We start from the raw sequence: 72089 nt of genomic DNA, 5'->3' as shown, positions 1-72089 counted from the left end.
GAAATGTGAAATATCCATATATAGATACATATACATATAGGGCAGCTGGATGGTACAATGGATAGAGCTCAGGCCCTGGAGTCCTGGGTTCAAATCTGGTCTCAGACACTTCTTAGCTGTGGGACCCTGGGCAAGTCACCTAACATTGATTGCCTTAGTTTCCTCATCTGGAAATTGAGCTGGAGAAGGAAACAACAAAACCACACTAGTATCTTTGCCAAGAAAACCCTGAATGGGGTCATGAAAAGTCAGGCATGATGAAAAAAATCAGTACAAATACATACATGTTACACATATGACCCACAGGTAGAGGTGCACACACAATGAAAGTATGGCATACATGGCTATAGATACACATATACATACACACATATATACTATATATGTACATTTATACTTTAATAATTTATATTTAATATATTGACATGATTTAATTATGTTATATTAGAATATAACATGTTAATATAACAAGATATTAATGAATCAATATTATTTAATAGATTATATCAACACAGAATATGATAGATGCATTATTTAATATAATATTAATGTAACATTATTGAACATACTTATTATATTATGAATACAAGAATATATTGAACAATATCTATATTATTAAAGCGTGCATACACTTCTGTACCCATGTATATCATATTCATGTGTATATGTACACACATGTACGCAAACATACACACATAGAAACCCACATTTTTTTTCATGTCCTGACGAATCTAAGTGATTTCTTCTTGGAAGAAAGCTTGCTCTGAACTGTAGCCATCCACATGTCCGCTAGATGGCAGTCGTTACCTATTTAGGTTCTAATGACTGCTGGTGGGTTGACTTCAGGAGAGGGGAACCGGGATGCCAGAACCTGGGAGCACTGTGAAGTTCCCTCGCACTTTTTCCCCCTCAGGCTCTCCTTCCCTCTTGAGCCTCTGGCCAGTGGAAAGATCCCAGTCAGAGAAGCAGAACACCCAGATTCCAGTCTCAGTTCTTTCACTTATGTGTGACCTTGGGAGTCTCTTTCTCTGCCTCAGTTTTCTCATCTGTAAAATGAGAGGATTGGTATAGTCTTTGACTGAAGACCTTGGCTGAAGGGAATCCACTGTCTCCCAAAATATCACCTTCTTCTTTGGGAAAGGAATCATTCTTTGGAAGGGTTTCTCCCCCTTCCCCCCTTCCCATCAGACAAAGTGGAGTTTTACTTTTTTTGGGGTAGCTTTCCCTAATTGCTCTTAGTTCCAAGGCCTCTGGGGCCCAACAGAACAAGTCTTAGCCCTTTTCCATGTGACTAGACTTTAGGCACTTGTAGACAGCTCTCATGTTCTCCCTGAGTCTCCTCTTTTCTAGGCTATCCATCATATATTAGTTTTCCTATGGTGTGATCTTCTAAATCTTCCACCACCCAATTTGTCCTCTTGTGAAGATCTTCCATGGTTGCTCTTGACTATAACAGTTCCCTTTTTAACAAGGGAGTCCCAGGAACTGAAGACAGCCTGCCAGATTTGGTCTGGCAAGGACCAAAGACAAAGGGACTAAGTACTTGCTTGGGGGTCAGAGAGGGAATAAACATTTATATAGCACCTATTACATCCAGGCATTATGCTCAGCACTTTACAAATATCTCATTGGAGTCTCACAACAACCTTGCAAAGTAGGTGCTATTATTGTTCCCATTTTACAGTTGGAGAAACTGAGACAGAAAGTAAATGACTTGCCCACTGTAATCTAACAGCAACCTCAAAAAGCAGGTGCTATTATTATTCTCATTTTATAGTTGAAGAAACTGACACAGAAAGTAAATGACTTGCCCAGAGTCATATAGCTACTGTGTGATCCTGGATTTGAACTCAAGTCTTCCTGACTCCAGCCCTAATGGTCTGTTTATACTGTACCCCCAGCTGCCTCCAGGGAATAATCTAGCTCTAGCTATTATATTTCTCTTTGTCTGACAGAGCAGAACATTGAATCATAATGAGCTTGCAGTCCACTAAACCCTTTAGATCTTTTTCTGATAAATCTTTTTGTAGGCATAGCTTCCTCAGAAGCTGAAACCCAGGTTCATAGGGCTATGGACAAGGCAGCTTGTATCAGAGTGAAGATTCAAATTCAGTTCCTCTGATTTCAAATCCAGGGTCCTTTTCATGATACCACATTGGTCCCATGCCTAATCATGGGTGAGACCTTCCTAGCCTGTCTTCATCTTGATGTTCAAGATGATTAACTCTACACATACTCTAAACTCCCTGCTCCAGGCAAATTAGCCTCCTTTATATAGGACTCCCCTTATAACAACATTTTATCTCTTATCCACTTTTCCATTTAAATCTCTGTCACGCACAAGTATCTTTGTGCACACTCATCTATCCTAACCCTGTCCACCCCTCTTCAAGACCTGCGGCAATGGGGGAGTGGCGACGCAACAGGTGGAGGTGACCACTGGCAGTTTTAGTCACAATCTTGCCCGTAGGCGGCCCAGGGACCAGTGGTCGCTCGGCCCTGTAGGGCAGCAGAGATGTTCGGCAGCATCCTGGGTGACTGAGCAGCCCTCTCTAGGACAGCACTGCCCACCCTAATCAAGGGAGGGGACTAGAAAAGGTGTCCCAAACATTGCCTGCTCTACAAACACCCGGTCAGCACACCGCGGCTGGTGGGTTATCCCTTTAAGTGGCCGAAATCAAAGAAAACAAAATACAAAGAAACTCCTACTTGGAGCATGGAACATCAGAACATTATTTGATAGAGAGAATACCCCAAGACCTGAGAGAAGAACAGCTCTAATCGGTAAGGAACTGGCACGATATAACATTGACATTGTAGCATTAAGCGAAACACGCTTACCAGAAGAGGGATCACTCAGCGAACCCACCACTGGATACACCTTCTTCTGGAAAGGTAGAGCTTCAAATGAAGACAGAATCCACGGTGTTGGCCTGGCTATCAAGACCAGTTTGCTCAAACAGCTGCCAGACTTGCCTGTGGGCATCAGCGAGAGGCTCATGAAGATCCGTTTGCCTCTCAGCAAAGACCAGTATGCCACAATCATCAGCGCATACATCCCTACACTGACCAGCACAGAGGAGACCATCGAGCAGTTCTACTCTGACCTAAGTGCCGTCCTGCACTCAGTGCCCACAAATGACAAGCTAATACTACTAGGAGACTTCAACACCTGCGTTGGCCAGGACCATGAAAGATGGAAAGGAGTGCTCGGCAAACACGGAGTGGGCAAAATGAACAACAACGGCCTATTGCTACTCAGCAAATACTCAGAGTTTGAACTCACTATCACAAACATTGTGTTCAGAATAGCGAACAAATATAAAACAACGTGGATGCACCTATGATCAAAACAGTGCCATCTCATTGACTACATCATTGTATGCCGGCAAGACATCCAGGACGTACAAATCACCAGGGCCATGAGAGGAGCTGAATGCTGGACCGACCACCAATTGGTTAGAGCAACTCTTCAAATGCGCATTGCGCCTCGACATCCAAAATACGCCCAAACAGTTCGCACATTTTACAACGTGAGTCCTCTTAGAGATCCATCTTATTTGCAAACATTCCAGTCCTGCCTGGATGACAAGCTGTCTGCCAAGGGACCACTCACTGGAAGCTCAACCGAGAAATGGAACCAGTTCAGAGACGCAGTGAAGGAAACATCAAAGGCAGTCCTAGGCCCCAAACAATGCAACCACCAGGACTGGTTTGATGAGAACAACACTGCTATTGAAGACCTATTGAGCAAAAAGAACAAAGCCTTTATGGAGTGGCAAAATAACCCAAACTCTGCTCCTAAAAAGGACAGATTCAAGTCTCTCCAAGCCACAGCACAGCATGAGATCAGGAAGATGCAAGACCGATGGTGGGAAAAAAAGGCAGAAGAAATCCAGTGCTTTGCTGATACGAAAAACTACAAACAATTTTTCAGTGCCCTCAAGACTGTCTATGGGCCATTAAAACCCACCACCACTCCCTTGCTATCCTCTGACGGTGACACTCTCATAAAAGATAAAAAAGGCATCAGCAACAGGTGGAAAGAACACTTCAGTCAGCTTCTCAACCGACCTTCTTCAGTCGACCAAAGTGCCCTTGACCAGATCCCCCCAAACCGCACCATTGAACAACTTGACGTCCCTCCTTCAATAGAGGAAGTCCAAAAAGCCATTAAACAAATGAGTGCAGGCAAGGCACCCAGTAAAGACGGGATCCCAGCCGAGGTGTACAAGGCCGTAAATGGAAAGGCACTCCAGGCATTCCACATAGTGCTGACCAGCATATGGGAAGAGGAAGACATGCCCCCAGAACTCAGAGATGCCTCCATTGTAGCCCTATACAAGAACAAAGGCATATGAGCAGCCTGTGACAACTACAGAGGAATCTCACTACTCTCCACTGCTGGAAAGATCCTCGCCCGTGTTATACTCAACAGACTCCTGTCATCTGTTTCAGAGCAGAACCTGCCTGAATCACAATGTGGCTTCTGACCAGATCGCAGCACCATTGACATGGTCTTCATGGTGAGGCAAATGCTGATGAAGGCGTTTAATACGGTGAACAGGGATGCATTGTGGGTGATCCTCATCAAGCTCGGTTGCCCAGTAAAATTTGTCAAACTGATCCAGCTCTTTCATGTTGACATGACAGGGGAAGTCCTATCTGGTGGAGAGACTTCTGATTGCTTCAACATCTCCAATGGCGTGAAACAAGGCTGCGTCCTTGATCCAGTGCTATTCAACCTATACTTCACCCAAGTATTACAACATGCTGTGATGGATCTAAATCTGGGCGTTTACATCAAATATCGACTGGATGGCTCACTATTCGACCATCACCACCTGACTGCAAAAACAAAGACAACAGAGAGACTCATCCTGGAAGCTCTCTTTGCAGATGACTGTGCTCTCATGGCCCACCAAGAAAATCATCTTCAAACCATTGTAGACAGGTTGTCCACAGCAACAAAACTGTTTGGCCTGACTATCAGCCTCAGCAAAACAGAGGTGCTGTTCCAACCTGTACCAGGGAGGCCAGCTAACCAGCCGTGCATTACAATCGACGGCATGCAGCTTTCTAACATCAACACTTTCAAGTACCTGGGCACCCTAGACCATGAGATCAATGCCAGGATCCAAAAGGCCATCCAGGCACTCGGGCGGCTGCGCTGCAAAGTTCTCCAACACAGCGGTGTAAGCACTGCGACGAAGCTCAAAGTGTATAACGCAGTGGTCCTCAGCTCGCTCCTGTATGGTTGCGAGACATGGACACTGTACCGGAAGCACCTGAAGCAGTTGGAGCAATTCCACCAATGCTCTCTCTGGTCAATCATGAGGATCCGATGGCAGGACCGAATCACCAATCAGGAAGTCCTCGACAGAGCCAACTCCACCAGCATCGAAGTCATGGTCCTCAAAACCCAGCTACGATGGTCTGGACACGTCATCCGCATGGACCCACAGCAAATACCAAGACAGGTATTCTATGGTGAACTGTCAGCTGGACTCAGGAAACAAGGCCGACCAAAGAAAAGATACAAGAATCAGCTAAAGTCCAACTTGAAGTGGGCTGGCATGACACCAAAGCAACTAGAACTCGCTGCCTCTGACAGAAGCAGCTGGTGAACCCACATTGACCATGCCGCCACCACCTTTGCTCCGACATCTCGCCGCTGCGCGTGAACGCCAACACCAGGCCACAACCGCACCTCCCGTAACAACTGGAGTCCCATGCCCCATGTGCCACAAACTTTGCGCCTCAGTCTTTGGACTTCAAAGCCATATGAGGGTACAATGTAGATGAAAACGCACAAAGACAGTAGTCATTCTCGGTCACTGAGAGACTACTATTATCTCTTATCTCCACATATTTGCATAGTCTATCCCTCTTGCCTGGAGTGCCCTTCCTCCTCACTTTTATATCCTGGAACCCTTCTTCTTTTCAAAGCTCTGCTTATCTCCTCTAATGAAAAGCCTTCCCTGATTCCCTGAGCTGTTAATTACTTTGTATTTGTTTTGAATATATCTTATCTACATGAATGTGTCTACATCTTTTATTCCCACCCCCAGAACATAATCTCTATTGAGGGCAGAGACTGTTTCATTTTCATTTTTGTTTTCCCCAACCTAGCATGGTGCCTGACCTAGTGAGCAATCAATATGCTTTAAGTACTTCCAATGGGCTAGGCATGGTGCTGGGTGCTGGGGATACAAATACTGAAAAAAAAAAGTATGGAATAATCCTTACTTGGAAGGCTCTTCAGATTCTAAATGGTTGGCAAATCGAATTTGAGACAAACCTTGAACACAAGTCTTCTCACTCCAAATCTTATGCTAAGTTAGAGTGGTGGACCTGGAGTCAGGAAGACCTAAGTTCAAATCCAGTCTCAGATTCTTTCTAGCTGAGTGACTGTGGGCAAATCATTTAACCTCTGTTTTGCTCAATTTCCTCAGATGTAAAATGGAGACAAAATAGCATTTACCTCTAAGGGTTGATGTGAGGTTTACATGAAGTAATACTGATAAAATGCTTAGGGTAGAGTCTGGTATGCAGTAGGTATTTTATAAATGCTTATTCCTTTCTTCTCTCCCCATTGCATCATATTGCCTCTTTTCCTGCTCTTCTGTCTAGCCTGTGCCTTAGGCATTTCAAAAGAACCCATGGGCCTTGCTTCTTTCTGGTGGCCCTCATGGACAGAGAAACTACCACCACATAATACTGTTTGAGAAAAATTCCTTCTCTCTTCCTACCTCACAGGGCTACCCCCACCCGCCAGTTCTCGTTCTTCTGTACTGACAGCACAGCAAACATTCTGTTAGAAAACCAGAAATGATTGCATTCAGAATTGATCATTAGGATTCTCATCCTGGCTTTTAAAAAAGGCTAGCAGGGTCAGTGCCAAGATTGGCTCAGAGTCTGAATCCTCCCCTCAGTACAGTCATCTTGGGCTGGTTGACTGCCTACTGGTTTGCTGCTTGGGAAGGGGTCATATCATGGTGGTTTTCTCCCTAGCTGCTCCCAGAACCTTACTTTAAGAAATGAAATGTTCTTTTCCCTCCAATGAATACGAATCTGTTTTCTCTCCCTCACATCCCATTTAGGGGGAAAAACAACCATGTAATTCATATGCAGAGTCACGAAAAACAAATTCCTGTGTGGACCATATGCAAAAAAAAAATCGTTGCCTCATCTGTTCCCTGGATTCACCATCTCTGTCAGGAGGTGAGGAGCCCTCTACAATCATGGCTGGTCATTCTGTTGTTCAGACAGGAAGTTAAGTGGTACAGTGGATAGAGCTCTGGGCCTGAACTCAGGAGGTTGTTATTCAGTTATATTTTTATTAACCCCTTTCCCTCTGACTTAGAATCAGTACTATCTATGTGTTGTTTCCAAGGCAGAAAACCAGGCATTAAGTGACTAGTTACACAGCTAGGAAGTGTCTGTGTACAAATTTGAACCCAGGACCTCCTATCTCTAAGCCTGGCACTCTATGCATTGAGCCACCTAGCTGCCCCCTGGTTGTTCAGTCATGTCTGACTCTTTGCGACTCCATGGACCATTCTTAGGTCTTCTTGACTCCAGACCTAGGGCTTTATCCACTGAGCCGTTTTAGCTGCTTCTGGATTCAGGAAGACTTGAGTTCAAGTGTGGTCTGACATGCCTCCCTCCCACTCCTTCCACCCCCTAGCCTTCCATGCCTGGAATTCACTCAGTTCATTAGCTAAGTGACTTTGGGCAAGCCATTTAATTTCTGTTTGTCTCAGTTTCCTTATCTATAAAATGGGAATAAAAATGGCATCTACCTCCTAGAGTTGTCATGAGAATCAAATGAGTTTTTTATAAAATTCTTAGTGGAATTCTGGGACTATAGTAAGTATCATATGGATGTTAGTTATTATTATTTTTAAAATAATAGCAGTTCTTTCATGCTTGTTGTGAGGATCAAATGAGTTACTATATCTAAAGTGTTTAGCACAGTGCCTGGCACAAATTGTTATATGAATGTTAATTATTATGTCTTTCCAAGTTGTTATTGGATAATTTGTTCCCCTACATCTGCTCACTTTCACTCTATAAGTTCATACAAGTCTTTCCACCGTTCACTTAAACTGTCCCTTTAACCATCTCATATGGCACAGAAGTATTCCACTAATTCATATACTGTAATTTGTCCAGGGATTCCCCAGTTGATACACACCCTTTAGTTTTTGGTGCTTTGCCACTGTTATAAGGGCTGTCAGAATTGAACCCAGGACCTCCCATTTCTAGATCTGGCTTTCAATCTACTGAGCCACCTACCTGCCCCAAGAATATCAACTTTTTGAGGGCAGAGGATATTTTTCTTTGTCTCAGTATCTTCAGAATCTCACACAGAGGCTGGGGCATAGAAAGCACTCCATAAGTGTTTGTTGATTGATTGGTTGACTCCCTTCAGTTCATGCAACCAGTCAGTGGCAGAGACAGGATTAAATTAGCCTTCTGAATTTGAGTCCTGAACTTCTTATAGTGCATGGTTTATTTTATGGAGTTATGAGAGTAAGAAAGAGGATCTGCAAATCTCAAACTTTAGAAAAAGTAGCTATTGTTACTATCTTCATCATCACTAAATTACGATATGGTTTCTCTGTAACCTCCATTTCTTCTGAAAAATCTCTGTGCCACACACTCTATGTAGCTCCCACCTCATCAAATTCGTTACATGGCTCAGACCACAATCTGCCCTTAAACATTTGTTGATTTGACTTGATTTTCTCATTAAGATGATACAATTTATCTTATGGTTTGTAGCTAAGCGATTTGGAGCATCTTAAGAATTGGATGAATGATCTGACTCTGTGCCAGGCTCTTAAACCACACTGATTTAGTCGACAGATTATCTAGACACAGCCTATGTCAATAGATACAAGGCCATGTGTAGTTGTTGGACTGTGCCAAGAGTGAACAGACTGGCTTCCACTCTGAGTTGTTCATAGAGTTTATGAAATTCACTGAATGTCCTATTACCACAGAGAAAGGCGGGATCCTTGAATTTAGGGGGCAGAAAACAAAAAAACTGTTACTAGTATCCCTACAGAGAGCATCAGGCTCATTCATTCTCGAAGCCTACCTACATATAGCAAGTCAAAATAGGGAGATTCCCAAACTTGGGGCTGGTGTTCCTTAACTGATCCTTCTATTAAAGCTGTAGAGTTGAATATGTTGATAAAAAGAGTAAGAGAGCTAGGTGAGACCATGTTGGAAGGGAGCCATGCAATTTTGAAATTGATTATTTGGGTCATTTCCCCCCTGTGTGTTTCAATTTATGTTTCCCTGTTTTGCCTCCCTGAGAGAGCCTCTTTGGGCTGAGCTGTTAGGTGCTTGAGGTCTTGGGCACAGATTATACTAAAGTATTCAGGGGTGACACTGTCACAAGGTCAGGATCAGCCACATACCTGGTAACACCTTCCAAATCCTTCCCTATTTTCTCCAATGTGGTCCCTGGCAGACAGTGATCCATGGGAACTTGACCTACTCCAGACTAAATACTTTGGAGAGTTCTGTGCTACTGCCAATGGCCCTTTCCCCATTCCATTGTAACCTAGTATAAATAAAGGGCGTTGGACTGAAAGCCGTTCATTTAGTCCGAGATGTAAGATGACACATTTTTTTGGAGGGAGGCAGCATATTTGTCTTGTCAACTTTAAATACTCTACATGTGAATTATTGGTTATGAGATTGGTTCTGAGTTAATTTTCATTCCTGGAAAAGATTTTCCTCTCCTCATACCATCATGGACACTTGGAGCCCATTTTCCTCCAACCTACTTGGTGTAATCCAGTAAGTTCCCAACCCCCAAAAGGATACTTACTAAATTAAACTTTTAGGTATTCAGAACAGCAAATTCTGTTAATTTATAAAGGTTTTAATGAAGTTGAACTGTTTATTTCCTATATGGGAAAATGCTGTTAACTCTTAAGAATTTTATCATCACTAGAGTTGTTTGAAAGATCATATATAGATAGTAAGGCTTGGAGTTGATTTGACTGTGATAGGATGATCCTAAAAAATACTTGGTAGGGAGAGGTAAAATGGAACAATTTTCTGATACAAAAGAAATGTGAATGTAATAACTGTTACTTTGGAGAGGGGAGAGTGAAGAGCTGATAGTGCTAGAACCTTATTCTCATCAGAAATGGTTTAAAGAGGAAATAACTTACATCTAGAAGGGTAAACTTCTTGACTTACAGAGAAATAGGAAGGTGAGGGGATAGGACAAGAGAGGGACTTTTAGAAGGGTGTTTGGATTAAGAAGTATGAGGGTCATGGGAGAAAATAAGGAAGGGACTTTTAGAAGGGGTGCAGTGTGGAAGACAGTGGTTAAAAGTAAATTAGACATATATAAAATTGTATATGACATATCATATATGGGATATGTCAAATGGTGGCCTTTTCTAGTGGGGAGAGGGAAGGAGGGAGATAGCTCAGAACTTAAAATGTGAAAAAAATTAAATTAAAGACATTTAAATATTGAACTGGGGGGGGGGCATCTAGGTGGCAAAGCAGATAGAATGTTGGGCCTGGACTCAGAAAGACCTGAGTTCAAGTCTAGATTCAGATACTTACTAGCTGTGGGACTCTGAACTTATCACTTAACTTCTTTCTGTCTCACTTTCCTATAATATAAAATAGGAATAATAATATCACCTGCTTCACAGAATTGTAATAATGATCAAATAAGATTACTGCTTCTCTTCCTTCAAGTGGGGTATGCTCATATAACTTGCCAAGGCTAAACATAATTTTTTTTTGAAGATTTTTAAAAAAATAGTATTTTATTTGATCATTTCCATGCATTATTCATTAAAGACAAAGATCATTTTCTTTTCCTCCCTCCCACCCCCCGTAGCCGACGCGTGATTCCACTGGATATCACATGTGTTCTTGATTCGAACCCATAAGGCTAAACATAATTAAGAAGACTAATCAATTAAAAAATCCATTTCCTTTCATCTTAGAATCAATACTAAGTATTGGTTCCAAGGCAGAAGAGCAATAAGGTCTAGTCAATTGGGGTAAAGTGACTTGCCCAAGGTCACACAGCTAGGAAGTATTTGGGGTCAGATTTGAATCCAGGACCTCCTTCTTCTAGGCCTGTTTGCTCTCTATCCATTGAGCCATCCAGCTTCCTCTAAGACAAGTCAATATAAAAAAAGAGAATCATATAATGCAAACCAAAATCCATTATAAATGACCTTTGGATTATTCATTGTTTTGGATTTTCCAAACTACTCTGCTCTATCTAGACCATCAGCATGAATACATTCTAAAATTACTACAACAACTACTACTACCACCACCACTAACTAGCATTTATATCATACTTTAAGATAAAGAGCTTTGCAAATTTTATCTCATTTCATATTGACAATGATCCTAGGAGGTAGGAGGTTTTATTATCCCCATTTTATAGAAGAAAAAACGGAGACAAAAGAAACTAAGTGATTTGCTCAGAGTTGAAGCTGTGGTATTCAAACAATCATTTATTAAGCACCTTCTATGTACTTTGCACTGTGCCAGGCATTGATGCTTCAAGTATGAAACAATCCATACTTGAAAGGAATTTGAACTGTGGGAAAAGCACTAGATCTAGTGTCAGAAGAGCTGGGCACAAATCCTGTCTCTGCCATTTATAACCCATGTGTGTCTTAACTTGTCTGTATCTCAGCTTTTTTATCTTTAAAATGGGGATAAATAACATTTAGGTTTATCCATCTCTCTGAGTACTGGGGAGGACCAAATGCATAAATGTACATGAAATACCTTGTAAAATGTGAGATGCTTTATAAATGTCATCAGTGATGATTATGATGATTCACATGGTTGTTCTAATTATTATAATAATAATTTCTGTTACTTGGGACTGAGGTGGCTAATCCATGCTCCCCAGCCTCATTTTTAATGGCTTGCAGATCAATATGCAAAAACACTGACATCAAAGTTAATCCAAATACTGGAAAAAATTAAATCATAATAAAGGCAAGTCAGAAACCACAGCAAGTTTGTCATATTAATTATTTAATGCCATCATTTCACATTGCTGTTTCATTAAGATTTACCTTTTCCAATAAAAAATGAGCCAATTATTTTGCCATTTTTAAACATCTCTGCTCATTTTTAGCTCACTTAGTTAAGTTTCAGATGCAAGGGATTCTATTTTAGGTTCTGGGCTATTTTTCCTGGAGAGTTCAAAATAAGCTTTACACAGATTGAAATATTATCCTTAAGGATATCAGAAGGAGTGGCCAATGGGCATTGAAAGACTGGCCACTCCTTCTGATTTTCCCTGAGAAGCTGGACCTAGAAGTTGGTAAGGTGGGCAGTACCTGATGTATAAAATACGAAGGGCACATATTTAATAAAGGCATAAAATATGGGGGTACATATATGATAAAATTTCAAAATTGGAGGGGTCTATACGTACATGGATCAAAGATAAGGTACAAAAGAGGGCAGGTTTTAATTTTTCTCATATACTCACATAACAACAATAATAACCAGAATTTACATAGAACTTTTTAGGTTTGCAAAGCACTTTACAAATATTAATTTGATCACATATACTGAATGTCAGAAGGTTTCATGCTCTCGACATATGCACTTGTATTGTGTGAAAAATATGAGCAGTATTTGTGAACCCCAGGGGTTTAGTGCTTCCTCTGGCCCCCACCAAAATAAAGTTGCTTTGTATGTATTTCGTATTTCCTGATGTGCTCATATATAGTTTTCTCTCATTCCACTCTTGGTCAGCTCTAATTCTTAGAAAGATTTTCCTTACATGGAGGTAAAAATCTGACTTTTTGTACCTTTTACCTTTTTGTTGGCTTCTTCCCTTGGGGCTAAGCAGACCATGCCATCTTTCTTTTATATGTTGTTGAGTCATTTCAGTTGTGCTCAACTCTACCTGACCCTATCTGGAGTTTTCTTGGGAAAGATATTAGAGTGGTTTGCCATTTACTTCTCCAGTTCATTTGATAGATGAAGAAACTGAAGCTAACAGGGTTAAATGACTTGCCCAGGGTCACACAGCTAGTAAGTGTTTGAGGCCAGATTTGAATTCAGGAAGATGAGTCCTCCTGAATCCAAGTCAGGTGTTCTGTGCATGATGGTGCCACCTAGCTGCCTTTTATATGACTACCCTTCAAACACTTGAAGGGAGTCTTCATATTCCCCCTCAGTCTTCCCTTCTCTGGGCGAAACACCTCTGGTTCTTTAAAGTTGTTTTTCTAAAAGAAGATTTCACATTTCATCCCCAGCCCAGCTCTTCTCCAGATGACCTCCAGCTATTCAGAGAGCTTCCTCAAAAGTGGTACCCAGAACTAGAAACTATTCCAGAGGCAGTGAGACTACTTTCTTTCTAAACAATGTGTCTTTTGCTGAGGTCCAGTTTTGTGCTTCCCATCTCTCTAGGATCATAGGACTATTGATTTTTTTTAAACCCTTACCTTCCGCTTGGAATTAATACTGTGTATTGGTTCCAAGGCAGAAGAGTGGTAAGGGCTCGGCAATGAGGGTTAAATGACTTGCCCAGGGTCACACAGCTGGGAAGTGTCTGAGGCCAGATTTGAACCTAGGACCTCCCGTCTCTAGGCCTGGCTCTCAATTCACTGAGCTACCCAGCTTCCCCCTATTGATTTTGAAGAGGAAGGGACCTTGCCAAATCCAATCTCTGACTGATGAAGGGAAGTCATTTACCCAATGCCATATAGGTAACAATGATCCAATGTGCTGAACTGAGTCAGGTACTTATCAAAGGTGGCATATGAGAAGACTCATAGAGGCATGGAGACGAGGGTTATGGAGAGGCATATACACGGTAATATTTCTGAGGTTCTCTCTGACTAAAATCCTCTTCTTTTTAACCTCTGTTCCCCTGCTAGACTTCCCTGCGTTCCTGGACTTCCAAGGACTTGAGAGTCTAATGAAATTCCTGAGGGTGCAGTGGGAGTAGGAATTCTCAGGGGTCAGGAAAACTCATCTTTCTGAGTTCAAATCTGGCCTTGGACACTTACTGGCAGAGAGGGAGATGAGAATGGAGGGGAAAATGTAAGTGATATTTTCATGGTAGCATATTACAAACCATTAGGCAAGAAGTAGGAAATAGATGAGAAGCCTGGGAAACAGATAATAAACTTGGAATGGAGGCACAATATAGTTGAGATCAAGGCCTTCAATTAATCAGGACATCTAGATCTTTTTCTGTCAAAAGCAGAGCAACTGAGATTCTTGACTTGCCTTAATGACAATTTTATTTGTCAGAAGGTGTCAGTGGCAGTGATGAGGAACCACTCTAATGGATTTGATTCTTATCCATTTGGAGGAACTGGTTGCTGAAGTAGAAATAATAAAACCTTGGGAAGAAGATATCATATGTCTTAAATTTTTTTTTGGCTGAAGAAGAAAACCAGGCTTAGTATAATAGAAGCTCTAGCGTTTTATAGTTCCAAAGAAGTTTCTTATCTGCAAAGTACTGCGACCTAAAATTCTACAAGTTAAATTATTGTGAGATGGATTAGAGACCCTCAAGAATGAGATCTGAGATCCAACTATTCTGGAAGGCAATTTGGAACTAGGCCCAAAGGGCGCTAAAAGACTGTCTGCCTTTTGATCCAGCCATAGCATTGCTGGGTTTGTACCACAAAGAGATGAAAAGGGGAAAAAAAAACTTGATCAAAAATATTCATAGCTGCGCTCTTTGTGGTGGCAAAAATTTGGAAAATGAGGGGATGCCCTTTGATTGGGGAATGGCTGAACAAATTGTGGTATATGTTGGTGATGGCATACTATTGTGCTCAAGTGAATAATAAACTGGAGGAATTCCATGTGAATGGAACAACCTCCAGGAAGTGATGCAGAGTGAAAGGAGCAGAACCAGGAGAACATTTTACAGAGACTGACACACTGTGGTACAATCAAATGTAATGGACTTCTCCATTAGTGGCAATGCAGTGATCCTGAACAGCTCGGAAGGATCTACGAGAAAGAACACTATCCACATTCAGAGGAAGAACTGTGGGAATAGAAACATAGAAGAAAAACAACTGCTTGATCACATGGGTTGATGGGGATATGATTAGGGATGTAGACTCTGAATGATCATCCTAGTGCAAATATTAATAGTATGGAAATAGGTCTGGATCATGTAAACCCAGTAAACATGTAAAACCCAGTGGAATTGCATGTTGGCTATGGGAGGGGAGAGGGAGGAGGAGGAGGAGGAAAGAATATGAATTATGTAACCATGGAAAAATGTTCTTAATCAATAAAACAAAATAAAAAAGAATGAGATTCTAAAGATATACACACCAATTATTCAGCTGAAGAAGAGAGGGAAGAGTTTTCTAAGAGATTATTGTGGATGTATAGGATGAATGCAAAAGAACACTTTTTTTTAAACCCTCACGTTCCATCTTGGAGTCCATAATGTATATTGGTTTCAAGACAGAAGAGTAGTAAGCGCTAGGCAATGGTGGTTAAGTGACTTGCCCAGGGTCACACAGCTAGGAAGTGCATGATGTCAGAGGACAGCACACTTTTAAAAGAATAATATCAGGAGTGCCTATATGCAACCAAAGTTGGTGATGAATGATGATGATAATAAAATTGGCTTTAAAAATTTGACTAAAAAACCCTAAACAACTCTTACCTCTTAGTATCAATTCTAAGACAGAGTGGCAAGGGCTGGGCAATCAGGGTGAAGTGACTTACTCAAGGTCACACTGCTAGGAAGTGTCTGAGGTCAGATTCTTTTTCTTTTTTTAAAGTCCTTACCTTCTATCTGGTACTGGCTAAGAAACAGAACAGTGGATCAATGGAAGAGAGTTGATACATAATATACAGAGGAAAATGATTTTTAGCAACCTAATGTTTGATAAACTCAAAGATCCTGGCTTTTAGAATAAGAACTCACTTATTGACAAAAACTGCTGAGAAATCTGGAAAACAATATGACAGAAACTGGATATAAACCAATATCTCACACCTCATACCAAGATAAGGTCAAAATGATATATGATTTAGACATAAAGGGTGATACCAATAAGTAAATTAGGGGAACATGGATTAGTTTATTTGTCAGCTCTATGGAGAAGGAAAGAATTTATGACCTAACAAGAGACAGAAGACATTATAAGATGTAAAATGAATAATTTTGTCTAGGTTAAATTAAAAAGGTTTTGTACAAACAAAACCAATACAACCAAGATTAGATGGGAAACAACAACTGGGAAAAAAATTATAGCAAATTTCTCTGATAAAGGTCTCATTTCTCAAATATACAGAAAACAAGGTCAAATTTATAAAAATACAAGCCATTCTCCAATTGACAAATGGGCAAAGGATATAAATAAGCATTTTTCAGATGAAGAAATAAAAGCTATCAATAATCATATGAGAAAATGTTCCAAATCACGATGACTAGAAAAACGCAAATCAAAACAACTCTGAGGTATCATCTCACCTCTATCAGATTGGTCAACATGATGGCAAAGGAAAGTAATCAATGTTGGAGGGGATGTGGCAAAATTGGGACACTAATGCAGAGCTGGTGGAGTTATGAACTGATGCAACCATTCTAGAGGGAAATTTGGAACTATGTCCAAAGGGCAGTAAAATTGTGCACACCCTTAGTAATATTACTGCTATAGCTATATCTCAAAGAGGTTCAGAAAAAGGGAATGAGGAAGACCTACTTGTACAAAAATATAGCAACTCTTTTTGTGGTGTCAAAGAATTGGAAACTGAATAGATATCCATCAATTGGGGAATGGCTGAACAAACTGGTATATGAGGGTGATGGAATATTGTACTATTAGAAATGATGAACAGTACAATTTTAGAAAAAGCTGGATAGACCTTCATGAACTGATGCAGAATGGAATAAGCAGAACCAAGAGAGCATTGTCCACTAACGGTAAATTTTATGGTGATCAGCTGTGAAAGTCTTAGCTACTCTCGACAATACAATGATCCAGGACAGTTCTGAGGGACTTCTGAAAAAGAATGCTATCCACTTCCAGAGAAAGAACTGTCAAGAGTTGGAATGCAGATAAAAGCATACTATTTTTCACTTTAGTTTGTGTTTATATTTGGGGGTTTTGGTTTTACATGAGTATTCTCTTACAACAATAAAAGATATGGAAATATATTTTGCATGATAATACATACATAACATAGTTTAAATTGCTTACTATCTCCAGGAAGGGTAGAGAAAGGAGGGAAGGAGACAATTTGGATCTTATAACTTCAGAAAATGTGTATGGGATATTGTTATTCTATGTAATTGGGAAAATAAAATATCTTAAAAAACTCCTTACCTTCTATTTTAGAACTGATACTCTAAGTATCAACTCAAGGCTGAAGAGAGGTAAGGGATAGCCAATGGAGGATTAAGTGACTTGCTGAGAGTCACATAGACAGGAAGTATCTGAGGCTAAATTTGAACACAAGATCTCCTATCTCCAGGTCTGGAGCTCTATCCACTGAACCATTTAGTTGCCCCCTGCAAGCATAAAAAAAAAATGGAAATCTAGCAATGGAGTGTCTTATATGAGGTGCAATAAATATCCCAGTGTCATTGGGTTGTGGATAGAATGAGAAGCAGTAAAGTACAAGAAGACTGGAAAGGTAGTAAGTAAGTAGTAGGAAGAAGGGATCAGGTTGTGAAGGCCAAACAGGACTTCATAAGTGTTCCCAGAGGTAACAGGGAGCCATCAGAGCTTATTAAGTGAGGGAAGGGTGTCATCAGATCTGTGCTTTACAAAGATTACTTTTTTCCAAAGATACTTTATTTTCCCAATGAAATATAATAACAATTTTCAACATGTATTTTCTGAAATAATAGGATCCAAATTGTTTCCCTCCCTCCCTCCCCCTCCTTCTTCATGGAGATGGTAAGCAATTTGATCTGGCCTATACATGAATTATCATGCAAAACATACTTCCGTATTGGTCATTGTTGAAAGACACTACTCATAAAATGAAAACCCCCTCTCCCAATAAAACTATAAATAAACTTATGTGAAAGATAATCTGCTTTGATCTGCATTCTCACTCCAACAATTCTTCCTCTGGAGGTGGATAGCATTCTCTGCCAGAAATCCTTTAGTATTGTCCTGGATCATTGTAATATTGAGGAACACAGTTGATCATCATAAAATATTGCTTATTAGCATGTATAGTGTTCTCCTGGTCCTGCTTATTTCACTCTGCATCAGTTCCTGTAGATCTTTCCAGCACAAAGGTCATTTTGACCATTGAGTGGAGGATGCAGAGAAGTTGGGAAAGACTGGTGGTTGGGAGGCCAACTAGCAGGCAATGGTAAGACCCCAAATGTGAAATTATGAGGGTCTATACCAGGTGGGTGAGCATAGAGAAAGGAACACATATAAAAGATATTGTAAAGCTATGAGCAATAGGACGTGGCAGTGGATTAGGTATAGGGGGTAAACAAGACCACAATTTGAGGGTGAAACATAGGTTGTGAGCCCAATTGACAGAGTCTGGTGGTGTCCTTGAGAGCAATAGGGAAATTTAGAAGAGAAGGTGGTTATTGAGAAAGTTACCAAATTGAGTTTTAGACTTGTTAAGTTTAAGATGTCTATGGGACATGTAGTTCAAAATGTTGGATAACCAGTTAGAGATGTAAGGCTGGAGTTCAGGAATTATTGCCAACGTTTTATAAATAGATCCGAGGGATAACAATTGAATTCATGGAACTTGATGAGATTAGTAAAATAATATAAAGAAGAGATACCCACAGTTCAGAAGGCTGACCTGGATAAGGCTCTGTAGGAGAAGAAGCAGGCACATGGGAGGAGAGCTAAGACACAATGTCATGAAAACCTAGAGAAGAGGGTATTAAGGAGAATAGGGACATTGACAGGATAAAAGGCTCCAGAGAGGTTAAGAAGGACAAGGATTGAGGACAGGTCACGTATTTCTTTTGTTTGACCATACATGTTTGTAATAGGGAGTCAATTTTTATTGATTTCTTAAGAGTGAGGGGAAGTGGGAGAGAGAAAATGCAGACCTGAAAAAGAAAATAAATTGAATTTGACAAAGAAAGAGAGAAAAGGCCATTAGAATTGGCAATGAAGAGTAGGTGCATTCTGAGCTGAACCTTGAAGGGTTGTAAGTAAAGAGATAAGAAGAGAATTCCTGGGCATATGGGGCAGCCTGTACAAAGACTCAGAGGTGGGAAATGGATTGTGGGTTTAGAGAGCAGCAAGTAGTCATTGTGGTTGGAGTATAAGGTATATGGAGAACAATGTTCAATAAGCTTGGAATGTAGGATACGAAGAGAATGTGAAATGCTTTCAATGTGCATCTATTAAAGCCATATAGCCTGATGGGAAGAGAGCTCACTGTGGGCATGGAACTAGGACTCAAATCTCATATTTGTTACTTGTTGTGTGACCATGGGCAAGCATAACCTCCCTAGACCTCAGTTTCTCCATCTGGAAGGGGATGGGCTACATGATCTCTAAGGTTCTTTCCAGCTTTAGCTCTATAGGTTTATCTACTCTTTGGTAACCAGAATATTTGGTTAATCAGAATATTACATTCCTTGGAAGTTTTTATTTATTTCTTGTTTTTTTTTTAATCCTTTACCTTCTGCCTTAGAACTGATACCAAGGATCAATTCCAAGGCAGCAGAGTAGTAAGGGCTAGGCATTTGGGGTTAAGTGACTTGCCCAGGTCACATAGTTAGGAAGTGTCTCACGTCAGATTTGAACCCAGGACCTCACATCTCCAGGACTGGCTCTCTATCTACTGGCCACCTACCTGTCCCACTGGAAGCATGTGGAGCCTAATCAAATTTCTTGGACATGAACAAACATTAAGGACCCAATTTCTCTTCCCTTGAGGCTTTCACCCTTTGCCCTCACCCATGCTTCTTCCTAGGTATGGAGGGAGTCCATCATCATTTGGAATAAACTCATACATCTGCCATGCATGCTTCTCCAAAGCTGTCAGCTACCAGGAATATATTACCTGGCTTCATTCTGCCTGTAACTTAATTTATAGCAATTTATTCTACAAAAGCAGATAGTAACTTACTGGTTGGGGGGTGGGATGGAATGTGCAAAATAAAAGGCCCAACCGTCTGCTAACTCATTGTGGCACCGAAATCAAAATGTTAATGCCTGTAATAGATTTCTGCAGGTAATAGGACTGGCTGGTGAATGTGGAGCTGAGTTAAATGCCTTTTAAGTTAATCTCAGCATGAGGCTCCCTTATTCACGCAGATACAGGAGAGTGGTGACCAAGTGAGGTAATGCAGACACATGGCACATGCTGTCCCCTTTATTAGGCCATTCAGTGAAGCCACATTCAGTGAAGTAAATACCACAGCCAAAAGGATTACGGATTTCCTGATTGCTTTGGCTGGTGGCCATCTTTGGCCATTCACTCCAGAACATCCCAGGCTAAATCAGATGCCCAGAGATGACAAGTTAACCTGCCAATATGTGGTGGTGGTAATGTTAGTAGCAGTAAGTAGTAATAGTAGTGGTGGTGGGATAGTGGTAGTTGCTCTTTCTCAGAAAGCAGAAAATACAATTCCTTGATTGGAGTCATAGGATCTCAGAGGTCATCTGGTTCACTTTCCTAAAGATGAGGTTACCAAGGTTCAGTGATACAGCAAGTGGAAAAGACTCAAGACCTGGAGACAGGAAAACTGTGCCAAATCCCAAATTTCCATGCTTACTCATGGTTGCTTTCTCTCTCCAAGCCGGTTTTCTTCTCTATAAAATGGGGGCAATCATACTTGTACAGCTTCTCTCAGGTGGTTGTTACAGGGAAAACACTTTCAGATCTTAATGTGACATGGGAGGGTAATCAATTCAAAATGTGGTTCATGACTTGCACCAGAAGAAAAGATACTATGAAGAATCAGAGAAGTGTAGGAAGACTTATGTGAACTGATGCTGAGTGAAGAAAGCAGAAACAGGAAAACAACATATGAAGGACTACAGAAAAGATCAATGGAAAGGAAAAAAAAAGAAACTGAAAAAGGTTTTATTGTAATGAGGGCATTTAGTTTCAGTGGGAGACTCATCTTCCTGAGTTCAAATCTGACCTCAGACACTCACTAGCTATGTGACCCTCTGCAAATCACTTCAGTTTCCCTCAGTTTCCTCTTCTGTATGATAAGATAGAGAAGGAAATAGCAAACCACTCTACTATCTTTATCAAGAAAACTCCCCAAACCAGTCTTGGAGAGTCGCATACAACTGTGATTGAGGATTGAACAACATTATTATTTTTTTTAGGCAAAATAAATACTTTATTTTAATTTTTTTTGAAAGAATTCAGCCTGTGTGATAATCCAAACATTGTTCAACCTTAGATATATTTCTTTTAAAGAATGTAGTTACCTCAGCTATTTTTTATTAGGAATTTTAAAGCAAAAAAAAATAGAAATTGGAAGTTATAAACACAGGAGAATTCCAATAAATACCCACATGCTATTTTATACATTTATTTGGCCATATACAAAACCAAACAGTTTCCTCCCCCCTTTTTTTACTTCCCCCCAAAAACATATTTTTGATGGTAAAACTAAAAATCATTTGTGGGACAGAAAAAATCCAAATTACTTTTACTTTTCCACAAAACTGTTTCTCTACCCAGTTCTATCTATTTCATATAACAACATAATTATAATGACCAAATTTGGCTTCAGAGATAAGATGGTGCCCTTTTCTCCTTGACAGGAAGAGATGAAGGATTCTCGGTGTGAAACTATCAGATATGTTTGATATGCTGATTGGGTTTAATGAACTTTTATTTATTAAAAAAAATCTTTGTTGTAAGGGATGGCTCACTGATATATTTGGAAATTTTGAAGGTGATGTGAAAATGAAAGATATGATACAGATAAGACAAAAACTTGTTAATGAAGAAAGTACATTTCATTTTCCATAGAGGATAGTACCCATATACACATAAAGAGCAAAGATGTGAATGTTGTTTTTGGCTGGTCCACTTTCTTTCCACTTAAATTCTGTGGTCCTGAACATCAGGGATAGGAGCAAAGATATGATCTCCTTTGTGGGAGCATCATCATTACAGAGTGCAAGTGGAAAGAAGAATGCTGGTGGCTAGAAACTAGATGATTGGGTTGACTAATGCCCTCAAATTGGGGATCTCGGACTTTCCATGACTTGTGCTGAGAATCAGACTTCTAGGGACTTAATGACATAACAATGGAGATTCATCATCATTGTTGGTCAAATTTTCCTCCTTTCTGGATGACAGCCTAGGAGACCAGTGTTGTAAGAAGGCAGCCCTGTTATATTGCTCCTCCTTCTTTAGCCAGTGTCCACAGAAGCAGAAGGCACAGCTGGCAATGAATTGCTTTACTGGTAGAAGTCCATATGGGTCCCCTAATTGGGCTTTCTTGGTCAGAGACTGTATTAGATGAATTCCCAGAGCTACTTGGCTTAAGCCACCAATACTGTCCTTAACTGCTACGCTGAATTGCCAGAGGGACAGACTCTTGCCTACCTTCACAGCTTTGAAAGAAGGAATGCTGCAAGGTCTTTTCTGTAGTTCAAGATTTACCTATAGTGGTTTTGGCATCAGATCTTCGAGGGTTGTGGAACAAAATGACTAATATGGAAAAAATGTACATAATTGCACATGTAAATTCTATATCAGATTGCTTATTGTCTCAGGGGAGGGAGAGAATTTGGAACTCCAAATTAAAAAAAGGAATTAAATTTTTTACATGTAATGAAGAAAAAATAAAACAAAATAAAATATTATTAAAAAAGAGTTGTGGAATAGTCATACATCCCATTGTGGTTAACCAAACTGGTATCAGTCCTCCATGATCCTGGGTAGCATCAGGATCTGTTGATTCCAGAAGACTGGAAAGCCAGATGAGAGTGTTACTAGGATTAACCCAAAGGTCAACTGACTTGCCATAGTCAGAATGGGTTTTATCCATGGAACACTTTCAAATCTCTGGTCACACAATTCTCAAAGTTTCTCTCCAAGTTCCAAGTGTCAGAAAAAACCAAGCTCAGAAAGTCAAATTGGCTCATTGTTATTCAGAAGTGTATTCTCAGTTTTTAGGTCATGGTGCAAGAAGCTGTCCTGGAGCAGCTAGGTGACTCAGAGAATAGAGAGCTAGGCCTAGAAACAGGAAGGTCCTGGATTCAAATCTGGTCTCAGATACTTCCTAGCTGTGCGACTCTAGGCAAGTCACTTAATCCCAATTGCCTAGTTCTTCTGCCTCACGTATACTCAGTATTGATTCTAAGACAAAAGACAGGGGTTTAATAACAAAAAAAGTTGTCCTAAAGAAAAGTCATGGCCTCCAGAAGAGACCAAAGGACAGACACTGATAACAATGGAATAATAGTTAACATCTAATTGCAGTGTTTTATATTTGTTTTTTAATTAATCTTCTCCACAATCCTGTGAAGTAGATGCTATTATTATACCCATTTCACACATGAGAATACTGAGGCTGAGAGGTTAAGTTCCACAGCTAGTAAGTGTCAAACTAAGATTTTCCTTAAACCCAGTCCAACCCTCTATTCACTATGCTTCCAGCTGCTAAGCTCATGGGTTTCATTCCTCACATGTATTGGTTAGTTTTCTTGTGTTTGATAGCCTGCATCCTTGCCCCTGGCTATCCCTTTTACCAATGCATTTGTTCCCAGAAGGGATTGAGCCTAAATACTGAAGTGGTTCATGCAGGTTCATGCCTACTATCATGAAGGCAATGGAAAACCCAGGTCTATTGACAGCTAGATTGCATAATGGGTAGAGTGTTGGGGTTGGAATTAGGAAGACTCCTATTCCCTAGTTGAAGTCCAGCCTCAGGCACTTGTTAGCTGAATGATCCTGGGCAAGTCATTTAACCTTTTTTGCCTCAGTTTCCTCATCTGTAAAATGAGTTGGAGAAGGCAATCATAAACCACTCTAATATCTTTGCAAAGAAAAACCCAAACAGGGTCATGAAGAGTCAGACATAATTGAAATGACCAAAAACAAAAATAGACATTGTGAATGGCCATATCAGGAACAGAAATATTGATGGAGAAAAATGTGATCTGATATGGTCCTCATCTTTTCTGTGATCATTCCCTTTCTTTTCCTTGATAGTCACTTTCTCTTGGGTGTCCCATTTCTCCATAGTCTTGCCCACTATGGACAACCTTCTCGAATTCACACTGAGGTGTCTAGGACTAATAATATCTTAGAATGAGAGTTCTTGCCTTTTTTGTGTGTCCTGGACCCCTTTGGTTATTAGTCTGTTGAAAGTATATGGCCCCCTTGTCATGATCATGTTCTTACATGATTCCTGTTCCTGAAATCAAATTCATAGGATTGATTATGAAGGAAACCAATTCTATTGAAATATTATTGTCAAAATAGAAAAAAACAAATTCTGGGATGCCAGGAAAATGATGCACTTTCCAAAGGGGAGACTACAGTTTAATATAGGTTTGAGCTTTCTCTTTAAGAAGTTGTGAAATGGAATTTCATCCCTACAACTTAATTCCAGAGATCTACCTAGAACACTGAGATGTTCAGTACCTTTGCCTGGGGCATCATTCAGCATGTATAGAGGCTCAAAATCAGTTTTTTTCTGACTGTGAGGCCATCTCTCTATCCTCTATACCACACTGTTTCTCTTATTTCTTCTGCTGAGAAGTAAAGATATTACATTTCTGCCTCAAAGTTATTGTTTTTGGAGAGGGGGCATGATAAAGATATCAGTAAACATGGGATCTGTCAGCTAAGCTTACCCCACAAATTAGGTGTTCTAGACTTTCTCTTCTGGAAAAACTGACATGCCATTATTGGGCAAAATGACTGGATGAATGGTTCTGGGATGAATTTGATTATGATACAAGATTATGATGACAATGACCAAGACTTTGGGTTCTTTTACAAATGATTTTCAATGTACCTGGAAAAATTTCCCACATGATGATTTTGGAAAGAAGGAGAAATAATCAGAATGTCATAAAAGTCGAATGGACTTTAGCAATCATCATCATGAGGACCTGATACCCCACTCACCTCATGGTTACACATATCTAAAGAGTAGGTATACTTTTTCTTTTTAAAACCCATACCTTCTGTCTTAGAAACTATATTGAGTATTGATTCCAAGGCAGAAGAGTGGGAAGGGCTAGGCAATGAGGGTCAAGTGACTTGCCCAGGGTCATACATCTAAGAAGTGTCTGAGGTCAAATTAGAACCCAGAACCTCCTCTCTCTAGGTCTGGCTCTCTACCCACTGAACCACCTAGTTAACCCCACCAGTACTACTACTACTACTAGTGATAGCGGTAGCATTTCTTTCACAGCTGACAGCATACACTTGATTTTCCCTGAACTTTCTGTCTGAAGCCTAAGGAAGAAGCCTTCAAAGGGATTGTGTGATCATTATTCTCATTCACTTTATATCTTTGCACATAGCTTTTGTATATGTAAGAGTGAAAACTGTACTCTCTTTTGTCTGTTATTATCTAGCTTTCTTTTCCTCTCTCCATGTTCAAATTATATTTTGTAGGAGAAAGTTAGTGGGTAACTGTCTACTAGAGCTCTCTGGGTAATGCGCGTGGCAAGGTAGGACTTCTCAGCTTTTTCAGGGTCTGAAAATGGCATAGTGTGTAATTTGGATTTGCTCCCCAGAACTCTAAATCCCAGCTGCCCATGTTCCCTCTCAGCTTATGTGCTAATGTTGGGAGGGTGTAAGTTTTGCGTAGTTCTGTCCCTCCCTCTCTTTTCCCCTGATCATGCTGGGAAGGTAGGCTTTATGCCAGCCAGGAAAATCTACACATGTGGGTTTACTTTTTGTTAGATAATTAAGTTTGAATTTCTATTTCTTTTAGTTTATTTTCTTTCTACTTCAAGTGATTATTAATAAACTTTAGAAAATATAATACTTGGAGTTATTGGATATTTGATGTAAATCTTATATTAGGTTCTGGATGAATCCAACAAATACAGAATGTATCAATATATCACATGTAACTAGAATGTAGTGACCAGGAAGAAGCTTCAGGCCACTGGAAATCAAATTCTCTCACATGGGATCAGCAGTTCTCTAGCAAGAATTATTCAAATTTGGAAGAGACTTTGGGGCTTGCTTTTTTTCACCTCCCTACCACACCCCTTGATCCTTCTGTTAACAGACCAGCCTCCCTACATGTCAGTGGCTCTGACTTTTTTACTTCAACAGATTTGGACTGATGGTATGCTTTGTGCTGCCTACCATGAGTGACAGTTTTACAAAGCTAGTGCTAGAAACAAAAAAATTCATTTACAACTCTTATTTAGCATCTTATATTTTTTTAAACTCTTGCCTTCTGTCTTAGAATCAATGTTGTGTATTGGATTTAAAGCAGACGAACAGCAAAGACTAGAAAATGGGAGTTAAATGACTTGCCCACAATCACACAGCTAGGAGGTGTCTGGGGTCAGATTGGAATCCAAGACCTCTTGTTTCTTAGCCTGGCTTCCAATCCATTGAGTCGCCTAGTTGCCTCTGAGTTTTAGTGACTTATATGTTAGGATTTATCTACTCAGATAAATATTGTCCCTTTCCAAGTAGTCATTCTGAAAGACCATTACCTTATTCATTCATAAAGCATTTGTGAAATAGCCTTTAGAGCCAAGCTACACCACTATGGACATTGCCATCATTGTCACCACCAACATCCCCATGGTCATCCCATTGCTGTCATCTTCACTATCATTAGCCTCAGCATCACTATCATTGCCTATAAGCCTTCTTAGCTTTCTCCCTTAGCTACTATCCCTGAACAGTTATGGTCCTACTCATGAAGCAAACTCTGGAGTTCTTTCCTCATATAGTTTGTTGGAAGGTTTTATTTTCAAATCATTGCTGTGTCAATCTGTTGGCTTTCATGTTAAATTTCCATGTCATAATAATAAGTCACATTTACAAGGCACTTTGTGATTTACAAAGCACTTTCTTTACAATGACCTTGTGAGGAAGGCAGTGCAGGCTTTATGATCCCAGCTTTAAAGATGAGGAAATTGAGAGTCAGAGGGCTGTAATATTGTGCCCAAAGTTATATACATAGTTAAATGTTGGATCAACCCTGGTATACGATTTCTGTGGCCAGGGCTTTTTCTGCTTAACAGTGGTTTCCTCTTACTGGCATCTCTCTGGAATCTTATAGGCAAAGACAGGATATTCTAGGAAGAGATTCAGTATGTTCTTACCTTGGATAGTTAGGTGATGCAGTGGACAGAGTGCAGGGCCTGGAGTCAGGAAGACCTAAGTTCAAATCTGACCTCAAACACACTCACTAGGTGTGTGACTCTAGGCACGTCACTTCATCTAGTCTTAGTTTCCTCATCTGTAAAATGAGCCAGAGAAGGAAATGGCAATTCACTCTAGGATCTCTGCCAAGAAAACCCTAAAAAGGGTAGCAAAGACTCAAACATGAAATGACTAAACAAATGCTCGTACCTTAGAGATAGAAGGACATTAGAGATTATCTGGAACAGTTGTCTTCTTTTAAAGAGGAGGAAATGGAAGCATAGAGAAAGGGAATGACTTCCCTAATGTCGCATAGCAAGTTTGTGACTAAACCAGCATGGAAACCTAGGTTCCTTAATTTCAAATTCAGCCCCATTTCCATCATTCTTTCATTCAGTCTTCAGGTTCACACTGCAACTCAACTTACTTGGGCATTGGTTGCCTTCTGTAACTAGTGCTTGGGTTAATGCAACTTATTTTCTCTTTTATTGTTCCTTCCTCCTCTTTCCTTTCTCCCCCCATCTCTCTCTTTCTCCCTCTATCTTCCAACACTGCCTATTTTTCTCTCATTTTTCTATTTACATATTTTCTTTTATAACTCCTTCTTTTGGGAAGCTCATTCCAACTAACCACACTCTATTGTCTTGTTCCTTCATTGTTATCTAATGGATAATATGGCACCTTGTCCTGATGTGTGTTTCTCTGTAAGCATTTGCTTGTGTTTGTGGGGTATGTCCTTTCTCTCCTATTTGCCAGTTCTTTATAGATAGATTCTATGGCTCTTGTTATCTATGTCCTCTATCCACAGGAGCTGGTATCATGCTTTAGAAACCATGCAAGCTGTGGAACTAATTCTTTAGAGGAGATTGTCATGAGGATAACTCCTTCCTGACCTCAATATTTTTGTAAATGGCACCAACATCTTCTTAGTCACTCAGGCTCGTATCCTTGGAAATATTGTTGCCTCTACTTTTTCCATTCATTCATTCAGTAAGAGTTTTTTTTTTATGTCTACTGTGTGCACAATTCTGCAATTTCTGCATCTTTCCTTTCCTTTATTCTCCCATTGTAACCTTCCTCACTTAAGGCCCTTATCTTGTCTCAACTGGACTATTGTAAGAGCCTCTTAATTGGTCTTCCTGCCTTTAGTCTATTACTTTTTCAATCCATCCTCCATACTTGAACTCATGAAATCTTAATGCAACACTCTAGTCATATCACTCTCCTATTTAAAAACCTCCAGGGCTCCTCTACTGTCATTGTCTATGAAGTAAAATATAAACTCTTGATCTTGCCATTTAAGACTCTCCAAATTGGACTTTAACCTTTTTGGTCAGTCTTCTGACACACTAATATCCTTCATAAATTCTATGTTCCAGTCTAAATGGTTTATTCTTCAGTTCCTTTTCTTATTCTTACCATTTCTCTATCTCAGAGCCTTTGCTAATGGTAGTGTCAGTTTTTGTAAAGGACTCCCACTTCTCATCACCATCTCATTCTATAGGAATTTCTACCTTTCTTCAAAGCCCAGCTAAGTTACCACCAACTTCATGAAACCTTTAACTATTTTCCCATTTTCTTTCTGAAAATTCCTCATATCATCTAATTTTGCTGTTAATAGTACTGATCATGGATTTAGAATGCATGGGTCACTTAGTTTGTCTGTGTCTTATATTCACTAATTATCCCATTAATTCCAGTCAGGCACATCAACAATATGTGCCATTATTCACAAGGGGAATTTGAATATTCTTTTCATTTTTTGAGGCCAAATATAGATGCTGCATCTTTCAAGAAGCCTTCTGCCCAGAAGTAAACTCTCCCTCCTAGACTCTTTCAAAGCACATTGTCTGTATTTCTTAAATAAACTTAATATTATAACTGCATTATAGTAGTCTGTGTGTGTTACCCTCTTAATTCCTTGACATGGGAGTATTGGTAGTGTGAAGGGTTAAATTTTTGGGATAGGAGTTTGAACAAAAGTCAGAAGAGCAGCTTCTTAAACATAAAACACTTAGTTTATTATTAGGAAAGTACAGATAGGAAATAGAATGGAGGAAAGTGAGAATAATCTTATAATAGCTTATAATTATACCTATGATCCCAATCCTAACTAAAATTTTCTAGAAAACCCTAAATTTATCTGCCTTTGAGGCCAGTGCCTTCTGTCAGAGCCAGGCTCTGGTCTAACTTTTCTATTCTGACTATGTAATAATTTACCCACTATCTATCTACCTATCTACCCAAGATAATCAAGAATCAATAAGACTATTAAGGCCTTAAGTCCATTTCTCTGACTCCCCACAATCCCAGAGAGAGTGAGCCTACACACTCTTCTCTCCAGGGGACCCAGAGACAAAAGCCTCTTTCCAACAGCCAGCCATAACTTACTACCTCTCAGTCACAGCCTTCTGTCACTAACTGACAGTTTGCACAGCTGGGGGGGGGGGCGCTCTTACTCAGAAATATTTTTGCTCCCTTGCTTCTTAAAGAGAAAAAGAGAGAAATTAAGAAAAACTCTCTTAACAGTAGTCTCAGTAAAAGGATCAGTACTATGGCCAGAGAGAATGGTGAAACCAGTAGGCATATCCTGGTTCAGCAATGAAGGCTAGGAAGATAATGGAGATGGCAATGCTAAGGGACACTGGGATTTATTCATGGCAGTGAGATGGTGGTGGAATTATGGAGGAGGATATTTCAAGAGAAAAAGAGACTTTCCCACCATTGGTCAGTTTACTAGCCAATTGGTATCTTTGGACAGTTTGGGCTATTGAGCTATGAGAATCAGATTTAGGTGAAACTTTTGGGCTTGACAAAGATTCCAGAGTGGATTCTCTTGGATCATTCAATATAATTCAGTAAGCATTTGTGTTTATTTTATTAAAAAAAACAAACCCTTACCTTCTGTCTTAGAATCAATATTGTGTTGTAAAACCCAGTGGAATTACTTGTTGGCTATAGGGGTGGGGGAGGAGGGAAGTGGGGAGGGAAATAATATGAATCATGTAACCATGGAAAAATATTCTAAGTTAATTAAATAATATTTTCAATTAAAATAAAAATAAATACTATTTCAAAAACAACGACAAAAAGCATCAATACTATGTGTTGGTTTTAAGGCAGAAAAGTGGTAAGGGCTAGGCAATGGGGGTTAAGTGACTTGTCCAGGGCCACACAGTTAGGAAGTATATTATTCTAGATTTGAATCCAGGACTTCCCGTCTCTAGGCCTGATTCTCAATCCACTAAGCCACCCAGCTGCCCCCTCAGTAAGCATTTATGGAGTACTTAGATACTATTTTCAGTGCTGGGGATAAACACCCCCCCCCCCCAATCAAACAGTACTTGGCCTTAAGGAGCTTACATTTTACTGAGTGAAACTGGAGGGATCATCTATCAAGGCACAAGGACCAGAAGGGGAAATTGAAGGATAGTCCTTTCCCTTGCTATCTTATGTCTTGCAGCTGGGAGTGATAGCTCTCTGGTGACTGAATCAATTTCTGGTAAGGGTGGAATCTTTGGGGTTAGCTTTGGAGACAACCCTAGCTGATACAGAAATAGTCTTGGACTTCATAGTATCAGGCTCAGGTTATGTTGCCAAGTTCAGGCCAATTTTAGGGTGGGATAAGGCAAGGGGCTGTGTCACATTGCCCCCAAATCTGAATAGGAAAAGACTGAGGGACAGTGGGAGAGTTCTGGATTTGAAGTTAGACAATCTGTGCTCAAATCCCATCTTTGCCATTTAATACTTGGGTGACCTTGAACAAATAAATCATTTACTTTCTCATCTGTAAAATGAGAATAGTGGACTAGATGGCATCTCAGGTCCATTTCAACTCTCGATCTGTGATCTTGTGCCCTCAGAGGCCATTTCATTCAACTGATAGCTGATTGATACCTGGCAAGATGTTATATACAGTAAGGGTTATATTGGGGTTTTGACTAAATAAGAGCTATAAATTCAATGTTTAGTTGCTAAATTCAAAATATTATCCCTAAGCCAGAGAAAAACTGTTAGCAGCTTTTATTTATAATGAGGAAGAGAAAGAGTTGAAGTATGAAATATAGGAGGCAAAGAGGTAAGGAATTGCCTAGCCTACCTAAGTGCTGATCCAATGAAATTCAGCTGACTCCCTGACAAAGTTTCAATCTCCATGTGGAAGTCCAAGTCACTCACCATCAAGCCGATGCAGAATCCAAAGAAAAGAGTTTCTCCACAGAACTCATGCTGCAGGGAGTGTACCACTGAAGTGCCAACAAGCAGAGAGGGTCTCCTCACAGAGCCACCAAGGCAGGAATCTATCCAAGCCAGAAGTCCTAAGGAGAAGTCCAAAGGAGAAGTCCCAAGGAGCAGTCCTCCAAAGAAGAAGTCAAAAGAAGAAGCCCCAAGGAGCAGTATTCCAAAGAAATCCAAAGGAGAAGACCCAACCACAGGAAATTGACTTTTTATAGTCCTTTTTCCACATCACTTCCTGTTCCTTCCCCTCTTCACAGGGGCCAATCACAGCTTCCAAATTGCTTAGCACTGCCCAAGGGGGCAGTGTCTGTGGGATCTACCTCTTATCCTCTGGCGGTGTAAACTCTAATCAAAGATTCACAAGTTTCTGACTGATTGAGTTATAAGGGTAGAATTCTCTAAGTAAGTGACTTGGGAGTTCTCTTACTTGATGGCTAACAAAGTGTTAAGTAGGGGTTTCTTGATTGATTAACTCAAAATAGACAAAGAGAATAGAGTTCCTTTTCACAATACCCTTTGTTTGAAGGCTTTTATATCCTCAGATAGCCCACTTTACTCTTATATAATTGTTAGGATTCCCCTCCTCAACTTATTAGAATGTTTTCTCTTCATTCCTCTTTTATTTTCTAGCACAATGTCTTACATGGTAGTGCTTAGTAAAAGTTTGCTGTCTTAAATTTGAGCATGAATGTGTGGATAATGAAATGTAAAACCTTACCCATAGTGACTCAAAGTGTTTGAAGGTGGCCTAGTGGATTACTCTGTTGTTGGAAGGGGCCAGCCCTGTTTATCATAATGATGGGGAATCTGAAGATCTTAGATCATAAGAGCATGGGATCAAAGGATTTTAGTTCTAGAAATGGAAAGGAACTTCTAGGCTGTCTAATCAACCCCTTCATTTCACAAGTTATGAAATAGAGACCCAAGGATTATAAGTGATTTACCCAAAGTCACACAAGTAACCAGTGGCAGGGTCAGGCTTCAAACCCAGGTTCTGTGACTCCAGGTCTAACATTTTTTCCTTTAACTGAACTGACTCAGGGAGGGAAAGAGTTGTTAGCATGAAGGTTTGGATCCAGGAAGTCCTAGTTCCCAGACTAGATTATTATCAATTAGATCTTTTAAAAAATCCCTTACCTTCTGTCTTTGAATCAATACTAAACATTGGTTCAAAGGCTGAAGACTGGTAAGGGTTAAGCAATTCAGGTTGTGACTTGCCTAGGGTCACACAGTTAGGAAATGTCTGAAGTGATATTTGAACCCAGGACCTTGCATAGCTAGGCTTGGCTCTCAATCTAATGAGCCACCTAGATGCCCCTATGAATTAGGTCTTGACATTTTTGCTTCTTCTTTTGACACATAGTAGCTCTGGAATCCTGACTAAGTCACAACCTCTTAGAACCCTAGCTAGCTTTCTAAGACCATAGACTTCAGAGAAAGGACTATCCCACAGAGCTAGAGGGTGTTTCCTCATTTGTGTGTTTCCTATATCATGAAATTGCAAGTGCATTCTTTATGCCTCTCCCATTTTTGGTAACAGCTTTAAGTCCCTACTGATACTGGTGGCCTCACTCAAATCTGGAACTTAGAGCAGAAATATTCAGTTATCAGTTAATAACACTGACTTCCAGATAATGTTTGTTCAGGCTCCTTGCTGATCCAAGCTCTATAAATACAAGCGTTATTATTCTTATCCCTTCCTTACTCCCCTGAGTCCCCCTGAAGCCAATGAGGATGGGATCACCTCCCTTTGTCTGAATAGGCAAGAAGAATGTAATTCTGAGTGAATTCTTGGTCCTTGAAATATGTCTGAGAAGGGCTTAGGGATAAAAGGGATAGGGGTGGAGAAGCATGAGAGAGGAGGAACCAGCCCCCAAAAATGTTCTCTGTGGGAAAAAGGAACACTGATGTCAATGTGCCATTTGTAGGAACACTTTTTTTCTTGTGACATTTTGTTATGATGGTGATTATTTCAAATGCTGTTGAGGATAATCAATGGTGTCCATCTCTACCCATTCCCCCATGGTGCACCCCCTGCACAAATGTGCTGAGTTGCACATCTCCCATGTAGCTGAGAAGTCATTTATTGCTTTGGAGTTGTGGGAAGCTGGAATTATGGTTTAAATAACCTCTCAGTTCAAGTGAGGCTAAATCAATGCTGACCACAGAGAACAAACAGTACGGATTTTGTTCCTGAGACCTTAGCTGCCCACCATCCTAATTATTCCCATCTTCTCAAAGGAAATCCCACTGGGCAGATATGTCTTTTCTTTGGTCTCCCCATCCCTTCCAATACCTGTCAAAGTGGCTCCTGTTATCAGCAAAGGACTTTGACTTTGTAGGTCCCTTGGGCCCATAGAGATTATTCACAGGGTCCTAGATCTAGATTTGAAGGGACCAGGGAAGTCATCTAGTCCTCCTTCCTCTATTTTTCATACAAGGAAAATTAGACAACCATTTAGCATGCCAGAGTTGAACTTCCTCTTAAGTTCTCCTTGGAGCCTCCATTATGGTATGGAGGACTTTTGGAGGCTATGTACAAACCTCTCTGATTTGCCCTACCAATCTGTAAGGACTTGACTTCTGAGCCCAGTGCTCAACTGTGTGTCAGCTGAGACTAGCCCTTCTAAGTCAGGAGAGATGGATTTTTCAGTGTTTGGCAACTTCCAGAGACCACCTACCAAGCTGAGTAGGGGGTTTCAATTAAAGATAGAAGGAGCATGTATATTGGTAAAGTTGCCAGGCCTTGCAAAACACAAGCAAAAGTGAAGCTGGAAGAAAATTTTGAGGCCAACTGGTCCAATCCATAATTTTACATGTAACCTGAATCTGAAACTACATGTGGGGGGCAGATGATCATTACATTCAAATAGGGATCCGGAGGCTGAGAGAAGAAAAATGATTTTTCTCAAGTTAATGCCAATATCAACCTCTAATCACCAAGTACTTATTAGGCCCTACTAAGTAAGTATGAGTCATTGTGTTAAGCACTGGGATATTGAGACAAGATCTGAAATAGATTCTGTCCTCAAAGAACTTCTTGTCTGATTGAGGACACAACATATACATAAAGGGGAATATGTAGACTATATATAAAATGAATACAAGCTTGTTTTGGGAAGGGGCTCCCTATTAGCTGCTGGGGAGGGGACTAGAATGGCTTCATGAAAGATTTAAACTGAGTCTTGAAGGAAGTCAGAGATACTAAGAGACAGGTGAAGAGGAATGGCATTACAGCCATAGCCATAAGGGACAGATAGTGCAAAGGCTTGGAGAAGAGAGATGGAATTGTGTTCCCCAAATTGAATAAGCCCATGTGGCTGGAATACAGAGCTCAAGGAAGGGAGTAAATTATGAGGAGACTGGAAAGGTAGGTGGGGAAGTTTACATATGATTCAAGAAGGACATGGAGTCACTGAAATTTGTTGAGTGGGTGGGTACAAGTGACAGAGTTACACCTGAATTTTAGGAAGGTCACTTTGGCAATTCTGTGGATGATGAATTGGAGTGGAAGAGAGACTTGAGGTAGAGGACCAATTAGGAGATGAAGGTAGTAATTCAGGTGAGAGGTGATGATTAGGTTGTATATAGGTGAATGGAGAGAAAAGGACATATAGGAAAGATACGGTGAAGAAAGAAACAAGATTAAGCTATTTATTCAATGTATGAAGTAGGTGAGAGTGAGGATTCATGGGCCAAACAGAAGTTGCAAGTCTGAGTGATTAGAAAGCTGTCAGTACCTAAAGGCTGTTGGTTTCCTATAATAGGGAAGTTTGGAGGAGGGGTTTTTAGGAAAATAGTAAGATTCTGCTGAGTTTGAGATGTCCCTGAGATATCTAGTTCCAGTACGCTCTTGGTGATTCAAGACTGGAGCTTAGAGAGATTAAGGCTTGATATACTGTTTAGACTCTGAAGTCTCAAGCATAGAGAACAGAGAGAGAGAGAAAGAGAGAGAGAGAGAGAGAGAGAGAGAGAGAGAGAGAGAGAGAGAGAGAGAGAGAGAGAGAGAGAGACAGAGAGACAGAGACAGAGAGACAGAGACAGAGAGAGACAGAGATAGAGAGACAGAGAGACAGAGTCTAGAGAGAAAAGATAAGAAGACCAAGGACAAAGCTTTGGGGGACAAAACGGTTGATGCATGGTGAATGTCAGGGATGATGAATCAGCAAAGAAGACTGAGTATAAGTGATCATACAAATAGGAAGAGAAACAAGGAAAAGGAAAGCCCTGAAAACCCAGAGAGGAGACCAAGTGATGGCACTCAACAGTGTCAGTGGATAAATTATTGAATGTACAACTTGCATTAAATTGAGTAAATCAGATATGAACTACTCCATTGTCCTTCTACTCTATTCTTTTTTTTTTAAACCCTTACCTTTCATCTGTATTAGGGGAATTAACTGAGGGTTATGTTGATGGAAAGATCAAATCAACCAGTCTCCTCCCTCTCTTTCCTCCCCCTCCCTCTCCTTTCTCCCTCTTCCCTTTCCCGATCAGTTCTTCAATTGGTATCATTGGAAATCAGCTCTGAGCGAGTATTTTGATATATCAGACAGATAACTCACTCTCTGATAAGGTTTAAACAAGGGGTTTATTTAGGAGAAGGGGAAAGGTAGGGGAAGTTGATGGGAGAGAGGGTTTGGGTTTCCCTACTCCTAAAACATTCTTATGTTGAAGGATGGTGGAATAGAGTCCAGAATTGGGAAATTGACTAGCAGGCTTGAAGACTTCAGTCACTTGAGTCTTGTACGAAGAAAACCAGTGAGAGCAGGATAATTCAGTCCTTACTCCTTTCTGTCTCAAGGGCAAGAGACCAAGTTCCTCAGCTTGGCTGGTCCTTCTTCAAGTCCTTCTTGGTCACCATTCCATTTAGAATGCTTTCCTTGATTGGCAGTTCTGCAGGTCTTGCTTCTCCAGCTTTGTTGCAGGCTTTTCCAATTTTCTCATCCATACATCTTAGACTCAATACTGGTTCCTAGACTCAATATTGGTTCCTAGATAGAAGAGTGGTAAGGGCTAGGCAATGGGGGTCACTTGCCCAGGGTCACACAGTTGGGAAGTGTCTGAGGCCAGATTTGAACCTAGGACCTCCCATCTCTAGCCCTTGCTCCCAATCCAGCTGCCCCCTCTTTTACTCTATTCTAAGGAAAGTTCTCAGGCTAGCCCTGTCTTCTTTTCTTTCTGATATCCACTCCTGACTATCTGTACTCCTTCACCATGCCACGGCAGCCTTCTCACCCTGCAAGTTCTCTCTACTCTTATCCAAAGTTGACATTGTTTCTGTCCTTCTCATCTTGGAAGTCCACTCACACTCATGTGGTCTTTTCCTCTGATTGGCCAGTTTCTCCTAGAGCCTTCATTTTCAGAAAAGTGCCCAGGTCAGCCATGTTTTTATTCTTTTTTTGGGTTCTACTCCTGACTTTCCTGACTTTTACCATGTTCCAATGTGAAGACCTTCTTTCTTCCTTCCTCCCTCATTTTCAGCTTCCTTTATGCATTGTCTTCTCTTCTCAAAAGAATGTAAGCTCTTTGATGGCTTTCTGCTTATGGTTAATACAATGCTTGGTACCCAAGTACTGTGTAAATTATTTTCTACCTGTTGACTTGACTTCAATTTCCCTTTCCATTTCTTTCCTTCCCTTCTGCTTTCCTCCTCCTCCCTTCCAAATCAACAAGTCCTTAACTGGGGCCATTATCTTTCCCTTTAACTTGTTTTGTCTTCTGACCTGAAGCTTCCATTCATGATACTCAGGATCTCATGTTCAGAACCATGGAATCATTACCCATTTCTAGTCAATGCCTCTTCCCTGTGCATGCCCATCTTGCTCTCTTTCTCTCTCTCTTTCCTTCTCTCTTCCTTCTCCCTCTCTCCCTTACCTTCTGTTTTAGAATCAATGGTATTGATTCTAAGGCAGAAGAGCGGCAAAGGCTAAGCAATGGAGGTTAAGTGATTTGCCTAGGGTCCCACAGCTAGGTAGTGTCTGAGGCCAGATGTGAATCCAGGTCCTCCCAACTTTAGGCCTGGTGTTCTAGCCACTGTGCTACCTAGCTATCCCTTCTAATATTTCTTACTTCTATTTTCTCTTCTCTAGTACTACTGAAGATAGAGGCTATTACCACCTACATAGGACTATTGCAAAAACATTTTCTGGTCTCTAGTCTCATTCTTCATATGTCTGCTAGAATAATCTTCCTTTTAAAAATATATATTTTATTGATATTGATTTTTTTGGTTTTATATACCCTAAATTTCCCCCATATTCATTCCTGTCATCCTTCTGGAAATTTACCCTTTATAATAAGAAACAAAATTTATTAAACATAAATATAGTCATACTTCTCCTCTGCTCAAAAACTTCAGTGTCTGCCTATTTACTTCCTAAGAAAAGTTAGTTTGGCATTCAAAGTCCTCTAAAATTCTACACTACCCTACTTGTACAGTTTTATCTTGTATCATTCTTTCCAAATACTCAACAGATTCCCCAGTCAAATGGATGGCTATTTTCTTTGGGAAATAATATTTCCCATCATCTTCCCTATTTTCTTACCTTCATGCCTTTGCTCAGACTGTTCTGTATTGCCCAAAATGTCTTCCTTCCCTTTCACTTAATTTCTTGCTCATTTATTGTCTTCACCTTCACTTTTCTTTTTACCTTTCTAAAGCTATTATCATGGACTGTTGTATACTCTATAGTTATCTCTATGTGTGTCTTATCATCCTGATTCTGCAGTCTCACATTCAGCCTCTCTTGTCCACTCATACTGCAATATAATAGTTTGGATCTTCATCTTTTCTTGCTTAGAAAATGATAATAGGCTCTTAAATAGTCTACCTGCCTCTTTTGCATTCCATAGTCATCTTCTTCTCAGCTCTGTATTTGATTAAAACTTCAATGGTTCTCCATTGCCTACTAAGAAAGTACAATCTTGACATTTAAGGCCTTCTACAATATTTCTCCAGTTAATCCATTCAGATTTATATAATGTTATCCATCTGCATATGTTCTACATTATAGACAAATGGCACTATTCTCCATTCTTTGTTCTTGCTTTGCCCTCTCCTGTCTTTGTACTGTTGTTCATGCTTTCTCCCATTATTGGAACAGAATAATAACTAGCACTTACAGCATAAAGTAATGTCTGTGTACTAGGCACTGTGCTAAGTGCTATACAATATTTATTTCATTTGATCCTCATGACAACCCTGGGAGGAAGGTACCATTTTCACCCCCATTTTATGGATGAGGAAACTGAGTGAAACAGCTGAAGTGACTTAGGATCACATAGCTAATATCTGAGGCTGGATTTGAATTCCAACCTTCCTTGCTTCACCATGCTGCCTAGCTACCCAAATTGAAATATGTAATGTTCTGAGTTGGAGGGACCTCCGAGCCCATCTAGTTTCAAAGGGTTTTCTGAATCTCTGATGAGATTTCTTCTGTACAATGTAACTGAAAGCTAGTCAACCAGCCTTTGCTTGATGATCCTTCATGAAGGGGAGACCACTGCCTCCCATGGCAACCTATTTTGATTTTGGACAGCTCTCCCAGCCAGGTAGTTCTTGATGTTGATCTAAGCCCAGATTCTTTGCAATTTAGGACTGTAGATGTATAGGGGGTCTAGTACAATCCCTTAATAGTAAAAATATGGAAACTGAGGGAAAGATAGAAGAAATGACAACAATATCCCTAGTTCTGACACTTTGGGTCAAGTACAAGTCTAATACCTCTTTCATGTGACAGATCTCCAAATACTTAAAGGCACATGTCATGTCTCTTCTCTTCCTGAACTAAGTCTTCTTCTCCAGGCTCAACATGTCCAATGATTTCAGGCAATCCTCTATGGGCTCTTCAGTTTCTTAGTGGCCTCCCTAAAAGGTGGTGTGCCCAACTAGACATGATAACTCAAGTGTAGTTTTACTAGGGCAGAGTTTATCACTTCATTAGCCTTTGGCATTGTGCTTCTTCTAAGAATTCTAAGATCTCATTAATTTTGTGTTCACCTTGTCACACTGATTTCTACTGAATTTCTAATTCCCTAATACCTACCCCCCACCATTTTTTCAGACAGATTGACTTCTACATGCACCCCCATTTTATGCATGTGAAATTGATTTTTTGATATCAAGTGTAAGACTTTACATTTCTCTTCCTTAAATTTCAATTTAATAGATTTATTCTAATACTCAAGTGTGTTGAGATCTTTTCAGATTTGACTATAATTTAACATAGCTTTCTTTCATTTTTGAACATGAATAACCAGGCCAGCTAAATCTTTATGCAGGTAATTGATGAAATGATTAAACCACACAGGGTCAAGTGACAATCCCTGGGGCATTCCACTTGAGATTCTTTTCTTAGGTGACACTGAACTATTATTGACTGCTCTTTGGGTCAGCCAGTTCCAAATTTATCTAATTGAACTATTGTCTAGTTCCCATGTCCTCATCTTTTCCACAAAAATAGCCCAAGAAATTTTGTCAAGAGCTTTGCTAAATTCTAAGAAAACTCTATCTATGGCATTTCTCTGAACTACCAATCTATTAAATCCTTCAAAAATGGAAATGAGCCTAGGCTGACACAGCTTGTCCTTGGTGAGGTGATGATGAATTTTGGAAATTAATAATTCTTTTTGTACCCTGTCAGATTTTTGGGGGGTGGGTCAGGAATCTCAGTTTACTGATTTATTGCTGGCAGATGCCTCACTTCTTCTCTGCCTCACCTTTTAAACCCTTACCTATTAATTCTAAGCAGAAGAGCAGTAAAGACTAGGCCATCAGAGTTAAGTGACTTGCCCAGGGTCACATAGCTAGGAAGTGTCTGAGGCTAGATTTGAACCCAGGTCCTTCTGACTTCAGGTCAGAATGGTGTTCTATCCACTGTACTACATAGCTGCCCCATTCTTTAAAAAGGAAAATCAAGGCAACATTTGCCCATCTCCAATCTTGTGTTAGCTCTCTGATTCTTTGTAGTTTTTCAAAGGTCATGAAACTCCCTTCCCTTAAGAAGCTTACATTCTCACGTGTGTGTGAGGAGTCAACATCTAGATTTGAAACATATAACAAGAAAATATAAAATAGCCTTTCATGGACTATCACTGTTAGCCTGAATAAAGAAATCACCCTGACAGTTATTAGCCTTTGTTTGCAAACTTCCAGAGATGGGTAGCTCACTGCTTAGAGGGGAAGCTGGTTCCATGTTTGGACAGCTCAAGCTATTAGGAAGTTTCTCCTCATGTTGGCTCTTTTCTGCCTTTATATAGTTCCCCCCCATTGGCTCTGTTTCTAGTGGCTAAGTAAAAAGTTACTTCACATTGTTCCTTAGACCTCCTATCTACAAAATGAATGCTTTTTAGGGTCATTTGCAATTGAAATTCTTCCATCCTAAACCATTTTCCAAAAATGATTTATTTTGATTGAACTTATGATGGAAGGTGCTCCTTCCTGGTGAAAAAACTGCCCTCATCAAAGCAGATTGGCATCTGCTCAGGTGCTCATTATTGAAGAATTGCCTGGGTTAGGTTGCCTGGGATTGGTTAAGTGACTTGCCTAGGGTCACACAACCAGTAAGCAGCACTTGAATTCAGAGCTTTCTGACTCTGAGATCAGCTTTATAACCACTATGAGGTACTACATATGCCTTTCAGATACCTGAATATAGATACCCCAAACTCACTTGGTCTCCCCCTCCTCCCCATCATTACAGGCAATGTATTATTGTGGAGTGACAGACCAGGCAGGGCATGGGTTTGAATCTTGGATTAGATAGTTATCAGCTGTGAGACCATAGTCAAATTGCTTAACCACATGGTTTCAGTTTCCTTTTCTATAAAATTAGGGTATTGGACTAAATGATCTCTACTTCTATTATTGTTTTAAATTCATGGTCCTATGACTCATTGATCCTTTGAGTCCAGGGTCTGACCCTATAAGCAAGTCACTTAATTGCCCTGAGCTTCTGTTTCTCCATCTGGAAAATGGGCACAATTAAAAATACCTCTTGTAACTAACTCCTCCGCAATTATTGATTGTGAAGAAAGTGTTTGCAAATGATAGAATGGTTTAGAAATGTGGATACTGTGATTAGAATTTGTAAAGAGGAGGAAGGCTGAGGAAATAGCATGAACAAAGGCAGGGAGGGAAAAATTCTCGGTTTTAAGCAAGCGTCTTCTGAATGTAGCTCTCCCTTGACATCATTCAGAAATAGCTTTCTATAAATATTGTCCCTGTACCACAATAGCCTGAAAGGAGTATCTGTGACTGATTGACTGTGCTTGTTATGGAAATAACCTCTTGCATATTTAGGGGATAGTGAGTAAATCAGCTTGGCTGGAATGAAGGGTTTATGTAGGGAAATAGTGGGAGATGAGCCTGGAAAGGTAGGTTGGGGCCAGCTTGTAGGCTTTGAATGACAGGCAAAGGACCTAGTTTGCATCATCATCATCGGAAATAAACAAACCTGCCAATGTCCAGGTGTCCCACCGAATGGAAACTGTAAAGCAAACTTCGAAGGGACAAAGACCAGTGGAAATTGGATTCACAACACTTAATGCTTTAAAGCCACCATTACCAACCCCTCTCCCACCCCCCCCCCCCCAGCTCTGTTTCTCTTCCTCTTCTACCCCCTAAGAAGCTTTCCCTCCCATCACCTCTATCTCCATGGAGACCATACAGACACATGCAGACCCACATAGGAATCCCGAATTAGACCCAACCTGTCTCCAGGCTGCTGGATGATCCTAATTAGACTAAATTAATAATTTATTCAAGTGAAATGAGACATGCCAAAAATCTCCGGGGAGGCCGTAAAGATGATAATGCCTCTTATTAAGGAAATGTGTCAACACCTCATGCTCACCATTCGGAGCTAGAAAGGACTTACTGGTTTGTGATGGCTTGTGGATGGGGCCTCGGGAGCCTGGAAACAGCCTCTCAGCCTGGGACGCTTGGCTCCCTGAGGAGAGTCTCTGTCCCTCCCTAATAATAGATCGCAGGCATTTCCTCCTCTGGGCCGACCTGAGCCCAGATTTCCAAGTTGGCTCTCACATGCCAGCAGGGACAGAGGTTAGCAGCATATGCATTTCCTATGTCATAGCCCTAGTGATTCCTAGGTAAAATTACCAAGCACTCCACATAGTCGTAATTACTTCAATGATGCATTATGCAATTTCGGTAATGGGCACGGCTATTGATATTGCTTTTGTACAGCCATGGTACAGGGACAGCTTTCATTTAGTGAACACACAAGATGAATGCTGTCCAAGCAGCACCTCATTCTGAAGATGGTCCTGAGGAAACAGAAGCCCCCAACCAGGGTTCGATAAGCCAGATGCTACCTGAACCTCCCTAGCAAAGGGCAGCACCCTTAGAAGCTGGCACTTCTGTTCTAAGCTGCAGGAGTAAAGCCATCTGTAACCGTGTAGAGCAGAATAGGTTGTCACATAGGATATGGCTTTCCTTTCACATCCCAGAGCATTACATTTTCAGCAAAGCAAATAGTCAAGATGGAGCTCAGAGCTAATGTCCAAACTTGACCAAGCAGAAGAGCCTTGTAATGCCAGCTTATCGGGATTGGAAATCTTTATAGAATGTCAGAGCTTGAAGGGACCTTCGAGATTGTATCCTGAAGTCCAATGACTCTTTGAAACCCAAAGCCGGGATTTAAAACCAGTTTTCAAAATCCAGTTGCAGTGTTTTCCCCAGAAGTTCTTGAATCCCAGGGTTAGGTTGGAGGAGTCACTGAGGGCTGGATAGCAGCAGTACTATACTGGGAAGATGAGGGGAAAGGACGAGGAGGAGTATGGGACAAAAGGAAGAGCATTGAAACTGTAATCAGAGGACCTAGATGCAATTCCTACCTTTGGTGCTTACTTGTGTGATCTTAGGAATATAAATTAGCCTCCTTGGGGCTCAGTTTCCTCATCTGGAAAGTGAAGTGTTTAGACTATATAATCTCCAGGTTTCACTTTTAGTTCCAGATCTATGATCTTAATGAATTCAGTCTTCAAAATCCAAATTCAGTTTTAACCATGGTCACATAGCTAGGAGGGATCCAATCCAGGTTTCAACCCACACCGTGTGAGTTCTAATGCCCCCTAGACAGTGTCTGGAATATTGTGTTCAGTTCTTGGTGTCACATTTTGGGAAGGACATTGATAAGCTGGGAAGGATTCAGAGGAGGGTTATTAGCCTTCCAAAATTCCCCAAGAAGGATCTTGAGATCATTCATCATGAAGATTCATTGAAAGAGTTAAAGATATTTAGTTTGGAGAAGAGAAGACTCAGATGGGACAAGATGGCCTTCAAATATTTTAAGAGTATTACGTGGAAGGTTTGTTCTGCTTGGCCTCATAAGACAGATCTGGGAGCAAAGGGGGGGGGCAGATTTCTTAGAAGCAGATTTTGATTTCAGGAAAAAAAAACCCACCAAGTAACGAGAGCTCTCTGAAGTAAGCTGGACTGTCTCAGGAGGTTGCAGGAGGTTGTAAATACTCCTTTGCTGGTGGACTTTCCTTGTAATTTTTTTTTAAACCCTCATCTTCTGTCTTGGAATCAATACTGTGTATTGGATCCAAGGCAGAAGAGTGGTAAGGGTTAGACAATGACGGTTAGGTGACTTGCCCAGGGTCACCCAGCTAGGAAGTGGCTGAGGCCAGATTTGAACCTAGGACCTCCCATCTCTAGGGCTGGCTCTCAATCCACTGAGCCACCCAGCTTCCCCCTTTCCTTGTAATTTTTAAAAACTCTTTTTTCTTAATTACAGCTCTTAAGGCAGAAAGGCAAGGGCTAGTTAAACAGGATAAAGTATCTTGCCTAGGGTCACACAACTTGAATGTGTCTGAGAACAACTTTGAACTCAGATGCTTCCAACTCTAGGCCTGGTGGTCTCTCCACTAAGTTGCCCCTTGCTGGTAGACTTCCTTCTTTTCTTGCTTTCTCCCTTACCTTCTGTCTTAGAATCAATACTGAGTATCAGTTCTAAGTCAGAAGAATGGTAAGGGCTAGGAAATTGGGATTAAGTGACTTGCTCAGGATCCCACAGCTAAGAAGGGTCCATTAAGCCACCTAGCAGCAACTCTGCTGAACATTCAATGAATTTGATATGACCATTTTTAGGGTTATTGCAGAGTTAACTCTTAAGCAGGTATGAGTTAGACCAAATGACTTCTGAAATTTCTCATTCTGAGATTCTGCAGGACAGGTTCAACGACTTGCCCAAGGTGACTCAACTAGTAAGTGTCTCATTCCTCTTTCTTATGCTAGCCCTTAGAGTGTACATATATAGAGTGTATGAAATCGTTGATTGTTTTTTTCTTAATAATATTTTATTTGATCATTTCCAAGCATTATTCATTAAAGACAAAGATCATTTTCTTTTCCTCCCCCCCACCCCCCATAGCCGATGCGTGATTCCACTGGGTGTCACATGTGTTCTTGATTCGAACCCATTTCCATGTTGTTAATATTTGCATTAGAGTTTCATTTAGAGTCTCTCTTCTGTCATGTCCCTCAACCACTGTAGTCAGGCAGTTGCTTTTCCTCGGTGTTTCTATTCCCATAGTTTATCCTTTGCTTATGCATAGTGTTTTTTCTCCTAGATCCCTGCAGAATGTTCAGGGACATTAAACCCCCCCTAATGGAGAAGTCCATTATGTTCTATTGTACCACAGTGTATCAGTCTCTGTGTACAATGTTCTCCTGGTTCTGCTCCTCTCGCTCTGCATCACTTCCTGGAGGTTGTTCCAGTCTCCATGGAATTCCTCCACTTTATTATTCCTTTTAGCACAATAGTATTCCATCACCAACATATACCACAATTTGCTCAGCCATTCCCCAATTGATGGGCATCCCCTCGTTTTCCAGTTTTTGGCCACCACAAAAAGCACAGCTATGAATATTCTTGTACAAGTCTTTTTGTCCATTATCTCTTTGGGGTACAGACCCAGCAGTGCTATGGCTGGATCAAAGGGTAGATATTCTTTTGTCGCCCTTTGGGCATAGTTCCAAATTGCCCTCCAGAATGGTTGGATCAGTTCACAACTCACCAGCAATGAATTAATGTCCCTACTTTGCCACATCCCCTCCAGCATTCATTACTTTCCTTTGCTCTCATGCTAGCCAGTCTGCTTGGTGTGAGGTGATACCTCAGAGTTGTTTTGATTTGCATCTCTCTGATTATAAGAGATTTAGAACACTTCTTCATGTGCTTATTAATAGTTTTGATTTCTTTATCTGAGAACTGCCTGTTCATGTCCTTTGCCCATTTATCAATTGGAGAATGGCTTGATTTTTTGTACAATTGATTTAGCTCTTTATAAATTTGAGTAATTAAACCTTTGTCAGAGGTTTCTAGGAAGATTTTTCCCAATTTGTTGTTTTCCTTCTGATTTTAGTTACATTGGTTTTGTTTGTACTAAAGCTTTTTAATTTGATGTAGTCAAAATTATTTATTTTACATTTTGTGGTTCTTTCTATGTCTTGCTTGGTTTTAAAGTCTTTGCCCTCCCAAAGGTCTGACATGTGTACTATTCTGTGTTTACCCAATTTACTTATGGTTTCCTTCTTTATGTTTAAGTCATTCACCCATTTTGAATTTATCTTGGTGTAGGGTGTGTAAACCTCAAAATTTCTTAGACTTATAAATGTTGGAAATTTCACCATTGGGAAATTTCATACTTGAAAAATTTCCTATTGATAGTGGGTCTTGACTATTGGAATGTGAATCCCATTGGCATGGGAGGTTCCTTCTCCTTCCCTTCTTAAGATTACTTTAGGACAGAAACCCTTTGCTGAACAATGGAAAGGACTTTGACCTATGCTTAAGCATAGAACAGGAATTTCTTTGAGTCATGATTGATTTTAGAATTGATACAATGGAGATACTTGGAATCAATCTCCACCCTATTCAGTCCTAACAGGACTGAGTAAGGGCTGCAGCCTAGATCAAAATTTAATTATTCCAATCTCTACCCTACTCAGGTTAACAGGATTTAGAAAGGGCTGTAGCAAAGGAGCAAAGATTTAATTATTTGAAAATATGACCTTCAACAGACATGTGCAAAGCCTCTGGGTGGTCCTGGGTTAAGCTAGAGCCTCCATTGGCACAGGGAAATTGATGGACAGTGATTGGTAGATGTGAGAACTGAGGGGAGGCAACTTGGATTGTTTCCTTAAAGATCAGGGGGGTCTGAAGACTCGGGGGGGGTGGTTGAGAAGTTGGTCGGTGTGGTTGATGTGTGCTCTGAGAAGCTTGCTCTGAAGGAAGCTGAAAGTGGGGGCCTCTGAGACTGTTTCTCCATTTTTGGCCACGTGAGTAATAGGGACTGATCTCTTTCCTTTGCCCCAGCTATCTAAGGGCTTGGGCCTTTTGGCCCAGCCTAAACAGAAGGGGTATTTAAGCCCTATTTCCTTCTCTCCCCTTTCTCTCTCTCTCTCTCTAATTACTTCCTCCTATTGTAATTAAACTCCATAAAAGATTGACTGCTGAATTAAGTTTTCATTTAGGAATTACATAGCTGATTCCTTGGCGACCTTAAATTAATATATATCAGTCTTTTAAAGTGATTTCCTTGTCACAGGTTTGAGGTGTTGATCTATTCCTAATCTCTCCCATACTGTCTTCCAATTTTCCCAGCAGTTTTTGTCGAATAGTGGATTTTTGTCCCAAAAGCTAGGATCTTTGGGTTTATCGTATACTGTCTTGCTGAGGTCACTTTCCCCCAGTCTATTCCACTGATCTTCCTTTCTGTTTCTTAGCCAGTACCAAATTGTTTTGATGACTGCTGCTTTGTAATATAGTTTAAGGTCTGGGACTGCAAGGCCCCCATCATATGTGTTTTTTTTTTCATTATTTCCCTGGATATCCTTGATCTTTTGTTATTCCAAATAAATTTTGTTATGGTTTTTTCTAAATCAGTAAAGAAATATTTTGGGAGTTCAATGGGTGGGTAGGATGGTCATTTTTATTATATTGGCTCGTCCTATCCATGAGCAGTTAATGTTTTTCCAATTGTTCAAGTCTAGTTTTAGTTGTGTGGAGAGTGTTTTGTAGTTGTGTTCATATAGTTCCTGTGTTTGTCTCGGGAGATAGATTCCTAGGTATTTTATTTTGTCTAAAGTGATTTTGAATGGGATTTCTCTTTCTAGTTTTTGCTGCAGAGCTGTGTTGGAGATATATAGAAAAGCTGATGACTTATGTGGGTTTATTTTGTATCCTGCAACTTTGCTAAAGTTGTTAATTATTTCAATTAGCTTTTTGGTTGAATCTCTAGGATTCTTTAAGTAGACCATCATGTCATCTGCAAAGAGTGATAACTTGGTCTCCTCATTGCCTATTTTGATGCCTTCAATTTCTTTTTCTTCTCTAATTGCTACTGCTAGTGTTTCTAGTACAATGTCAAATAGTAGAGGTGATAATGGGCATCCTTGTTTCACTTCTGATCTTATTGGGAATGCATCTAGTTTATCCCCATTGCAGATGATATTAGCTGATAGTTTTAGATATATACTGTTTATTATTTTTAGGAACCACCCTTTATTCCTATGCTTTCTAGTGTTTTTAATAGGAATGGGTGTTGTATTTTATCAAAGGCTTTTTCTGCGTCTGTTGAGATAATCATGTGATTCTTGTTGGTTTGTTTGTTGATGTGGTCAATTATGTGGATGGTTTTCCTAATATTGAACCAGCCCTGCATCCGTGGTATAAATCCTACTTGATCATGATGGATGACCCTTCTGATCACTTGCTGGAGTCTTTTTGCTAGTATCCTATTTAAGATTTTTGCATCTATATTCATTAGGGAGATTGGTCTATAGTTTTCTTTCTCTGTTTTTGACCTGCCTGGTTTTGGAATCAGTACCATGTTTGTGTCAGAAAGGAGTTTGGTAGAACTCCTTCTTTGCTTATTATGTCAAATAATTTGTATAGTATTGGGATTAATTGTTCTCTGAATGTTTGATAGAATTCACTGGTGAATCCATCAGGCCCTGGGGATTTTTTCTTAGGAAGTTCTTTGATGGCTTGTTGGATTTCATTTTCTGATATGGGATTATTTAAGAATTCTATTTCCTCTTCTGTTAGTCTAGGCAGTTTGTATTTTTGTATATATTCATCCATATCACCTAAGTTGGTGTATTTATTGCCATATAATTGGGCAAAGTAATTTCTAATGATTGCCTTAATTTCCTCTTCATTGGAGGTGCTGTCCCCCTTTTCATCTTTGATGCTGTTAATTTGCTTTTCTTCCTTCCTTTTTTTAATTAGATTGACCAGTACTTTGTCTATTTTGTTTGTTTTTTCAAAGTACCAGTTTCTTGTCTTATTTATGAAATCAATAGTTCTATCACTTTCGATTTTATTAATTTCTCCCTTAATTTTTAGGATTTCTAGTTTGGTTTTCTGTTGGGGGTTTTTAATTTGATCGCTTTTGAGTTTTTTTATTTGCATTTCCAATTGATTGATCTCTGCTCTCCCTAGTTTGTTGATATATGCACTCGGGGATATGAATTTACCTCTGATTACCACTTTGGCTGCATCCCAAAAGGTTTGAAAGGATGTCTCGCCATTGTCATTTTCCTCGATAAAATTATTAATTGTTTCTATGATTTCTTCTCTAACTAAAGGATTTTGGAGTATCATATTGTTTAATTTCCAATTAGTTTTTGATTTGGTTTCCCATGTACCTTTACTGATCATTATTCTTATTGCCTTGTGATCTGAGAAGGCTGCACTTGTTATTTCTGCTTTTCTGCATTTGTGTGCTATGTTTCTGTGACCTAATGTATGGTCAATTTTTGTGAATGTGCCATGTGGTGCTGAGAAGAAGGTGTATTCCTTTTTATCCCTATTTATTTTTCTCCATATGTCTATTAATTCTAATTTTTCTAAGATTTCATTCACTTCTTTCACCTCTTTCTTATTTATTTTTTGGTTTGATTTATCTAAATTTGATAATGGTTGGTTTAAGTCTCCCACTAATATGGTTTTACTGTCTATTTCTCCCTTCAATTCTCCTAGTTTCTCCATTAGAAATTTGGGTGCTATATTATTTGGTGCATACATGTTGATTAGTGATATTTCCTCATTATCTAAAGTCCCTTTTAACAAAATATAATTACCTTCCCTATCCCTTTTGATCAGGTCTATTTTTGCTTTGGCTTGATCAGATATCATGATTACCACTCCTGCCTTCTTTCTGTCAGTTGAGGCCCAGAAGGTCTTACTCCATCCTTTAATTCTGACCTTGTGGGTGTCAACCCATCTCATGTGTGTTTCTTGAAGACAACATATGGTAGGGTTTTGGATTCTAATCCATTCTGCTATTCGTCTGCGTTTTATGGGTGAGTTCATCCCATTCATGTTCAAAGTTATGACTGTCATTTGTGGACTCCCTGGCATTTTGATATCCTTCCCTAGTTCTAACCTTTTGTTCTTCGGCTCTACCTTTTAGTCCAGTGATTTACTTTAAATTGGTCCCCCTTGTCCCCTCCTTTGATATGTTTCCCTTTTTAGTCCCTCCCTTTTTGTTCCCTCCCCTTCCCCCCCTCTCTTTCCCTCCCCTTTTGTTTTCCCTCTCCCCCTCCCACCCTTGGTTTTCCCTTCTCCCTAACCTTGTTGGGTAAGATAGAATTTAAGATCCCAATGGATCTGGATGTTCTTCCCTCTCAGAGTTGATTTCCCTGAGAGTAAGGTTTAAGTAAAAATTATCTTCCTCTCCTTCTTATAGGAGTTTTCTTCCCCTCCCCTTCCCATGTGAATCTTTGTGTGAGAAAGATTATTCTATTTGGTCTTTCTTTTCCCCCTATTTACACATTACATTTTCCCCACATGTTAGTATACATAGATTGATATAAATGTAGTCCTTATAGAAGAGAGTTTGAGTAAAAGAAGAAGATAACATTTTTTCCTTTTCCCTTTCCTTCATATTTACCTTTTCAGGTATTCCATGCTCTTTGATTTTCGATATCGAACTTTCCACAGAGCTCTGGTCTTTTCATTGCAAAAAGTTGGAAATCTTCTATTTTGTTGAATGCCCATACTTTCCCTTGGAAGTATATAGTCAGTTTTGGTGGGTAGCTGATTCTTGGTTGAAGACCCAGCTCTCTTGCCTTTCTGAAGATCATGTTCCATGCCTTACAATCATTTAGAGTAGAACTTGCAAGGTCTTGTGTGACCCTGATTGGCATTCCTTTATATCTAAATTTTCTTTTTCTGGCTTCTTGTAGGATTTTTTCTTTTGTTTGAGAGTTTTGGAATTTGGCAATTACATTCCTGGGAGTGGTCTTTTGGGGGTTTAGTGTAGAAGGTGTTCTGTGAGCTCTGTCAGTGGCTGTATTGCCCCCTTGTTCTAGAATCTCTGGGCAATTTTCTTTGATTATCTCTTGTATTATGATGTCAAGTTTGGTGTTTATTTCTGGCTTTTCTGGAAGTCCAATTATTCTTAAATTATCTCTTCTCCCTCTATTTTCCAAATCTGTTACTTTGTCAGTGAGATATTTTATGTTCTCTTCTAATTTCTTGGTCTTTTGGCTTTGCTTTATTAGTTCTTGCTTTAAAGCCTGGTTTTCTTTTACAGTTTGGTCAAACTGGTTTTGTAGATGCGTGAATTTCTTTTGCATTATTTCCCACTTTTCCTCCCAGAAGGCTTCCATCTTTTTGGTCATTTCAGATTCAAATTCTTCATGGGTTTGTGGAGAGTTTCCATTTCCTTTGGAAAGTATCGGAACATTTGCTTGTGTTTCCTCTTCTATCTCCTCTGTGTTTTGTATTTTTGCTCCATAAAATGTGTCCAAAGTCGCCCCCTTCTTCTTGTTTCTTTTGGAATTTTGGGGCTTTTGTGCTTCTGTGTAGTTTGCCATCTCTATCTGAGTGGGGAGGATTAGCTTTTCTTATCTCTGTCTGGCGTTCAGAGGTTTTAGCCCTAGGCAGATTGTCCATTCTATGCAGTTGTTATTCTGTCTTCCTGGGAAGCCAGGAATTGCTGGTGTGTCCCTGTTACTGCCCTCCTTTCCTCGGCACCCTCCTGATGCTTCTCCGTTGCCTTACTTCCACGCTCTGAGCCTAGCTTGGCCCTTGTTCCTGTGCCTTATCTGGTCAGCTGCAGCACTCTGTGGGGGGAGGGGCCACGGCTTCCTGGAGCTCTGAGGGCTCCTAATGAGATTAGCTTTCCCTGGGTTGAATTTAGTATGCCTTGAGGCAGGGACTTTTTTCGTGAGACTCCAATGGAAGGATCCAGCCAGGGGGTTACAAGCTCCCCCCCCTCTCTCTGTTTCCCTGCTGTCTGGGTGCCCCCTTGACTGAGTCAGGTTGTTTTCAGGATGTGGCCTTCAGAATAGTTGGCTCCCAAGGCCCTTTTGCCAGCCCTGAGGGTTGCTGTTTTTCCAGATGACCCTGCTCTCTGAGGGGGAGGGGCCGTGGCTTCCTGGAGCTCCGAGGGCTCCTCCCAGGGGGTTAAGAGCTCCCCCGTCTCTCTCTGTTTCCCTGCTGTCTGGGTGCCCCCTTGACTGGGTCAGGTTGTTTTCAGGAAGAGGCCTTCAGAATAGCAGGCCGTGGGGCTCTGAGGTTGCCTCTGCTGCCTCGGACTCGGACTTGGCACTCTGGGTTGGGGGGGATGGGTCCTAGGACCTTCCTTCTGTCTACCCCTTAGGTCCGAGTGGTTTCAGATTCTGGCTTTTGGGGGGGGGCGTACCTTTTGATTCAGGTCCAGGTCCAGGAGGAGGACTCCCGGGGTCTATGTTGTTGATCGTTTTGTATTTCAGTGCCCTAGGAGCATTCAGTTTGAGATCGGTAAGGAAGGGTTTCAGGAGATCTGGACTTTAGCTTTCTCTAAGCCGCCATCTTGACCAGAAGTCCTGTTTTTTTCTTAATATGTAATTCTGTAAAGCCTAGTCAATACGTATTTGGAGACATTTAAGGAAGCTTATGGATAATCAGTCCTCACATAATTTGAGTAAAATAAAATAGAATATAGAAAAGAATACACTAAATGTGGCTTGATCTTCCATTGATGATAAAATATACTCTAGCCTAGAACTTGTATTGCTTTGATATCATCAGAACTAATCAATCAATACAAATGATAAACTTCATCTGTCATAGGCTATACATATGCTCCAATGTCAATTTATAGAATCATTGTCAAAGAATGTGAGTTCCTTGAGGGCAGGTGCTTTTTATTCTTTTCTTTGTATCCCTACAATTCAACATGTTGTCTGGTGCATAGTAGGTGCTTAATAAATGCTAGTTGATGGACTAGTCCAACATCTTCATTTATTGAAAATTGAAGTACAGAGTAAGGAAATGATGGGCTTAAGATTTATGTATTTCTGACCTCCCATTATTCAGTATTCATCTTTTTTGGGGGTTGGGGGAATGGGTAGAAGAATCAGAGTCATAATTTCATCAGCATAATGAAGGAGCGCACCAGGAAGGAATCTATTTCTACCAATGCAGATTTGGAGTTCATTGTATTAAAGAGTTGCCTAGGGCAGTGAGATGGTAGGTGACTTATTTAGGGTCACATGATGACTATATGCCAGAGGTGGGACTTGAATCAAATTTTTCTAGCCTCTGACTTTCTAACCCTGAGTCATATGGCCTTTCTTTGTTCCTCACATGTAGTCATTTAAGTTGGCCAATTTTTCTTTTGCAACATATTTTGGTTGCCTCCCTGCCTCTTTGTTCCTTCTGACATCCCTGTGTAGACCTGAATTGCCTTATATCTGGGATAAGAGGACTAATTCTACACTTTTCTTCTTTTAATAACTCTTATTTGCAAAGCATATTAAGTCATGTGAAAAACTTTTCTTAGGAAAGTCCTTTGAGGTATTCAAAATGCCTCACACAATGTCTGTCACATAGCTTAGGAAAGACAATTGTCAACAGTGTAGATCTTGATTTTTAAATTCTAACTTTCTATCTTAGTAACAATTCTAAGACAGAAAGGCAAGGGCAAAGCAAACAGGGTCAAGTGACTTGCCCAGGGTCACACAGCTAGGAAGGGTCTGAGACAAGATTTGAATCCAGGACATCCCATCTCTGGGCCTGGCTCTCCATCTACTGAGCTACTCAGCTACCCCCTGTATTGTTAAAAAAAACCCCAACCAAAACATCTTCTGTCTAAGAATCTACTAATACAATAATATAGAAATCTACTAAGTATAGATTCTAAGACAGAAGAGCAGTAAGGGCTAGTGTAATAATTACAGGGGAAAATGGGGTTCCTGAGAAATGGGCCACTTATAATAGCCTGAGGGGACATCTTCTCTATAGATTGATGTTGCAGATATCCCAGAGCAGGTAAGCATGGACCCTCCTGAGGGACAAGCCTCCCCCCAGACCAAGGTCACCCAGCAGGGGTCCAATAAGGATAGTTTATAGTTGAATGGCTGTCCTGAGGTTCAGTTACCTTTATGTCCCCTCAAATGTCAGTCCTCTTATCTGACTATGATATTCAAATAAAGATAAATTTTAATAACAATTGGGATTGGGGAGGTATCAGGGAAGAGGGAAGAGGAATTTCCCTAGATGAGGGTTAAGCCTCTCTCAGCTTTGGAGCTGAGGCCAGGCCTCACAGGCTGGTAGAGGGTTTCTTTTATTCCTGTCTATGCTAATGCCAGCTTTCTTAAGTTTAAAGTCTTTAGCAGTAGATAGCAAGAGGAAGAAAGTTCTGACTTTCAGAAATGGTTGGGCCTGTCTCTTTGGGCTGATGCCCCTAAACACTGGCCTTACAGTCCAAACAGCTTCCCTTAAGTCCTTTTGTCTGATGAACATGATCACAGGAATCCAGGTAGAGCACACAGTTGGGAAATTCAGGAATAGAGGCACTTCTATCTAGAGACAGGGAGATAGCTCCTTCCAGTTCCAGGTCCAGGATGGAAGAGCAAGTCACAAGAACAACTGCCACTCCCAGTTGCCCCTTCCCCCACCAACTGTCAGTCTTGTCAATATCTTCTGTCTAAAACTCCCACTGCTGTTTGTCCCAACTCAGTGGCAGAAAATCCAGAACTTGCTTTAGTTTTCCTTTCCACAATTGTCCCCTTTTTTTGGTATGACCTTCGCAAGGTCACTTATATTTATTATAATTACCAATCTACTAAATCTAATTTCTAACTACTTCCCCCCAAATAATAATCTTCCCTCAATTACTTTATCACTATTCTATGCTAACTTTATCTAGTCTAAGGAATTCTATGCAGGAAAGTTTGGGTAAGGGTAGTTTTAGGGTTTTACAATAAATTCAGTACAATAAATGTTTGAAAAAAACCATTACAAAAAATTTTAAATCTTAGTGCTAATACTACTTACTCTTGCTAAGTTAAACTAAAACAGTTTTCCTATTTTATATATCTATTATTATTTGCAAACTATTTCCATTAAACACAATTTTGGCATCAGCTTTACAATAAACAATTAAAAGTTTACTATCTGCAAATGCAGATTAAGTCTATTTCTAAGTATAACTGTCTATGCTATGCTTAATTTAACTCACTCCTAATCTATTCCCTACTTATAACTATTATCTAAGTCTCTAGTCTAATCTATAACCTAATCTTATGTATAACATATATACATGCTATGCTAAATATTTACAGACTCTATCACTATGTTACTAACCTAATTATAGTATATACATTATTTATAGAGATTATTACATATAATACAATAATATACATAGTTCCCTAATCTTGATGTCAGTCAAATAGAAATATCTATTGGTCTTCCTATTTGCCTAAGACCTTATGGAACTAACTATATACATATTTACATTTTTCATAAAAACAATTTCAGACATTTGTTTATTTAAACAAGGTCTCCCAATAAATGTCAGTTTGTGATTTTGTGTTTTGTGTCTCATAGTGTTGTGTTGAATTAATACTTATCAAGTTTCTTCAGATTTCCACTTCTCATGTTGACTGATGGATCTCTTCTTTCTTCCAAGTTATGTTATGTTGCATGTTATTTCCCCAATATGTGAAATTACTTTTGTTTTATTATTTCAACACACTCAGTCTTACATATAAGTCTCATTTCCTGTCTGTCCTCTTCTTATATAAACAAATTTACAAAGTTCAAAGTCTTATCTGTCCATTTCAGCTTTTCCTCTTTGTTTCTACTCTCTAGCAGCTTTTCTTGATGCTTTTCCTCTGGGCTGCTTTAAAATCTTTTCCTCTGGGCTGGTTCAAAATTAGAATTAGGTTACTTGCCCAGGGCCACATGGCTAGGAAGTGTCTGAGGCCAGATTTGAAATCGTGACCTCTCCCTCTCTAGGTCTGGCTCTCTATCCACTAAGCTATCTAGTTGCTCCTTATATCTTCCAAGTTCCTTCCCAGCACTGACAATGTCTGTTCTAAGATCTCCTTCTAGATTTGATATTCTATGTTCTAATGCCCTGCCTCCAGTTCTGACCCTCTATATACTACATTTTAGGGTCTCCTCCCAGCTCTGACATTCCTTTTCCAAGTTCCCTCCTAGATCTGACTATCTCTGTTCTAAGGTTCCCTGTGCATTTATGGCATTATAGTCTATGTTTTAAGTCTCCTCAGAGCTCTGACCTTTGGTTCCCTTCTGTTGGCTATTTCTGATGACAACCTTACTTAAGTTATTAAGAAGTAATCTTGGTAGGGATCTATAAAATCATCTTCCCCTAGAAAAGGAAGAAATTGGACTTGATAGTCTTGGGGGTCCCTTCCAGCTTTAGAGTCATGAGCAAAATGCTAGGGTCTTTTCAGTTTCCTTTCACCATTCCAAAGTGGGTTCATTGCTTAATTTTGAAATGAGGCTCTACAGTGTGGTGGAAAGAGCCACTTCCTGGCTCCACAGAGACCCTGGATTGGAATCCTTGCTCTGTTACTTATGACATGAATAACTATTGCCAAGTTACTTCCCCTCTTGGGCATCTGTTTCCTTATCTGTAATACAAGGAGGAGGTTTGGTTTAACCTATATGCTTCTAGCCAGATATTTTATCTCCCCTTGTCCCCCTCCCTTTCCCTCTCTCTCTTCCTCTCCCTCTCCCTCTCCCTCCCTTCCCCTCCTTCCTTCCCTCCCTCTTTTTCTGTCTCTCTCATACATACATACATACATATATATATGTATGTATGTATGTATGGATCTATTCACTTTCTAGAAATCTATTTATAATTAAATCAACAAAAGGAAAAATTGAATCGATGAATTCACATGCCATTTAGTAAAATCCATTTTGTGCCAGTGTGTTTTAGACATGGTCGTCCTTCACTTTCTATAATTATGCCATAAGATTTACTATTCAAAGGAGCATTAGAAGTCACCTAGTCTAATTTCCACATTTTAGAGAGGAAATGGGGAGTGGGGGTGGGGACACACACACACACACACACACACATAGAGTTAGAGACATAGAGACTCGGGCTGGAGGGATGAGGAAGAGGATGGGGAGAGAGAGAGAGAGAGAGAGAGAGAGAGAGAGAGAGAGAGAGAGAGAGAGAGAGAGAGAGAGAGAGAGAGAGATGGACAGACAGACAGACGGACAGACAGACAGACTCCTTTAGATCCCACCTACCTTTGCTCCCCCTGGACTTTATAGTTCCTTTTGGGTTGTATGGGCTGAATGGCACTTTGGATCAGTCTCAAGTAGAGAGAAGCCTGGATAGCCCCATTTGTTCTCTGGGCCCCATCCTCTAAGCTCAGCAAGACTGAGAGAAGGGGTTACATAAATGTAAGTTATTATTATCAGGTGTGATTTTTGTAGGTGTACATAGTTGTGCTGTGGTTTTCAAGACACCAGGAAGTTCTCACTGTTCCCCCAAACTTCTTCACCTAAGGATACCTAACATTCCATTCTACTGCCTCTTATATGAAAGGTTTTGACCTGAGTTCACTTATAATTCCTCCCCTTTTCCCTCTAGGGGTACCATTTTCCAGGGGTTCTTAAGCCTGGTATGAGAACTTAAAAAACATTGATAACTATGCTCCAATAGAATTGGTTTACTTTGAAATATGTATTTTTAAATTTTTAATTGAAAATCTTTATTTAATTAATTAATTTATAATATTTTTCCATGATTACATGATTCATGTTCTTTCCCTCCCCTTTTCCCCATAGCTGACACACAATTCCTCTGGGTTTTACATGTATCATTGATCAAGACCTATTGCCATATTACTAATATTTGCAGTAGAGTGATTGTTTAGAATCTACATCCCCAATCAAATCCCCATTGGACCATGTGATCAGGCAGTTGTTTTTCTTCTGCATTTCTACTCCCACAGTTCTTTCTCTGGATGTGGATAGTGTTTTTTCTTATAGATCCTGCAGAATTTTCCTGGGTCATTGCATTGCTGCAACTAGAGAAGTCCATTACATTTGATTGTACCACAGTGTATCAGTCTCTGTATACAATGTTCCCCCTGGTTCTGTTCCTTTCACTCTGCATCAATTCCTGGAGGTCATTCCAGTTCCCATGGAATTTCTCCAGTTCATTATTCCTTTGAGCACAATAGTATTCCATCACCAACAGATACCACAACTTGTTCAGCCATTCCTCAATTGAAGGGATCCCCTCATTTTCTGATTAAAACTTTTTTTTAATTTTAATTTTGAATTTTATTTGAGTTTTTTATTTGAATTAGTTTATTTAGTCAATTTAGAACATTATTCCTTGGTTACAATAATCACATTATTTCCATCCCTCCCCTCCACCCACCCTTCCCACAGGTGATGCGCAATTTCATTGGGTATTGCTTGTGTCCTTGATCAGAACCCATTTCCATGTTGTTGATGTTTGCACTAGGATGTTCATTTAGAGTCTACATCCCCAACCATGTCCCTTTGATCCATGTATTCAAGCAGTTGTTTTCCTTCAGTGTTTTCACTCCCATAGTATTTCCTCTGAATGTGGATAGTGGTTTTTCTTGTAGATTCCTTCTAGTTGTTCAGGATCACTGCATTGCCACTAATGGAGAAGTCCATTACGTTCGATTGTACCACAGTGTATCAGTCTCTGTGTACAATGTTCTCCTGGTTCTGCTCCTCTTGCTCTGCATCACTTCCTGGAGGTCGTTCCAGTCTCCATGGAATTCCTCCACTTTATTATTCCTTTGAGCACAATAGTATTCCATCACCAGCATATACCACAATTTGTTCAGCCATTCCCCAATTGATGGGCATCCCCTCATTTTCCAATTTTTTGCTACCACAAAGAGTGTGACTATGAATGTTTTTGTACAAGTCTTTTTCTTATGTATTTTATTTTAAACCCTTACCTTCCTCCTTAGAATCAAGAAGATTGTGTAAGAAGAGCAGTAAGGGCTAGGCAATGGGGATTAAGTGACTTGCCCAGTGCTACACATCTAAGGAAGTGTCTGAGGCCAGATTTGAATCCAGGATTTCCTATCTCTAGGCCTGGCTCTCAATCCACAGAGCTACTCAGCTGCTCCTTTATGTATTTTATTTGATGAATTTAAAAATATTATTTCAAGAAAAGGTCCATAAGCTTCACTAGATTGCCAAAAGTGTACATAATACACACACACACACACACACACACACAGAGGTTAAGAGCTCTTGATGGTTTTAGGAGTGAAAACAGAACATACCTGAGAAATGTAAATAGAAAACCAATAGTTGGCAAATGACTGCATATGTGGGGGAGTGGAGAAGAGTGAAGAGTTGAGAATAACTCCAAGGTTCTGAATCCAGGTGACTGAAGGATGGTGTTGCTCTTAACAGAAATAGGGAAATGTGGGAGAGGACTGGATTTTGCAGGAAGATGATCAGAAAACTCTCTTCAATTCATGGGTAAACTTCTCTCCTCTATGTCTCACTACCCATTATTTTTTCCCACTTAGGCACTGCCCAGAAGCAAGAGTCATAAGCAGCCTATAATGGTGAGTCTTTGGTATACAACTTCACAAGCATTTATTAAACACCTATCAAGTGTAAAGCAAGTCCTTACTCTGGCCATCTTCTTTAATCTATTGTTTTTTAAGTCTTTGGCAATCATTTTTTTTTTGCTCTATCCCCTTCATGGCTGAAGATCATTCCCCTTGGGGGAGAAAACAAACAAATAGTTCTCTCTATTGTTTATCACCATTATCTTCTTCACCCTGGGCAGCAGCCCTTTTCCTTCATTGATCTTTCTCTTGCTTTAGCCAAAGCTAAATCTTAAGCTTGGGGGGACCCTGGAGAACAAGTCTGATCCTTCTTCCACATGAAGGATTTTTTGGTTTGTTATCCTTAGCTTGTTCTGGGCTTTAAAGTTTCTGACGTTTTTACAGGACTGTGCTTTTTTTTTTTTTCCCTGCTAGAGAAGGAGAATGACAGAGGAGAGAAACACACAGAAGAAAATGACAGGAAAAGGCACAGGGAAGAAGGGAAAGGCAAGAGAAAATACAAGTGAGAGGCTTAGCAAGGTTTTAAAGTGGTAGGCAAAGAACCAGTGTACCAAAGCAACAAAAGCTTTTGAAACCATTAGTTGGTTCACTATTGTCCTCGTTTTTTTAGCTGTTCTAATCTGTAATTTGAGGCTGGTCTCTGAAAGAGGCAAAGGGAGCAAGTTGCCATGGGGAATTACTCTTCAGGCTGAGATTTCAAGGATGAAAGCAGTATCACCTGAGGGCTAGATAGAGTCAAACTAGGTTTCCCCTAGGGTCCAGGCCCATTGTGGTGATCCTCTGGCACGTGCCAGAGGATCACTCAGAGCCCTCTCTGTGGGCATGCATTATTGCCTCAGCACAGAGTTCTCTAGAGTTTGTTACTAGAAAGCCCTCCCCATCTCCACTCGAGCCTGAGGACATCACCCACTCCTCTAAAAGGTTTGACATCACTGGCCTAGGTCATTGGATCCCTTAAAACTGTTACTCCTGGCAATTCTCCACTAAACAATATGGAATTAAACAGGGCACCCCATTTTCTTAGCCATGTTGTTTACACTAAAAAAATCTCATTTTTGTTAATATCATTTATTGTTACATTATACTCATTTAAAAACAGCTTCTCCCCTAACTGGTGAGTGATGATCCCTTGTGACAAAGATTAAAAAGGAAGGAAAGAAAGTAGTTTCTCTAAATTAACCAACACATCAATAGAGCCTATCAGTGTGTGCAATATTCTATTCTATACTCAAAGTTTATATGCACCCTCCATTCCACCCCCATAAGTCTCCTCTAACAAATTGTCCTTCTTGTCATTCCCACTCCCTAATCTTCAGTCTTTCCCTATCTACTGGCTCCTTCCCTGCTGCTTATAAAAGTCTTCACAGTCTTAAAACAAACAAAAAGAAACCCTTGTAGCCCTCATGCTAGCTTTTGTTTTGTCTGTCCTCACTTTCTCATCATACTTTTGGAAAAGTCATCTGCACTGAAGAGCTCCACTCTTCTCTTTCCAGTGGCTCCTTCTCCCTCCCATAATCTATTTTCTGCACACCTAGAATGGGTATGCTACAAGGCTCTCTTCTCTTTTTTCCTCTCTGCTCCCCAGTTGGTGACCCCATTTAGCTCTTATGTTTTAACCATCAACTCTGTGTAGACGACTCCAAGGGCCATCCCTAGCCTCCCCAGCTCTATCTGCATATCTCATAGATATATTATAAACTTAATATGTCTAAAACATAACTTAAGTCATTCCCCAAATTCACTCTTCCAAATTTGTTTATTTCTGCTGAAGGCATCACCATCATTCCAGACACATAGGTTTACATCTATGGTATCATTCTTAATTCCTCACTTAAAAAAAAAAAAAACCACATCCCATTACTTTCTGTTCCCATGACCATTTAAAATAAATTAATGTAGGGGGCAGCTGGGTGGCTCAGTGGATTGAGAACCAGGCCTAGAAATGGGAGGTTCTGGGTTCAAATATGACCTCAGATTCCTCCTAGGAGTGTGACCCTGGGCAAGTCACTTAACCCCTATTGTCTAGCCCTTACCACCATTCTGCCTTAGAACCAATGCACAGTATTGATCCTAAGACAGAAGGTAAGGGTTTAAAAAATAAAATAAATTAAATTAATGTACATGATACTATAACCTAACATATTTTAAGAGTTGCCATTTATGTTATTTTTGATATATGGCATAATATAACAACATAATATATATGATTTGTTATAAATATAAAATAATATAACCTAACATTTTGATTATAATAGATGTTTATTTAGTAGTTTAAAGTTTTCTCATATATCATAATCTAGTGAAGGTAATGTTATCATTATCTTCATTTTCAGATAAAAAATGTGTATATCTATTCTCTGAGGACAAGTAGAACAAATTGGATCTATCTCAGATGGCCTTATATTTAATTTTAATTTAATTTAATTTACTCTACGTATCTTGTATTGACTAGTTATTTACACATTGTCTCCACCATTATGAGGTAAGCTCCTTGAGGATAGGTGATAACTTTTATAGAGAAAAGACTCACCATTTATACCATATCATCACCACCACCACCAAGTGATGATGAATTGTGACTATGCAGGGATGGGTAAGTAAGTCCCTGGCTGAAGAATTCCACTGACCAGGAACCCATTGTCTCCTGAGGAAGCCCATTGCATCTTTGAACAGTTCTAATTATGGAAAACTTGTCCTTATGTAATCAAAATGTGTCTTTGCAAATTCCGCCCCTTGTTCCTAGTTCTTCCATTTGGGAACAACCAGAATGTATGTAGTCCCTGTTCTATATAAGAACTCTTAAAACACTTGAACATAGCCATTATGCCCCCTTGCCCTTAGTTTTCTCTTCTCTAGGCTTTCCTTGACAAATCCTTCAACTTATCTTCAATCATGTATATGTATATGCTTCATTCAGATTTCTTATCATCTTCTTTGCCTTCTTCTAGAGCCACTATATTTTTGCTTACATTCTGCTTAAAATATGCTCAGACTGATCATGGCACTTCAGATGTGACCTAGCCACAATTATAGCATCTCAGCACTGGAAGGGTCCTCTGAGACTTTCAGGTCCAACACTCACCTGAACAACAATCTCCCCTCTGGCTTCTTTGCACAGTGGCCACCAGCCCTTTCCTTGAAGATCTCTAGTGCAAAGGAATCCCCAGTACTTCCAAGGTAGCCAGTGTTACTTTTAGATAGTTCTTAATTACAAGGACATTTCCCCTCCTATTCAGCCAAAATCTGCTTCTATATACCTTCTACTCATTCCCCTTAGTTTGGCTTTCTGGAGTCATGCAATTTAAAAATTCTTGCATAAGCAACAACATTCTGAAGCCACATTAAATTTCACATCCTGGTCTTCCTAGATTTCCCCCCAGCTTCCATACTTTTGGAGCTATCAGTGGTCTTAGTACTGATGTAGAGGATATCTATGGGTGTAGCTAGGTAGTGCAGTAGATAGACTGCATGCCTGGGGCCAGGAGGACCTCAATTCAAATCTGGACTCAGATACTTCCTATGTGACCCTTGGGTAAGTCACTTAACTTCAATTGCCTAGCCTTTACCACTCTTTTGTCTTGGAGTTAATACTAAGTCAGAAGATAAGGGTTAAAAAAGGGAGTTCTATAGCCCACGAAAGAAGGGAAGCTCTAAGCTGGAGGACAAGGACAGGCTGAAAAAGATACTTCCAAATGCTTGGGTGTTAGCTTCCTTAAATATTTCCTATTTTTCACTTTCACTCATCCTTCTAATGGAAGACCTTGAGCTAAAGATACCATTCTATGAAAGGAGAAGAATTTCATCAAAGATGTTAAGAACTGGAAGGCAAAATGGTAGCATGAATGGAAAGAGAGCTAAATTTAAAGTCAGAAGACCAGGGTTTAAAAACTGCCTATGTTGTATAACATCTACTTGCCTTAAGCAAGTCCCTTAACTTCTCTAGGTCTTAGTTCCTTATCTGTAAAATGAGAGAATTAGATTTGATGGCCTCTGAAGTCCTTTCCAGTGTTCAATCTATGGCCTTAGAACTGTGGTTCACATCTCAGGCCTCAGTTTCCTCATCTTTAAAATTAAGGGTTGAGGGGGTATCTAGGTGGCTCAGTGGGTTGAGAGCCAGGTCTAGAGATGGGAAGCCCTGGGTTTAAATTTGATCTTAGGCATTTACTAACTGTGTGACCTTAGGAAAGTCATTTAATCCCTATTGACTAGCCCCTACTGCTCTTCTGCTTTGGAACTGATACACAATATTGATTCTAAGAAGGTAAGGGTTTAAGAAACAAAATAAAGGGTTGAAATCAATGACATTTCTATCCTTTTAAACTTTTAAATTGATGATAACCCTCCACTTTGCATCTGCTATTTTGCCTGGTTTCAATTCCATGGAATAAGATGCCCCTCTCAGGATAGGTGAATCACTCTAAAACGTACCACAGTACTGCTCACTCAAGCTTTGATTGATGACACCTCTTCTCAGCCTCCTCTCATCTGATTGGAGGGCAAAGCACCAAACTCCTCCCAATGCCTTACTTTACAGAGGGAAAAAACTAGATTCATTTTGTATCCTTACTTGGCCTGTTTTTAACTTCATAAAATAAGATGCCCCTATGCCAGGTGCCCCCTGGCATCCCACCCATATCCCCTCCCTCATCTTTCCACCTCTTTTTGTGTGTTGTCTTCCCTTTAGATTGTAAATTCCTTAAGGACAGCGACTTTCTTTTTATTATTTGTATCTCCAATGTTTAGCACAGTGCTTGTCACACACTTAATACATGTTTATTAAATCAGAAAAGTAGGATATGATCAGAAAAGGGGAAGGGCTGAGAACATTGTGAGAGGGTGAGCTAACAGAGGGATAGCCAGAAAGTGGCCCTGATAACCAGAAATATTAAAAGAATCAGAAGAAGGTCTCATGTGCATTGGGTGGGCCCTTTCTGGAGGGTTCTCCAAACGACAGGAGTTGAGAACTGCAAGATCAGAAAGCAGAGGTGGCTTGCAATCTGCCCCAGTGGAGTGATCACTCTTGGTGACAATAACCCAGATCCATTGAAGTATTGGAGGATTGAGACTAATTGATCATCCAAGGTGATAAAACGTTATCACTGTCATACCATTGAAATGCAACGGCTATGCTGGGCTCTATAAATCAGTCCAGGCTTGGGAAGCAGAGTTAAACGAGCATCACGTTATAAACTGGGAAGCCCATTAATCACTTGGCTACAAACCGTAAATATGACAACTACATCCATCACTCTTGTGTCTCTCTTTCAGGTCTACGTATGCAAGCGTTATCAGCTTAATGGATTTAGAAGGCTTTCTTCCCACCCCTCCCACTTCCCTCCCCCCACTCTAGCCCACCTGCTGTCTGGATCCCCCATCAACACATAGACTCTGGAGCAGAGAATCATTTAATTGTCACATTTATGGGTGTGAAAGGGAAAGAGGAAAAAGAATTTGCCTTTCCCAAAGTGTCTGAAAGCTTCCCTGGGCTTAAGGCAAAGGATTATAGATCTGGGGCTAGAAGAGAACCCAGTGACCATCCAGTCCAGGGGTTCTTAGCATTTTGAATGTGTCTCGAAGGACACTGACAGACTGGTGCAACCAACAGATCCATTCTCAGAACAATCTTTTTAAATGGATACAATAAAATACATAGGATTACAAAGAGAACTAATTACATTGAGAGGTAACAATTAAATATTATAAAAAAACATGTTCATGCACTTCAAGCTAAGGGGACTTGAATTCTAATATATCTCTTTCATTTTACAGATGAAGAAACTGAGGCTCAGAGAGGCTAAGTGACTTGCTCAAGGTCACATGTTTGGTATAGTTAGAAGGTAGGTCTTTGTAATTAGATAATAAGCATTTTAAAATATTAAAAATATTTTTAAAACTCTCTGCATTCTCCCACACCAGTGATTAGATTTCTTCCCTAAACTGTGGTCTGAAATACATTTCTTGGAGATAAAACTTTTTATGACCCAGGGAAATTCCCAACTCTAAATGTTGATCTGAGAGAAAAAGAACACCACGTCTGCCCTTTCCTGCAAGGTCCGGAAGAGATTGAGAATAGGCCCTTCCCTGAAAATGGGCTTGCTTGAATGAGGGGAAGGTCAGAGGAGAAGGTAAGTTGTAGAGTGACTAGGAGGTCAGGGGGAAAAGAAGGCTCCTGCTTCTGAGTTTGGCCTCAGGCTGACTCTGCCACTGTCAACTAACTAGGCTTGAGCTGGCTCTGCTGTCATAAATTAGCATGACCTTCTGGAAAAAGCAGCGATCCTCATGGGAGCACCTGCTTTGGCTAACAAACTCTTCATGGGCATGTTGGGCCCTCCAGTCAGCCTTGAAGCCCATCTTGCCCAGCTGCTTACCTCTGAGCTATCCTGCCTCACCTGCCAGTGAGAAAAGGCCAGCCTTGTGTGCACTGGGGTGACTCAGTCTGCCAGCCTTGGAGCCCAACTAAGGGCTTCAGAGAATCCCCATAGGGCAAGTGACTTGGAAAGACAGAATATTATTATTCTAGGAATTAAGGCAGGAGGAAAACAGATGAGAGCACTCCTAGAGCTGGGCAAATATCTGACTTTTAAAGGCCCAAACTCTTACCCTGAGTGGCACAGAGAGTTCTGAAATTCTTATGCACCCTAAAATCAGAGCACTGCTGACAACATATCTAAATGGTCTCAAAGCACCGTGTTACTTCTCTGCATACGAAGTTCCAATTGCTTCCTATTGCCTCTAGGATAAAATATAAAATTCTTTGTTTGACATTTAAGGTCTCTCATAATCTCACTCCAGCCTAACTTTTCAGGTAGATTACTTGTCATTCTCCTTCTTTCACTCTACAGCCTAGCCAGACAGCTCATGAGCCTCAGTTTCCTCCTTTACATTAATGAGGTGACTAGATGACTCCTGAGCTTCAATACAGGCATAAACTTATTGTCTAACCCTTGGATTCTAAGCCAAGTCTTCTTTTCCCTACAATGAGAATGAATGAAAAAAGTATTTAAGGCACTTACTAGGGGCTAGGCATTATTCTAAGGGCTACAGATACAAAAGGAAAACCTGTCTCTTTATTTAAAAATTTCATTTTATTTTTCAATTAATAAGCACTTATTTTTCCTCTTTTCTCTTTTTCCCATTTAATTAATTAATTAATTTTTATTAAAAAATTTTAAGCCCTTACTTTCTGTCTTAGACTCAATACTATGTATTGGTTCTATGGCAGAAGAGCAGTAAGGACTAGGCAGTGGGGGTTAAGTGACTTGCCCAGGGTCACACAGCTAGGAAGTGTCTGATTTGAACCCAGGACCTCTGATCTCTAGGCCTGGCTCTCAATCCACTGAATCACCTAGCTGTTCCCACTTTTCCTATTTTAAAGAAAAAAAAAAATCTCAGACCTTTGCAACAAATATGCATAGTCAAACAAAACAAATTCCAATTGTCCAAAAATGCCCATCTCCTTCATCTTGAATCCCATCATTTGAATGGCAGTGACCACACATAAAGGAGAATGGAGACCAGGGAAGGAAATTTTGGTTTGGAAAATTAAGGGACTGGTAAGTAGAGGCTGACCCTTTGTAATAGCAGTGATGGCACTGATTTGACTAGGGTTCCATACCTGGGAAGGGGGCTTGTGCAAAGTGGGCATAGGGAGTAACCATCCAGCAGCAAGGTAGCTTTAGAGGGGATGACTGAGGAGGAAAACGAAGCATGTCTGGGGCCTCTGAGATATAGCAACAATAAGGGAAGCAAATAAGAAGAACTGTAGCTTTCCCTGGGTCCCAAAGGGGATATTTTGGTTTTGGCTACCCACTTGTCTTTCTAGTTGTAGCTCAGCAGAGTCCTCTTTCTGCATGTAAAGTACTCTGGACAGCTCCCTCTGATCAGAGCCGTCCAATCCCCAACTAAGGAACCATTCCCCAGTCCTTGCCAGGGGGCTAACCCACAGGCCAGATTGGGAGGAATCTTTTTTTAAATTAGGGAACTGAAATAGAGGCCAAGCAACCAGCCATGGGTGGGCCACTCCTGACAGTTTCCCCAGGGAAGGCATTGTCCCACTGTATCCTTTTCTGGTGAGGTGGGCTGAGAAGCAGCTTCCAGCACCCTCCAGGCTTTCATTACTATCTTCAAAGAGAGTTGAACTTTAAGCTTCTTTTTTAGATCCTCTGGGAATGAAGCACTTTGTAGTCTTAAAATCCTTCATTTCCTGGCCATTTCCTTTCTCCCTGCCTTTCCATCTCAAATAATCTCTGGCATTAGGAAGCATTTATACTTTGCTTTATACTTCCAAGTGCCCACCATCTTTCCCTGGGGCAGCACACAAAGAGGACAATGTCTTTTGTTTTTTACTTTCCAACTCTGTAATTCAGACCTTGGGGAAACTGAACAGAGAAGAATCATGGAGTCTCAGTGCAGAGAGGGACATAAGAACACAGAATGATTATGACAGATCTTAGAATGTGAGAGTTGAGGACCCCTGAGATGAGCTAATGTGAAAGCTGAAAGGGGTCTTAGGACTGCCAGTGAGACAATTGGAAAGGACCTTAGAACATAGAATGTGAGAATTGGGAGGAACATTAGAGCAGAAAATGTAGGAACTGGAAGAGACCTTAGAGTATAGAATATCAGAACTAGGAGGGACTCTAGAATGGGAAATGTCAGAGGCAGAATGGCATTTGGAATATAGAATGTCAGAGCTAGGGGTGAGGTTGTATTAGAACATAGAATGTCAGAACTGGGAGGGATCTTAAAATAGGAAATGGCAGAGTTGGGAGAGACCTCCCAATATAGAATATCAGTTGGAAGTTACCTTAGAATAAGAGCTAGGTAGACCTTAGAATATAGACTGTCCAAGCTGGGAAGAAGCTCAAAATATAGAATGTTAGATATGATAGGAACCTTAAAAAAAACCCTTATCTTCCATCTTAAAATCAATAATGTATATTGGTTCCAAGGCAGAAGAGCACTAAAGGCTAGCTAATGGGAATTAAGTGACTTTCCCAAGGTCACACATCTAGGAAGTATCTGAGGTCAGATTTGAATCCAGGACTTCCTGTCTCTAGGCCTGACTCTCAATCCACTGAGCAACCTATCTTCCTCCACTTCCCCCATGATAGGAATCTTAGAAAGCAAGTAGTCAAAGCTTAGGAGGGAATTTAGAATGTATCAATGGATCTGGAAAGACCCTAAGAATATGCAGTGTCAGAGAGTGCCTTTCATTAGTAGTGGGAATGTTAGAAATATTCCAAATCAATGCTCACCTATTATAGAAGAGCAATTGAAAGTCCAAGGAGATGAAATGACTGGGCTGAAATTGAGAGTGGCTGGAGCTCAGACTAGAATCGAAGTCCTAACTTGAAGCCATGGGCTCTTTATTCTGGCCCATTGCTTGCAGAGTGATCGTGATAAAACTTGAGAGCATCAAAAAGAGGTAATTGGTACAGGGGAGACTCACTTCCACAAAGCAGGCCAAGCAAATTCTCCTTAACTAGAGCTGATTTGGGGGGGGGGTCTATGTTTGTGATTATAATGGTTCTGGGAAGTCCCAGTGTAGAAATTCCCTTTACCAGTGCAAATTAGCATCTGCTCTGCAATTTAGAGGTTTAGAATAACTTGGGGGAACTGAGAAGTTAAATAACTCATCTTAGGCCGCAAGATAGTATTTGTAGGGGCAGCTAGTTGGCACAATAGATAGAGCACCAGGCCTGGAGTCAGGAGGACTTGGGCTCATATCTGACCTCAGACACTTCTTGGAGATGTGAATCTGGGAAAGTCATTTAACCCCGTTTGCCTAGTCTTTGCCCTTCTGTCCTAAGAGTTGTTGCTAGAACAGATGATAAGGGTTTAAAAAATAAATAAAAATAAAGAATCTAGTATTTGTAAGAGGTAGGATTTTTACTAAGAATTTCTGACCTGGATGCACACTCTCTAGTCACTAAACCGTGTCATAACCAGAGTGCATTTAAATTAAATGTTTGAAATTTAGTTGACAAGTCTCTACCCCATTTGGGATATGAAGGAGGGAACTAAGCATTTATTAAGTGCCTACTGTGTATCAGGCACTTGACAGTATGCTGCTATGTGCTACTTTTATTTTTCTATCAACCCAGTTAAGGAAACTGAAACAAAGAGGTCAAGTGACTGGTCCAGCATCATACTGCTAAGAAATCTTTGAATCAGGATTTGAACTCATATCTTCCTAACTCCAGGTCTGGAAATCTATCTTTTGTGACACCCAGTTGCCTAGTTATGGAATATCTTGGTTCAATAAATCTGAGAATTTCCTAATTATTGTTGTTGAATCATTTGTCAATCCTGCCTAATTCTTTTGGCCCCAGTTGGGGTTTTCTTGGCAAAGATACTGGAATGGTTTGCCATGCTCTTCTCCAGCTCATTTCACAGATGAGGAAATTGAGGCAAACAGGATGAGGTGACTTGCCCAGGGTCATATAGGTTGTAAATGTCTGAGGCTAGATTTGAAATCAGGAAGAGGAATCCTCCTGATTTCTGACCTATTCTATTCACTATACTACCTAGCTGCCCCATAATATTAATATAGAAATGTATGAACATATATGATATAATCCATACATATAATGCATATCCACAAACAGTATATATGAAAGCAATATTTGCACATGAGCTCACAAAATAGCATATGCAGATATAAAATGCATGTACATGTACAAACACATGCACACACTCATCTGTGGCCACTGTGGCACACCTCCAGACCCCCACAAAGCATGGAGCCTGGCCTGGTTCCCTGAGCACAAGGGCAGGAGCAGAGACCGATCCACTGACCCTTTTCTAAAAAACAAGCCCTACAGAATTGGATGCAGCAACATGAAATTTGTTTCTGTGTCTTTTTGTTGTGTAGATAAATGAAACCGGACAAAGGGCAGCAGTGAAGCGGGCCCTCAGGCAGAGTGGCCACTCTAGCGTGCAGAGGATACAGCAGGATAACGACATCATGTGTCTGGGCTTGGCTGGAGAGGCTGGGAGGGAGAACAGGAAGGTGTGCTGTGCTGTGTGTGTGTGTGTGTGTGTGTGTGCTCTCAGATCAGTCCTTATCTCCTATGTGCCAACCTTTCTTCCACAAAATTTTGCTTTTAGTGGAAGTACCAGGGAATCAGATTTTAAAAATCATAATAGCTAACACTTTTGTGGTACTTTAAAGTTTGCAAACACTTATATTATCTCATTTGATTTTAATAACTGTGAGATAGGTGCTATTATTATATTCATTTTACAGATAAGGAAACAGAGGTATAGAGAGGTTAAGCCACTTGCCCAGAGTCACACAAATATCAGCTATCTAAGGTGGGATTCAAATTCAGATCTTGTTGACTCCAAGACCAGCACTGTAGCCGCTGCACCCTGACACCCCAGTGAGTGGTTTCAATTTCAGTTAAATTCTTCTGTAAGCAACTTCCAAACAATTGATGCCAGTTTCAAAGTCTAGATGACTTTGGATGGATCCATCCATCCATCCATCCATCCATCCATCCATCCATCCGTCCGTCCGTCCGTCCGTTCGTCCGTCCGTCTGTCTGCCTGCCTGCCTGTCTGTCTATCTCTCTCATCCAATAAAACAAGATCCCTGCATTGGTTTGGACATTGGGCTCAATGACTTTGTAGGTGCCTTTCAATTTTGGGATTCTGATTCAAAGGTATGACAGTTGGTTTTCAGGCTTCATTCTCTCCTTTCCTGTGGCCTAGCCTATTCTTAAAAAATGCAAAACAATATAAAAGACCCTTACTTTCCATCTTAGAATTGATTTTTTCCAAGACAGAAGAGAAGTAAGGGCTAGACAATGGAGGTTAAGTGACTTGCCCAGGGTTACATAGTTAGGAAATGTCTGAGGCCAGATTTTAACTCAGGACTTCCCACCTTCAGATGATGATTTATTTACTGAGCCACCTAGTTGCTCCAGTCTGTCCTATTTTTGATAAACCTGTGATACTAAGAGAAGGAGGAGAAAAGGGCTGAAAGACCAGAAAGGTGTGTTTGTGGAAAGAGGATGATTAGCAGTGAAAGATAATATAGCCTGGAATGGCATTCAGGGCTTTCCAGAATCTGACAGGGTCAAGAGAGACTCAGTTCTCAGGAATTAAGTATTCTGTTTAATTAAAATGAGGGTAGTGGAAAGTGTTAGAAGACAAGTTCAAATTTTTGGTTTTCATCTTTAACAATTGACTAGATTTGGCCAAATCATTTTTCCTTCCTGGATCTCAGTTTTCCTCACATATAAAATGAAGAGTTGGACTATATGACCTCTAAAGATTTATCTGGGGTAGTATGATCTTGGCTTCAATTTTTCATCTTTAAAATGGAGAGCTTTAAATGAAAAATCTCTCCCTGATTCTTTGCAGAGGTGGGGGACTTTTGACTGTGAAATAGAATATAGTGTATTTTAATTTTAATGTTAGTTATTTTTACTGAACTTTCTCCCTCTTCTATTTTTATTATTTATATACAGAAAGGAGAAGAGAGAGGAAATACACTGGGAGAAGTGAGATAATGTAAAAACAAAAGACATTAATAACATTTATTAAAAAGTAAAATTGGAAAGTTCAAGTCCTGCCTTAACACTTATTGGCTATGTAGGGCCTTGGGCAAATCACTTAGCTACTTAGTGCCTGAGATAACTCTCTAAGAGTTATTAGTTGTAAAGCAGTT

General features: G+C 40.2%; 1 long non-coding RNA gene across 1 annotated transcript; it reads left to right on the top strand.

Annotated features, from left to right (window-relative positions):
- Positions 1-59363: 59363 nt before the first annotated feature.
- Positions 59364-70418, top strand: LOC103096651 (uncharacterized). The gene is made up of 3 exons (XR_001624806.2): positions 59364-59404; positions 65180-65247; positions 70287-70418. It is a non-coding gene; the product is annotated as an uncharacterized LOC103096651 (long non-coding RNA).
- The last annotated feature ends 1671 nt before the right edge of the window (positions 70419-72089 follow it).

This window comes from Monodelphis domestica, chromosome 5 (genome assembly GCF_027887165.1).
Source record: "Monodelphis domestica isolate mMonDom1 chromosome 5, mMonDom1.pri, whole genome shotgun sequence".
In the NCBI taxonomy this organism is placed as follows: Eukaryota; Metazoa; Chordata; class Mammalia; order Didelphimorphia; family Didelphidae; genus Monodelphis; species Monodelphis domestica.
Note: the sequence above shows the minus strand (reverse complement) of the source record. Positions and strands in the feature narration are given on the sequence as shown.